General features: G+C 49.3%; 3 protein-coding genes across 5 annotated transcripts in view; 2 read left to right on the plus strand and 1 right to left on the minus strand.

The window, feature by feature from the left end:
- The first annotated feature begins 2,176 nt into the window (after window positions 1–2,176).
- GNB5 (G protein subunit beta 5) lies at window positions 2,177–22,204 on the plus strand. The gene is made up of 11 exons (XM_026045716.1): window positions 2,177–2,383; window positions 6,135–6,271; window positions 7,374–7,415; window positions 8,251–8,327; window positions 9,744–9,876; window positions 12,886–13,029; window positions 16,085–16,176; window positions 16,298–16,346; window positions 18,701–18,797; window positions 19,923–20,089; window positions 20,184–22,204. Exons 1-11 carry the CDS (start codon window positions 2,272–2,274, stop codon window positions 20,193–20,195), a joined length of 1,062 nt encoding a protein of 353 aa, XP_025901501.1. The 5' UTR covers window positions 2,177–2,271; the 3' UTR covers window positions 20,196–22,204.
- Window positions 22,205–24,538: 2,334 nt separating this feature from the next.
- BCL2L10 (BCL2 like 10) lies at window positions 24,539–27,873 on the plus strand. Its single transcript, XM_026045786.1, has 2 exons — window positions 24,539–24,950; window positions 26,843–27,873. Exons 1-2 carry the CDS (start codon window positions 24,549–24,551, stop codon window positions 26,969–26,971), a joined length of 531 nt encoding a protein of 176 aa, XP_025901571.1. The 5' UTR covers window positions 24,539–24,548; the 3' UTR covers window positions 26,972–27,873.
- A 39,574-nt stretch (window positions 27,874–67,447) lies between these two features.
- MAPK6 (mitogen-activated protein kinase 6) overlaps window positions 67,448–70,392 on the minus strand; it is a 24,023-nt gene continuing 21,078 nt past the window's right edge. For all 3 annotated transcript variants that reach the window (XM_026045744.1, XM_026045743.1, XM_026045741.1), the window contains one exon: window positions 67,448–69,763. In XM_026045744.1, the coding sequence (XP_025901529.1) occupies window positions 68,665–69,763 (1,099 nt within the window). In that variant the 3' untranslated portion in view covers window positions 67,448–68,664. The remainder of the gene's footprint in view (window positions 69,764–70,392) is intronic.

Below are 70,392 nucleotides of genomic sequence, written 5' to 3' on the forward strand. Positions count from 1 at the left end.
CTTCTGTAGCAGCTCAACTTAGTAGTGCTATATGTATAGAAAGCTGACTGCTCCTGAGTGGTTGCTAGTGATGATTACTCAGATGATATGAGGCCACRAATCAGCTTGCCTTTGCTCTGTTGGGAATGGTCTGAGACAAAAGCCATCTGGTAAGAAGCTGTCCTTGTTTTGGGAAGCTTGGAGGCTCACTGCGATTGAGGACATATTGAGCAGCTAATTTGGATACAGGCAGTTTTCTAGGCAACGACAGTGGTCGCTATGAAGCCACAGTAACAAACACTTTTTTTCACCAATCGTTATCATATTATACAGCACAGTTCAGTTAGTTACCCCTTTCCCATAGAGTCCACATACCATACGTCCTATAGAGGATGATTTCATGAATATTTGGCCTGCAGTGACGTATTTTGAAACCCATCCCAAAGCAGTTTGCAGAGTCCAAGTTAAGAGGACTTTCGCGTTATCCACTGCAGCACATTTTTTTGTCATTTCAGATTAAACACATCTTCAGCGTAATGAATTTTAACAAGTTATTTACTATTTATAATTATTATTTGGAGTAATTGCTCATGCACTGTTAAAAGTAATTTGCCTTCAGCATGACTAGGTGCTCCATTAGGACACAGAATAGCCACCTTTTTGGATGTTGTATATACAGGTTTGATTTTCCAGACACAAAAATAATGTGCTAGGCACTTTCTGACACTTTTCTGCTTCATAATGCTTTTTTTTTTTTTTTTTTTTTTTTTTTTTTCTGGTATAACTTAAAGACATCAAATTTTTATTTCTTTGGCCCTGTCAGTGTCTTGGGAAGCTTTTACAAATGCTGTTTACTCTGAGGGACATTGAAGAATGTTCCATCTCCAGCAGATTACACTGTTGCCCTTTTCTTTTGTGATTCTGAACATAACTGGACCACAATAAGTTCAGAGCTGACTCATCAGTCTGACGTGGTTAAGTYGCACCAATTTCTGCGGACACAATGAAGACTGGAAATGCATCCCTTGCTTTTGACTCTCCAGCCAACTAAGCCAGCTGTTTGCAGATACGTTGTCTGAGACAGACACTGAGCACAAGGTCCTTCCAAGACTTAAATTCAGCCTCCAGGCCCACACTGAACAGCTCAGCAGCAATGCCTTGTGTGTGCCGCTKACAGTGGCACTACTGCTAAACCCACAGTGGGAAAGGACTTGATTTTCTTTGGGACCTGGTAATGTGTCCAGGATGTGCCCAGAGTCTAAACAACAGCTGCAAACTTGTATTTTCTTATCTCACTTTCCRCTCTGGGAACATCTCCAGGTTGAACAATAGGCATCTGGGTTGCCTATTTTCTGGCTAAACAGTGACAATRGGAGTCAGTCTTAGCAAAGTTACTCCACGTGGACCAAGGACTATTTCTATAAAGAGAAGAGTTTTCAGGAACTGCCCTTCCAGGGAACAAGCAGCTGCAGGGCTCTTTGCCACAGGCTCTGTTGCTGGAAGTGTGAGGTGCCGGGTGACTGCGGGCAGCCGGAGCTGCTCGGGGCTCTTGTTAGCACCCAGCTCAAGGATTCCTCCTTCCACCCCAGTTTTTAATAGGGGTAGGGAAGGCTGAGGACCCGAACGTGCATATCTGTGCAGGGCGAAGAGGTAGCTGGTTTAAAGAGGAAAAGTGATCGAAGATTTAAAAGCAAAGAATTCAGGATATAGTGGAGAGAAGGACGGCACCACTRCGTGTGTTGTGCTGGCACAGGGGCAGAGAGCTGCTGGTACCCAAGTGCTCCAGGCAGCCCCTGTGTGTGAGGGAACGATGGAGCTGAACACGTACAGGACTTGCCTGCCAGTCTGACATTTTAAAATGCCATTGAAGTAAAGAACAATGTGGTTTCTCTCTCCTTTTCCCACAGAGCATGCAATTACGGGTGCAAACAAATTTTGGCTCCAAGCACAGACACTGCTTTGCACTTTATCTGGGTAAAGGGTGGCTCCCGGCTGTGCAAATGGCTTGTGCTCCGAGGCAYGAGTTCCCCCACAACCACACGCGCTCTCGCACGCCAAGAGGGGAGAGGCGGCGAGGCCGGGGCGCAGGCTGCGACCTCGAGGCCGATCCCGGGCGCCAGGCCCACGGGGAGCGGAGCCTCCGCTCCGGCCGTGGACGTCAGCGTGGGCAGGGGGCGGGAGTGCRGTCCGGCTCCGCGCGGTTGCTGAGGCAGCGGGAGCCTCCGCAGCATCCCCGGGAGCCGCGCACGCAAACTCCTCCTCCCCGACTCCCTGCCTGCTTCCTTTGCAAAGATGGCAACCGAGGGGCTCCACGAGAACGAGACCTTGGCATCGCTGAAGAACGAGGCCGAGAGCCTGAAGGGCAAGCTGGAGGAGGAGAGGGCCAAGCTGCATGAYGTGGAGCGTGAGTGGGGCCGGGGGGGTCGCGAGCGGCGCGTGCCGCAGCGCGGGGCTCGGCTCTGCCGGAGCGGGGCCGCGGCCGCGGCGCAGTGGGAGGCCGGGTCTATGGGGCCGCGGTACAGCAGGAGGCCCTGGCCCTGTCCCGGCGCACGCCCTGCTCCCGCTGCCACAGCCGCTCTCCCCGTGCGCCCAGGGGAGGCGGAAGCAGCGAGCGGCAGGCAGGCACAGCCTCTGTGTACCCACGGCCTTCCGCGGGCGCGCTGGAGGCCAGGACGCCTCCGCCCCACGCGCGGCCTCCGCGCCGGGCCCGCCTGTGGGCGCAGGGCTGYCCTGTTCGCTGGGTTCATTGGGTGCGGTGGGGAACACGCGGGCACGGGGAGAGGCCGGGACATCTTTCGCTCAGTGGATTCTGAGATTTATTTGCSTTGCTCTATTGCACTTGTTGGCTGCAGAATAGGGGTTAAGTGCAGCTTTGCGGAAGCTGCTGGGAATTTATTTAATGAGGCCAGTATTTCACCTTAGATATATATGGTTTCCCAAAGCCAGCCCTGTTCCCCCAAGGAAACAACTTGGAGGCACCCAGGGCTAATCCCAGACTGCTAGGTGAGTCTGTCCTCCAGCTCTTGTGGCTCAGCTCACCGTCATCCGCTGCAGTTTCAAAAGGTGGCGAAGGTAAAATAAATGATACTGAGGAGTTCAGTATCCTCTGCTTCCAATTCAGGAGAAAAATAAGTTAATCTTATTTTCATGGAACTCCCCTAAAACATCCAAAGTCTACCTGAGATGCAAAATCACCTAAAATAAACCTAAAAAAGAGAACTTTTTAATTTGGTTACATCATCTTTATAATTATGATGATGTATTGATTTTTTTTTTTTTTTTAAGAAAATGTGTGCAATTACTAGATTCCTCTGAAATCCTATGGCTCATGTCATTAGAAATTTTGCTAGGTCATTACAACTTTAATTTCTTCGGTTTTGATGCCTTAGCTGTTGAAGAGGAATGTGAGTCTGTATCTTGTGATTTAGATGCTAATGTTTTAAAAAGGATTGGCAAATATTCCTAAATTTGGGAGGATTGGGCTTAAGAATTTTTTTTTTAGATTAAATAAGGTATTTTCTGGTTTGAATTGGATCATCATATGTTATATCAGTGTCCTATTAATAGGAATCATTAAATAACTGGATATGGCCTCATTACAGAGATGTTACTGTAAATTATCATAATCTTACAATGCAGTTTCTGTATCAGAGGTAGTGTGATCTGTATTCAACAGACCACTTAAACATATACTTAAATTCAATTTGATCAGAAAAAGCTTTACCTGTGATTACAGTGATACTGCAACTATGTGTGTCGTGAGTCACAGGCCATTTATGACTTTCAGTTATATGTAAAATTTGTAAAATTATGTTGAAAGGCTATGATTATTTACCCGTGACATGATTTCTGAGATGGAAGTCTAAAACTACTGCAGATCAGTGCTCCCTCATGACATCTCATTGATCAAAGCTTTGGGACACTCTAAATTCCCAAGAGCTATTTCTGGAGAGATTAGAAGTTCCAGATTTTTTTTCTAATCTAAAATTATATCTTTCACATTCTTTAGTCTGATTGTGGTTTTCCCTTCATGGTTCCCAAGCAAAACAACTTGTTGAGCTAGGATTGTCCTTATTTGTTCAACTGATTTTGAACTGCAGCTTGTGTAGATGGAAATATGGATGGAAAGAGGAAATACCAAACATATATTTGATTTGCAGTCCTACAATTTTAAGGATTGAATTCCATTACTTAGAATTTCAGGTACAGACAAAACAATTTGTCTTGTTCATGTGATCTGTAGATTTTTTAAGCCAGAAAGGATTATTAAGAACAACTGACTTCCAAAACAGAAAAGATCGAAGCTCTTTTGTACTGATAACCAGTATTGTTTGCATCAAGTCCACAGCTTCGGTTCAGGCTAACCTATATGTTCTTGAAAATAAATCTGATTCATCTGGACCCTTGTAAAACTGCTCTAGTTTCTCATTGACTTTAGCTTATCTACTTCCCTGAGTGCATCATTTTTAGCACTGTTCTGCAACAATATTGGCAAATGTTTCAAAATAATTATCTGATTCTAAAACCTGTGCTAGGCAGATGCAAGGTTATTATGCCTGTTGTTGGAGATAAGCGTCCTAAAAGAATCGGTAAAGCTAAAATAGACAATTCCACAGAGTCCAGGTTGTATTGACATAACGTGATGGAAACATGGCCTATTATCTGTGGAATGCTTGTTTTTTATTTTATTTTTTTTTTTCCAGATATTTCCTGGAGACAAGCATCTTTCCAGCTGCCATAATAACCTCCTAACCATTGTTTTCAGGTCTTTTGGATCATTTAACAAGGTTCAGTGGGCAAAAGAGGAGGAAAGATATATTTTTTCCTYGGTGGACTTACATGGTACTTTCTCAGATCTTTTTGCTTGCTCCTGGTCCCTGTTAAAGATGATTCTGTAGTGCACAGGAATGGTGGATAGCGCTTGTGCCCTGGCTGAGTGAGAGTGGAAGAGAATTCAGATAAGAGCCTTATGCTGGCAAAGTTGCAGGGCTAGTGTTTGTGGAGACCGTCTATGRGCAAGCTAATCCACTAGAAATCAGTTTCTGATTTAGCCAGAAATCGTTCACCTGACCCTGTGGCAGGAAATAACCCAAATAACATCAAGGATGCCTGTTCTTTCACTGCGACAGCCCTTTCCAACCCATGAGTTTTCTGCAGCAGCTCTAGAAAAGAGAAGGGTGTGAAGAAGCACCATAGCCCCAAAGCATCACCTGCCATGCAAGGCATGAGCTCAGTCTCCAGCATTGTACTGGAAAAGCTTAAGCATTCCTCTCCCACCTTATTAAAGCATGTGAGTTTCTGCCTTTGTTTCAAATGTTTTGGGTCAGGCCTTGCCCCTTTAGCTAACAGCAGTAGTGTCCTCTTAGGTTTCAGTGTGGACAAGCACACAACGTTAGGAAGGGCTGGATCCTAGTAACTCCCTCTGGATTGAGTCAGTTTTAATTCTGGTGCCAAGAATTAATTAATTCTCCAGTCTCTGCCCCAGGACCTGCACTCCTTTGTGAGACTTGATGCAACCTGCACACTCCATGGTTCTCTGTGTGAGGTAAATCAGAGCAGTTGGAGCTGCCACGAGGCTCGGGAACACACTGTGCCCCCGCTCAGCTCCAACTGAATCAACAGCACCGGAGAAGGGGAAACCAGTTTCCACAGCTGGTGCTTTTCCCAGATGTGCACAGATGACTCCAGCACGCGGCCTCAGGGTTAAGTGAGATGGCTTAAGTTGTGTCAGCTGTGGAGGGCTGAATTTTACATCAAAGTGAGTTTGCACAGTTGGAAATTTGGAGGTGGGGAGGGGAATGGCTAGGAAACATCGGTTGAAAGCATTAGTCTTTCAAGCCTCTGTCAGACTGAATATTTCCCAGTCGAAGGAGATAAGGGGCTGGGTAAAATATTTTCCAGCTTTATTTGTGGTAGTTTGTGAGGACTTCAGCTGCTCAACCCTGAGTGAGCTCATCCATATCTGTACCCATTCATGCACAGCTCACCATGGCGTAGGGAATCACAACCTGTCAGCTCTGAAACAAACCCGTTGGGTTACACTATAGACTGATATTTCATGGATATATTCCTGCAAGCAGCATTGCTCAGGAGCGTGGAGGTTTGTCAGGGCAGAGCTTTGACGTGGGTCCCTCTTAACAATCCCTTCTCTGCAGTTCACCAGGTGGCAGAGCGCGTGGAGGCCCTGGGCCAGTTTGTGATGAAGACCAGAAGAACCCTGAAGGGCCATGGCAATAAAGTGCTCTGCATGGACTGGTGCAAGGACAAAAGAAGAATTGTGAGCTCTTCCCAGGTATGCCACTTGCTTCAAAGCTATTGCTGGGCATCCTGAATGGCAGTGAGGGAGCTTGATGCATCTCACAGCTGTTCGCAGGCCTATGTGAAATGTCACGGGTCTCGTTGAAGGGTAAAAGGAGATGATCCGYATAGCAAGCCACCCTCAGAGTTACTGCTAGTTGTTGTCATTCATGGTGCTCTTAAACAAAATTTAATTACTGCGATATTTTTRAATGGTAAAAAATGTCCATGTGTAGATCAGAGAGGTAAACAGGGAAACTGCAATGCGTTTTTTGCCCTTTTGATGTGAAGAACTGAAATGAATCCAGGTACAGCAACAATTGTTTCTTACCAGTAAATATTTCACTTTCAAAATACAGGGAGGATAAGCAATATTATGTGCGTGAGACAAAGTAGCTGGCTGGAGAGCATAGACAAAAGGACTGTTGTTATTTACTGAGTGTTTTTATTGATGCCCGTTGCATCAAAGGATAATTGAAGGTTAAGTAAGTGGAGTGAGAAGTAAAGAGAAAAGTAGAGAAAGGACAAGAAAGCAAAGATGAATAAGCAGTTCGATATTCATAAATAGTCCCCATGAGTGCTGCCAGCTCTGACAGTGACTTGTAATGTAGGTCACCTGTTGTATTTGTAAGACCCTTGCCAGAGCCACCGATAGATTTTGCAGGGGAAATGTGACTGTAGGCTGGGAGAAGTAGTTGGTCACTGAAAGGAAGCAAGTAAGGATTTGTTGTAGTAATGGTTTCCTGAGGAGATCATCATTTCCATGTGTGCTGTAAATGAAAAAAACTTCCCATAGACAGGCTAGGGGAAGACCTTTTGTAAACAAATCAGGCCTTTAAATCTGCATTAGTCATGTCTGTGAAGAGAAGATATGCCCTTCCCCTGGTTAAGGAAATAACTAGCATGAGGAATGTCTCCTCTGTGCTTCATTGTGACCATTTTACTATTAAGATGAAGACAAAAATTCAGTGAGAGAACTGAACAGGGGATAGAAACGAGCAGCGATGCTTTCCTCAGATTTTGGAAGGAGATGAACAGCAATGCACCTGGAAGTCTTCAGTCTGTCAACGTTTCTGTGTCTTTGTGCTTCCATTTAGGATGGGAAGGTGATCGTGTGGGATTCCTTCACTACCAACAAGGTAGGTAAGACTTCAGAGTAAGCCTGAGATTTCTGTGCAGATGATTATGGGGAGAGCAGTGGTGGTGGGAGGGCTTGCAGGTGCCTCCTGGAAGGCTTTGGGATGATTGGATAACCTTGGAACATCCCAGGACACCTCAGGCCGAGGAGTCCAGGACACATAAGCTCACCTGGCAGGTCTCAGAGCACAGGGCCCGCATCCTGGAGCTGGTCTTGCTTGCAGGCTGGTGTCTGCCCCATTGCTGGCCCCACAKGTGGAGAACGTGTCTCCAGCACATACTCCACACAGAGGAAACCACTGCCTTACCATGCACTGCTGCAGGGAAAGGCTGGGCTGGTGAAACAGAGATGCTCCTTGCATAAAATCCGCTCCGGGTGCCACATTTAAACAACCAGAACGCTTCAGCTTTGGTGTTGACCGTGACACGGTGCCGCTGCTTCCATGGCCTGGCAGTGCTGCCTCAACACCCACCACTCCAGACACCTGGCAAAGCAGGTCATTTGTAACTCACTCACATGCATGCAACACTGATACCTACCCAAAACACCAAATCCAGTAACTCCAATAAAACATAGTCCGTGATCACTGTGGGGCTCACGTATAAGGTGGGACATGTCAGGAAGGGAGTGACTGGCCATCKTCCCGCTGCTCCTCAGTGTTACACAGTCAGGATTAACTTAGCCTCATGTTGGGCTGTGACCAGGATGAGCATCCATATCTTTCCCCAACCACAGGGAGGTCCCACGGCAAGATTAGACATATTGCTSTACGCTAATTTCCTTGCACTGGTTAGTGAAATGGTGATGTTTGGCTTTATGGAGATGCTGTGTTTCAGGAACACGCAGTGACGATGCCGTGTACCTGGGTGATGGCGTGTGCCTATGCCCCATCCGGATGTGCCATTGCCTGCGGGTGAGTTCCCAGCTTCTGCAGCTGCTTGCACGGAGAGGCTCTCCTCGTAGCAATGTCCCAGCACAGATGCTGAYAGTTACGAGCCTGCATGTCTTGATCACAGACAGGAGGACTGCACTCAGTGCCTCTCATCCTGTTCCCATAATGGTTCATACACACGATCTCCACTGACATCAGCACGATAACATCTGTTGTGTAAGCATGGCAAATAATCCTCTTCCAGCTTTTATATCATGGCTTAGGAATTCTGCTTGCATGCAGTTCTCAGTTCCAGTTCAGTTGTGTGTAGTGTACACATCCTTTAAGGGAGAGCTGTTTTAACCACGATCTTAGAGGTGGAGAATTAGCACAAGGATATCTGAGGGCAACATTAAAGATTATCAGCACTTGAATAGATCTTGGGAGGGGGAGAGGAGGGGCAGTAACCCCATCCTCAGTACAGATAATCTTCTCCAACTTCTATGAGGGCTCATGTTTGAAGAATTTTTTTTTTCCCAGGGAAGAAAACAAAGAGATGTGATGTGGGCAAAATACCTTTCAAAGGGGACTGGATGAATTAGACAAAGAAAGCATGGGGCAAGAGAAGGGAACAAGGGAAACTATTTTACTGTGCAGTTTGTAAATATGGAAGGAAGCAGACTGAGGCAGAGAGACTCCTGAGTGGGTGTGGAGAAGKGTTCTGAGCTCTCATAGTTGACCATGTACCTTTAATCTTGGAGACCTGAATCTACTAGGACCTTAGGAACGAGTCAGAGTGGGCACATCAGGCCTGTGAAACCCAGTCATAGCTGGTGTGGATACAGTTGGTAGCTGGATGCACTAGCTACAGAGTCAGTATTTATGTTGCCATTTTTCCAAACTCTTTCCAAAAGCCCTGTTTCCACATMTATTCATTTGCTGTACTGTCTTTCCATTGGTGGTCATATTTATTGAAGTAGATAAACAATTTAAAGACTAATACTCACAAAGAACAATAGAAAATCCCAGAAAATCCCAAATTTGCAACCCAAACCTGGGTTGCAAAAAAAAAACAAAAACAAAAACAACAAAAAAAAACAAACAAACAAACAAACAAACAAACAAACAAACAAAAAAAAACCCTAAGGTGACTTCTGTGTCACCTCCCAATTTATACTTTGTGGAGGTTTTTTTCAGTGCCATTTATAAACTAGACAAGGGCAAAAAATGCTGGATTTCAGCTGGCAAAGTACTGCAAAGGGAACTGTGTGGTGAGGCATCTGGGGTTTCCTTGCACAGGGAGATCCCAGCTAGCATAATACAGGGAAGTCAGTGATCAGGCAGGATTTGGCAGCGCAGCACTGCCAGGTGGTTTCCTTCTTATCGCCGCTTGCCTTTTGTCATTGCAGTTTTAATGAGTTCCTTTCTCTCTGTTATTGCTATTACTATTCTCTTTAGAGGCCTGGACAACAAGTGCTCTGTGTACCCACTGACATTTGACAAAAATGAAAATATGGCTGCAAAGAAGAAATCCGTTGCAATGCACACAAACTACCTGTCTGCCTGCAGCTTCACTAACTCAGACATGCAGGTAAATGCATCCCCTTGCCCAGCCCTGCCTAACTCGAGCTGCACTTGGGCTTGGTGCCAGTAGTCCTCCTTGCACCTGGAGCATTTTGGCACCCAGTGGCATGTTCCAGCGTGCAGGGTGGCTGGGAAGCCCTCCCTGGTGGGGGTGGAGGTGCTGCTGTAAGGAGGTGCTTGTAGCAGCCTGTATGGGCTGTCACGGCTGCTCCTGCACGRGGACAGAGCTGTCCCTTTGGCTGCTTCGCGGTGAAGGGAGCTCCCTGCTACCCAGTGCTTCTCTCTTCATTACATTTCTGCCCTCTTGTGCTTTTAGGAGCTCAGACTAATGCAAATAACCCATCTCGGATAAGACTAGATTGGGTGTGTGCTGTGCCAGCTGGTGGAGACTGCTGTTTGCTTAATTTGTCCTGGATATTTAATCATCAACTTTGCTTTTGCAAGTATTGTGCTTTCCTGTTCGGCACTTGTTGTTTTGTACCAAGTGAGCTCAAGATGAGAGCTCCACAGGGCGAGCTCTGTCTGTGTAGTGCTGTATTCCTGAGAGAGAGCAAGGAAGTGACTTGCTCCCTGTTTCACAGCTGGGATCTAAGCACACAGAATCCGTGATTGCTCGAGGTCACAGGGGCAGTGAGAAAACCAGGAACAAAACCCAGCTCTTCTGAGACGAGGATTCCTCTGTGCTGAGCATCTAAACGACCTGTTTCTCCAGGAACATGAAAGAGGCCGGAATAATCCTCTCACCCACTCTGGCTGTAGCATTTTGATGCTCAGTCCCTCTCTGCAGCAAAATWAAGGGAAGGAGGGAGCATTTCCATTGTTCTGGGTTGGCAGTAGGCTGGGTACAAASGGAATACACTTCTTCCCTTCTTTCCAGATATTTGGAGCTCCAAGGAAAAGAATATGAGCTCTTATTGCTTCTATTTCAAGCCATGAGATCCCCAGGAGAAAGTTGTTGTTTCAGTAATGATTCTGAGGTGCTAATTCAAGTCTATTGTCATGGAAACAGGAGGCTGGAAGTACCAGAGTGCTCAGGCACCGTAGCTGCGACCTTGCTAGGCAGGAGCCCTGCAGAACTAGAGCAGCATCTGAATTAAGSGGAACCTTTTGGTGAGATACAAAACCCAGCATGTTATTTTCTTGTCCATACCTATTTGCATTCTGATTAAATCCTACAAAAGGCAAAAAATATGTGTTTTTCATAGTAAAAAAGATTTTTTCTTTTTTTATCTCCACAATGTAGAGAAAAAATAACATACAAAATTACATTGATGTTTAAGGGACTGCATCACTGTTATGTAAAATACCAACAGTGGATTTAGATGCTGTATATAGTGATATACAGTGATTCAAAGATTTTTCTGAAGAATTTATAATGAAGTTTTCTTTAGATACTCATGCTTTTAAGTGAACATTTATAGCTGTACCTTATTTAAGACACAGAAGAGGCCTACAGAAGCCTCTGCTAGGATACAGTTTTGCAAAATATGATAGCAAATCTTGAATTTCTTATCCTGTTCCTCTTATATAATGGCCTAAGGATTAAAATTACTCACGAGCTGTGAAGCTGTGAGGGGGAACAAGCACGTGGCGAGGCTGGCGCGTGCGGCTGCGCCCGCTCCTGAGGGGTCGGGGCCAGGAGGACCACGGGGACCCGCTGGCCCAGGCAGGTACCATGGAAGGAGCCGGGGGATGCGTGGCCGGTYGGATGTGCCACAGCACCTCTGCTCCCCTCCTGTCTTCCTCTCGTGCTGTTGCAAGAGCACATCCTCATAGCTGAAAGTCTCTATCCCCCATCCTGTAGTACAAGTATTCCAGAGAACAGGGAAAATTATCAATCAAGGCTCAAAGTTGGCCCAAAAGATAGTTTAGGCCTTTCTTCTGCTAATCTACTCATCTCAAGATATTAGTGTGTCTCTACTGCAGGATTCACTATAGTCTGTTCTGCAGCTTTTGCAGACCTCGGTTTCTGGGAGTGGTGTTTGGAGCATCTGTCAGACATGATTTGTGTTTAACCTTTATGCAGCTCTGTTACTGTGTTCACAGTTGTGTGATAATTTTCTCAAAGTGCATTTTCTTCTTGGCATCTGACTGTGCACTGGGATCCCTTGAGTTCCTTCACCAAACATGAAAACAGCCTGTGTAGGAAACCGAAAGGTCTCCTAAGTTCGCCTTTGTCCCTTCCATGCCTGTGCACAGGCACCCTTTCCACCTACAGAATTTGGGATTGCATAACAGCTTTGAGTGCCAAGGGGAAATTTTGAACAATTGAGCATCATCGGGATTTAACCACAATAACAAGCCATGATCACATGTGCTTTCTACAAGCGCTGCGGCAGACGAGGGAGGCTCTGAGCTCTGTTCGGTCAGTATTCGCTCCAGTCCCTTCACGCCTAAGTGGTTTTGGACAAGTGAGAGACGATGGACTTGTCAAACAACTGTCTAGACAGACTCACTTCCCTTTCAGAAAATCCATGAAATTCCGTTTATTGGGTTTGACCTGATTATTTCAGTCAGGAAAAAAAAATCAGGGAGTTAAACAGGTATACTAAAACAAGTTTGCTTAAATCCAGCAGTTCTTTTGTGTTTGTTTTTTTACTCCTTTGAATTCCAGCAACCTAAGTGTGGAGAGAATTATGTGCCTGGGCAGGCAGAAATACAAATCTGGTTCCTCCTCCTTTTGCAGGATATGGAAATATCGACAGAACTCCTCTGACATCAGTTCTGCAAACCCACTGCACAAAACTGGCCATTATTTAATAATGTGTGCACTGTGTAGTAGTAGCTCTGCCAATAATCCCCTTTCCATTCTTCCTTGTTTTTTTTTTTCCTTAAAAAAATAAGAGATATGGGCTCTGCTTACATCCACATTGCTTTTATGATTTTGATTTGTAGTGTGGTATTACGCAAAAGTAAAGGCATTCTTGGTATAGGTATAGGATACCGGGGGTTCGTCATGACCTTAAAGATCTTGTGCTGATTTTTGTATTGTGTCTTTTCTTGCCATGTCCTGTAGATCCTGACAGCAAGTGGAGATGGGACCTGTGCGCTCTGGGATGTTGAGAGTGGGCAGCTTCTACAAAGTTTCCATGGTCATGGAGCTGATGTCCTGTGTCTGGATCTGGCCCCTTCTGAAACGGGAAATACCTTTGTTTCTGGGGTAAGCAGGAGCTTAATCTAAAATTAAGGTATGTGGAAGGGAAAGGGCAGCAAAGCAGGAGGCTCATGATCTTATCAGAGTGCTGCAGTATTTAGAGGGAGACCCAGTGAAATCCACTCATTGCAAGCACATTTCCCAAGCTGGAGCAAATTAAACCTCTGACTGTGGGGTCAAACCCACACCGCCAGTCTGACTGCAGTTCTGCTTACTTAACAAATTCCACCCCACACTAAAACAATCCAACTCATGATCAAAACAAAGCTGCTCCTGGGAAAGGAAAAGGCTCTGCGTTAGAGCAGCGCGTTCGAGGAGCGGGCAGAGGTGTGAACCCCCCTCACATGGGAGCCCCTGCACAGCAACAACCTCTGGCCCTTGGCTCCTTGCTGGCGCCCAGCTGTTAGGAGCCAGGGACAGGGTGTGCCAGGCGCTGCACAGGGCATCGAAGCGGGGCTGTAAATAAAGTACATGCCACCGTGTTGCTCAACTGCTCCCAGCAGCCAGGGCTAGCTTAGGCACTGGCTTAACTCTAGCACAAGTTGGAGCAGACACGGATGAGGTGTGGCCACATCTTCAGCTGTTGGTAAGTACCCTTTGCCTTCCAGTGGTACCACAGGCATTCAAAGCCCCTTAGTCAGGCAAATCCTGCCCGCCTCCCTGTCTTGGCCTGGAGGAATAGAGGAGCCCAGCAGGGCCCGCAGGGCCTGTTTGGGATAAAGTGCTGCACATTTTCTCATTCTTGGCTGGCTGCTGAGGGACTGTTCTCCCTGCCCCGGGCGAGTGAGCCTGGCTGCTTGGCATTTAACCAGGCAGCGAGTCAGGCAAGGTATGAAGGTGACCTGCACCACCCTCGATTCCCTTTCAAGGTGGAGTGTTCTTTCCCACGGTATTGAGTGTGCTGTAAGAACCGACAGGAGCTGTGCAGTGACCTCGCTTAAGGAGGCAGGTTGCTACCAGTAGCTTTGCTGAAGGAGCCTGGTTTCTAAGGGGAAAGCAGGTTCCTTTGTTTGGAGTGTGATCCCTTATCTCCCCTCAGGTGCTGTGGTCTCCACTGGTGTTGGTCCTGCTGCTCGCTGTTGTGACCAAGGTTGCAAACTGTGGATTGGGAGATTTCGCTTATGCTCTCTCTGAGTCAAAATCCTGTCTGTGCACAATAAACCTGACCCCTCCTGTTATGGCTCTTTTATTTGGCTGGCCCACCATGAGCCTAACACATTGGCCCGGTTTGCCTGCTGCTAGCACAGCTGCTCTGAAGCGTGACCGAAAGCTAATTCCATCCGAGTGCATTAGTCTTCCCAGGCTTTCCTGTAACTCAGTTTACTTCCCAGAAAGGACAGATTCATTTTCCATGAGAACAGTTCAGCTTATTATAGGGCAAAGAATCACAAGCAGCTATGGTACCACTAAGGGAATATGTAATACTTGCATCAATATAGCAGCGTGGGCATGTCTGTACTTACAGGGACTTAACTCATCAAATGCAGAGTACTGCCTCAGCACAGATTTATCTTGCATTGACTTGATGTGAATATAGCCAAAGCATTAAGCAGTACAGCCTAAAGTTATAGTAGTACAGAGACACTGCCTTATGGCTTTATAATGCAGTAACCTTGAGGTGCAATAAACAGTACCAATACTACAGCACATAGACTTGCTACTGTTAAATTGAACTACTTAACTAAAAATCACAGCCCTCTTTAGGAAGTTGGGTGAGCTCAGGGCTGAGCCCCTGGGTTTTGTTCTCAGTGTTCTCTGAGCACTGTTCCTTGGAATCAACTTGACAGTACATTGGGAGCCCATCTCTCCACAGATGGTTGCTGACTTCTCCTTCAAAACCTTAGGAATCAAAACACCAGCTTGTCAGATTGGTCTTGCCTCCAAGCTCCCAGAGAAGTTAGTAAGAATGATGCACATGGAAGAAATGCGCAGGGCTGGGCTTGGGTTGTGGCTGGGTTTCAGAGTGAAATCTGATGAATCCAAAATGTTCTCCATCCTGTATGTTTTTCCTTATACAGAAACTACAGGCTGGTACAGAGAGAGAGATGTGAATTTCAAGGAGATAGTTTAGTTTAACTAGTAATTATATCTGCTTAAAAATAAATAATGTGAGTGCTGCTCAGCAGAATGTGCTTACTAGGCAGGAGGCTTGGCCTGCACCACACTTCTCACGTATCTTTGGCACTTTTGGGACCTGCACAGAAAGGCAGAGGTCCCCTGAGCTAAGCCTGCTCACTGCCTTCCCTTTAGCAAGATCACACTTACAAAAATCTCCCTTGAGAAAACCCCTGTGTTCTTTCTCCTGTCACTACATTGTGACAGTAATGAGACGCTGCAGCTGAGAACGAGGCCAGAGCGGGTCTTTCCTGTAAGAGACGGTGCCTACCCTGAGGACCGAGCAGTAAATGATCTCCCAGAAGCTCAGCTTGGAAGGACAGCTTAGGCTTCCACGATGAGATGGAATGGCATTACATATCTTGTGTCTAACCATCCAGGAATTGAGCACAGAGCCACAACAGGAGGTAAATCTAGTGGGAGGGTGAGCAGGGGACCCTCCAGATACAGTTATTTCATTTTCTATTTCAGTGTATAGAAAGAATTTGCCATAAAACACTGAGTGCTGGGTATTAATTTTTTATATGAGGCATGTTAAGTGGTAGAGCATGAGTCAGTGTTGCCGCTGTGTGTGTTGGTGGGGCTTGCWGGGCGCGGGTAGAGTGCAAGGCAGCAGCAGAGCAAGGCAGTGTGCAGGGGCCCCTCGGCCTCCCTGCCCCAGAGCAGCCCGGCAGCCTGAGCAGCGCCCCAGCCCTACATGAGCTCGCACGTGGCACCCCCTGAGGTGAGGCTTTTGTGTCACATTCCTCCAGTCTGCAGCTGCACCAGTTTGGGAAGCTTCCAGGAGGGCAAACTCTCTGCCTGATCCTCCTCGGAGCTGTGATGTTCAGAGCCCTGTGAACATTGCCTGAGYATTTGCATCAGACACGAGGGGCGAATGCCACCACTTGCACAACTGGAGTGATTCTTTATTTTGTCTTGCTTTATTTTGCTTTATTTTGTCTAGGGATGCGACAAGAAGGCCATGGTTTGGGATATGCGCTCCGGTCAGTGCATCCAGTCATTTGAAACCCATGATTCAGATATCAACAGTGTCAGGTCAGTATGTTTCTGGGTGAGGACACAGTTGGGATGTTGAGCCATGCACTGGTTCTGTTGTTGAAGTCTGACCTCAGTCAAGTAATGTAATGTGTTCTGGTCTTCTTTTACTCATGCACAGATATTACCCAAGTGGAGATGCTTTTGCCTCTGGTTCAGACGATGCCACGGTATGTTAATTCAGCAATGTAGTTTAGGGAAGATCTGTTATCTCTCAAGTCAGATATTCTTAAAAGACCAGGTCACATCTACAGATGTCTTTAAGTGGCTAAACTGGGGCTGTGACACCCAAGTCATAGAAACAATGAATCTCTAAAATAATATATAAAATGCTGCTGGAAAATTCTGGTAAGGCTTTTTAGGTGACCGCTGTGAAGTTTCCTGCATGAGGTGTTCTCCAAATATTCATAGCAGATTTTCTTTTTTTTTTTTTTAAGTTTTTTTTAATTAGTTATCCTACTAGAAGGTATTTGACTGCATGCAGTCATTGATGAAAGCATGGGAGGAACCTGCCACTGGTGTCAGAAGGACTAGCATGTTGCAAGGACATGAGCAGAGCCTGAACACAAATGTGCATGTCCCTGCAGAGCAGGAACCAAGGCAGATGCAGAGGGACCCTGCAGTGCAGGGCAGACCCAGTCAATTGGCCTTAGAAGCTCTGCATATTCTGGGAATGCAGCCCCAGGTTGCCCTTGGCTCTGTATTCCTTTCCTGTGAGCCTGACTCAGATTTCCAGTGATTTTTACTGCAGTGAGTCACTGCATCCAAGTCATCCTTGATGTTATAATAGCTCTTGCCAAATCTTACYGTCTCTGAACACACTGCAAGGAGGGGGCACAGTACGTTTCGACTGGTAAYTCTGGTCAGCGCCCTGCATGCAAAATGCCCTTATCTGCTGGAGCCCTTGAGTTACCTGTGTGGGCTCACGGCGGACAGAGGGTGTCCACGAGGGAGCAGGCTGCCCACAGGCACAGTCCTGCAGGAGCTGACCTGATAGTAGTTCTAATTCCAGAGGGAATCCRTAAGAGATACCTGGCACCCTGCTTCTCCTGTCTGTTCAAACACCACGTTGAGTTGCATGAGGGTGACAAATCTTTCTAAAGTACTATGTGCTCCAAGCACATTTTAAGTCGGCTCCAAAACTGGTGAACCTCAGCAGAAACATTCCCCTGGACCTCACTGGATGTGGAATCTTAGGTGATTTCTAGAGGTCCCTTCCAACCTCAACCATTCTGATTCTGTGGAAACCTGCTGTGGCACTTCTGGAAAAAAATATATATGGTGCTTTTAGATCTTGAAAGCTGCTATTATAAATTAACACCTCCATCTCTGTGGTGAGCCCAGTGCATCTCTGCATTCAGCTGTGGCACTGGAGTATGTGAGATGCTGAGAGAGATGGAGAAATTCTCCATCATTAAATTCCAATGAGAGCACTCTCCTTTTTCTCCCCAGTACCACTGGCTCTGGGCTCCTCTGCTTATTAATTCATTTGATGAGTTTTTCTTTCTTAACAACTCCTGACTCCCCTGACCTGAATAGGAGAATGGAAATTTCCATCTCTGATAGAGGCTTTGGCAGTTTCTGCCTTCTTGATGGCTTAAATGAAGAAGTTCTTGTTTTCTCTGTTACAGACTGGTATACTGACTGGTATCCTTGACCTGATTTGTATCCTTGGGGACTTGGGGGGAACAGATAATCCTCACTGTCTGGAGGGAAATTATAAAAGTGTGTTCATACAGCAGTACTGTCACCYGAAGTGACCCTGACTCTGTTTCAGGATATTTGGATAGAATTATTCATYAGTGCAGAGCACTGGGAAACTTAGACTTCAAATACCTGGCAGCTTACCATGATGCTGTGAATAAAACAGTCTTCCCTTTATGTACAGACTTGAATATCAGCCATTTTTCATTAGTTTAGCCTTAAAATTAACAAATCCACCTGGCCAGTGTTTGCTTAAACTCAACATATTAAGGAAGATATTCAGTTAAAATAGTTTCAAAAATGCATTTTGATTTCAGGCCTAACAGGACATTCTGAAGGGCACTGAAGTTTGATCTGACTATACGTTATTTCCACAAGCCTAAATAAGCACATAAAAACAGAAAATTCAGRTTGTGGAGGTGTCCGTGGACTTTCTCTAAGAAACAGAAACCAAAGATTTGTACAAAAATGTATCATAAGCTATTTTCATGTTGATTTTTCAGATTCRAGTTGTGCTGCTGTTGAGACAGACAGGCCTCCCACTAGGCCAGTGGCTGTTTTGTGTCCCATCCTACTCAGCACGTGGATTAACACTTAGGCTTCCCTTGTGTCGAGGGACTGTCYCGACCTCCATGCTCTACAGTCAGTCTTGCTGAAGCAGATGAAAGATTTAATCCTGCGGATTAAATTGGAATCCTGGATTCCAATTGCTGCTTAGACTATTGGGGTCCTTCCCATTCACATTTTTTTCTACAAGATGTAGTAGCTACTGACTCCAGCCCTTAGTGAAGCATGTGTGGTGTTTTTGTTTTAATCCTAGTGTCGTTTATATGACCTTCGTGCAGATAGAGAAGTAGCCATTTATTCCAAAGAGAGCATCATTTTTGGAGCATCTAGTGTGGACTTCTCCCTCAGCGGTGAGAACTGGGTTTTGGATGTTGTCTTGGTGTTGGGAGTTGGGAAAGATTGTAAAGTTTTGTGGGTTTTAATTTGATAAAGCATTTATTATTGCAGATAAAAGCAACAATAGATACCAAAAATACTAAATACCATTAAATACCAAAAGAAATATGTAATGCATAGAACCCTTTCTCTCTCTCTCTCTCTCTCTCTCTCTCTCTCTGTCTCGGTAAGTAACCTAGCTGCTGGCTGCTGCTTAGCTGTAGTGATGAAGAGTAGTTTTCTGGCCTCAATGAAGACAAGAAATATTTTACAGCTGGCCTAGAATTACACGATAATGATTAAAAACATTTCAAAGGAAACATGAAATGTAACTAAAATATTAAGCACACTCATATGAATAGTTTATAAAGGATAATAAATGATTAATAGATGGTAGAAGTATGTTAGAAGGACATGAAGACAGAACCATTAACTAGTTTTCACTCCTRATTCAGAGATCAGTGTGAGCCCTTCCCTCTGCTCCCTGCCTCCCTTCCCTGCTCCAACACCAGTGCAGAGCCACCCCAGCTGGGGACGAGCGTGTGGCACCAGCTGCCCCTCCGATCGTCACACACACGGCCTGTAGACGGTCACAGTCCCCACAGCAGGAATTGCTGTTGAATAATCATTCCATAATTCAGTGATAAGGAATCACGACCAAACTGTTGAACCATCAGTGCTCAGCTTTGTGCAGCTGTAAAGTCTTGTATAACGTCCGAGCAGAATATTCCTACCTTCAATAGCAAMTGAATGCTTTTTTTTTTTATTATTATTCCTTTCTTCTAAAGCCTGGGCAGATTCCATGTACTTTTAATGAATATTTTAAACTAATTTCACTTGTTTTTACTGTATTTTAACTAATTAATTTTGATTCAGCATTTAATATGGCTAGCTCAGCTGTGGAGGGCAGCATGCAGCAGAGCACAGCCAGCACATGGGAAGCAGCACTCAGCAAAAGGAGGGAGGTCTCCCGTGTCGGGCGCAGGAAACGTGGCTTGTGGCTCCCTTGGTGAGGGATGTCCTGCACAAGGCCCTTACTGCAGCCTAGAAATGCTACCCGCTCAAGACCTTATTTTGTACAAATGTAATTCTCTTTGCAGGTCGTCTGCTGTTTGCAGGGTATAATGACTACACCATAAACGTCTGGGACGTGCTGAAAGGGTCTCGTGTGTCCATCCTGTTCGGCCACGAAAATCGCGTTAGCACCTTGCGCGTGTCTCCCGATGGCACAGCATTCTGCTCAGGGTCCTGGGACCACACTCTGAGAGTAAGCAGCTGGAGGACTGGGTTTGAGCWTTAAAAACAAATGTTTGATGGAAGAGGCAATGTCCTAAATGATTGTTCTACTTTTCTTTCTGCAGATCTGGGCTTAACCTGAGATCCTGTATCTAAAATCAAATGAAGACTTACAACCTGGACTACAAAAGCTGCATAGAAACACCCCCAAATCAAGTACTTGCTATACTATAAAATAGTGAYGCTGAAACCACAGATAAACACAACTAGGTAGATAATGTAATCTGCTTGAACACATAGCAACCATCAACTTGTAGGAAAATGAAATGTTTTTAATTCTGTTTTTGAAACTATCTCCTACTAGAACTAGTTTAGATAAGTATAAAAAGAGGCTTTTCTCTAAAGTCATCTGTATGATAGAAATGAGTCCTTCTGTGCACAATATGTATTTATTTGCATGAATTGGGTTTCTTTTTATGGCAAACGAAAAAAAAATCCTGATTTTATTTTATTGGGGTGTAGTATAAGACTTTGGAAACATTCCGTAGTAGTGCGTTGAAATTTGATATTGAGAAGTGRAAAGAAAAACAACTCTCTGATACTTTATGATGGCATTATGAATGGCTGAGCCGTGGTACTAAGTGGAGCAGCAAAGGACCCGCTGTGAAGGTACAGGCTGTTGTGGTAAAAAGGCATTTTTTGTACAAAAAACTGAATCCTTTCAATCCCTGTTTTTTCCTACTTCCTTTTTAGATAGAAGTAAGTATTTCATCTCTGTTATCTGAATTTAAGGAATCTAAATGTAGACAAAAAGATTAACTGCAAAGTTGAGGGATATTAACATGATTTGCATAATCATGAGGTACTATTTTAACCAGTAGTTTCTTAGAAATTTTTAATTGTATCACTTGATGAGTGAATTTTCTTTTACATAAAGGGATACTACATGCTAAGCACTGGGATACTACATGCTAAGCACTAGGCACCATTATGCTGATGGTCAGGTCTTTTCCAAGTCAGTCACAGCCATTCTGTGATCATGATTCTTATTTACATGTTGGCTAAGTCACACTATTTTGGCAGGGTAATATAGCCTTAAATGTGTATAAAGGCAATATATTCCCATTTAAGTTTTTTTTTTTTGCCATATGAGAGGAGTAAAAATCAATGTAAATACAGATCAGACCTTACAAGCCAAATTGTACAGTTCTTACTCTAACAGATCTCTCACTGAAGTGAAGGTGGTTTTGTCACAACTGGGCCTTCAGCACGAACAGCAGTGATGATGTGAAGAACTGCTCTAAGTCACAGTCCTGCAAACAGTATGCAAAATATATGGACATACAGGTGCGATGCTTTCCAGAACAAGCAATCCSAGCAGATGGATGAGCAGGCAGGTTTTAGGGGAGGAATATAACTGGCCACATGTGCTGCAGGTCCTGGCCCTCTATGTGACCGTCAGAAAGTGATATAGACCAGCAGGACTGGAGCCAAGGCTGTAGAATGAAGATATATCTGGATAAAATGGTTAATTATAGAACTATGGAAAATTTCTATCTATACTCATACACTGGAAACTATTGAGACTAGAATGAGTCACCTTTGCTCATGTGGATGGTGCTGAGGTGAGTTGAACTTGGGGAGTGAAGCACTGGAGTAATGCCGGGGTCAGCAGAGTCTGGCCTCCAAAATGTAAGTAATAAAAAGCATATCCGAAAAGATGAAARATACCATTTATGTTTAGTTTGAAACAACAGTAAAGTAACAATCACTGGAGTAGGCTGTTCACATAATTTAGGTGCTTAATAACCTAATTCTATTTAAAAWTTGATTTAACTGTATAAAAATTGTTTTACAAAAGAGATCTCCACTTCCATGAAAACATTCAGTTCCATGAATCCATGACTGATTACGGACATTTCAGGATCAGGTCAGTCTTCAGTCCCTAATGAAATAATTCAGCTGTTTCCACTTGGAAAAGTCAACTCCRATGCTTTGCAATATATATGATAAACTGTCCCTGTAAAAAAATGAATGCACTATGGAAAATGTAATGTTATATAGAGCTCACTGTGCAATACTGAGTCACTACACTGTAAACATTTGATCAGAAGTTGAAAATTAATGTTTAGATAGTATTTATTGGTAAGATAGTTGTTTTGAAGATACTACACAGTGTTGATACTTATGAATGGCCTAAATATAATAAATTGTATTTTACATATTGCGAATGTGCACATAGTCATTTTTCTCATCAGGTAGATACCTATAAAAGAAGCTATAGCTTTTGTTTCTTGGCATTTATTTTTTGCAAGGTACAGTTTCTCGGATCATTTTTCCCGCAAAGAGCCCTGTAAAATTCAGATMTATCAGCAAATTGCTTCTGGAATGTCTTCTGGAAATACTCAAGGTGAGCAACTGTAATGGTGAGAGAATAGTCCTTGAAAATACCTGCTCTGTACCCCATTTGAGTTCCTTTTGTGTTTAGGAGGCCAGAATTCAGGTTGTGTTCCTGCCTAGAAGAGTCACAGCTAATGTGGTGTTTCCTTTTCCAAACTTCATCATTTTACCCAGGAATGCACTGGAAAATGCAGCGTATGTACCTTTTGGGAGCACAGGGATTCTCCTGTTGCAGACTGATGCCAGTTAGGCACCTAAACACTACTATGTGCCTGGTCTATCACTGTTTGGGTAAATAATATTTGCAGATTACTGTAGATACAGCAGCTCAGCTTTCTGCCTTCTCAGCAGAAGAGCAGTGTGCTASAATCAGCTCTGTCTCCACTTAGGTTTTGTGGTCAGCATTACGGCTGTTGGTGGAAGTGCTCAGTTCAGACCCTGGAGAAGCACTACATCAACCTAAGCACATTGTTTCATTTCCTTTTGTTGGGCTGGGGAAAGTGCTGAGACAGCCCATTGTAAGTGACATCAGTGCCAAGGTTGTCACTGGTTCAGTGAGAAGAGGTCAGCAGATCTTGGACTTCTGTTCTTCCATGGTTCTTCCACTTTATGGCMATATTGCTGGTATTCTGTATATGAGCTGTGGTCTCTAGCTGGGGTTTGAAGGAGTTCAACACCTACAAACCCCATCTTTTTCTTTCTTTGACGACAGTGAAAGCTATAAACCAGGAGAAACCTCAACTTCCCGTCAAAAAAAAAAATAAAATACAGCAAAGGCATTAATATACCTCATGTAAATCAGGTTGACTAAAGGTTGCCCAAGGAAGCTTTGCAAAGCCCAGCATTTTGTGATGCCCCTATTAGRTAAGTCAAGCCTTTGGTTCCTCCTGAACACCTATCTCACAGCTGCCCTATTCCTGAGCACGGGAGAGGTTTACAGCTGCTTCTTGGCCTTTTGCTCTGTTTCTCCCACTTTGGTGGGAGAAACACCTGGGCTAGAGCAATGAAACACCTCCCACCTGGGCTAGAGCAATGAGACAGCCCTGTCACCTCTAAAAAAAATCTAAACTGAAAACTAAAAACTATCTAAAAAATAGCCTCTATCTTCTTGACATGCCCCTTAGCTTAAGCAGGAAAGTAAATGAAAAACAGTCCAGAACAGGTATGGAAGCTAGCCATAACCAAGTTGAAAGTGCAAGGGAAACCATAGCTAGGATAAAGTCACTGTCAAACTGTCCCATTTTATTAAAAATAAAATACTGTATAAACAGGAAGGGTGGAATAGGATGTTGCTAGAGAAAAAGTAGCCTCTCCCTCTTGCTTTGCTCTCCTGCCACGAGGATTGCAATAGGAAATTCCTGCTGGAAGATTAACAATCATAGGGAAAATTTAGTTTAAAAAAGCATATATGCAAAGCACCGGTGGAAAGTAAAGATAACATTTCAGCTGCTGCTCTAGCACATAATATAGACTGAATTTCCCTGTTTTTTGTGAGTTGGTTGGTTTGTTTTAAGCCCAMTTATTAGGTTCAAAGTTTAAGAGTTTGCCTTAGGAATGACTGAGATGAGGGCGATTCTTGATAGCAGGAGGGTTGATTCCAGAGAGGTGTTTTGGGGCTTGTTGGGTGGAGCGGGAGGGCTGCCGCGCGGGCGGCTGGAGCCAGGCAGGCCCGTGGGGCGCTCTGAGGAGCGCGGAGAGCCCCGCGGCCCTGCGGGTGCCGCGCTCCGAGGCGTGGGGGGCGCATCCCGGGCGCTGGTGTCCCTGGCTGTTGGTGCTGAGGGTTCGCCGGGGCGCAGGCTCTCTGTGTGTCTCTGTGCCGGCCTGGCGCGCTCGCAGCCTCCTATTTTACMGCAGCGCTGGGTGCCCATCCTTTGCGCCCTGCAGCTAACGGTGTGGGGGACACGCAGGGCGCCCCACTCCCAGGAGCCCCGAACGGGAGGCTCGGGGCGGGCTCGCCTCACGCGGGCGGCCACGTTGCCCTGCGGCCGCGGGGCGGAGCGGGGCGGCGGGGCCACGTGGGCCGCGGGGCCGCCCCGCCTCTTAGTCGGCGGCAGCTGCTCGCGCGGCCGCAGCCGCCGCCGTCCGCCGCCATGCCGGGCTCGCTGAAGGAGGAGACGGCGCTGCTGCTCCAGGACTACTTCGAGCACCGGCGCGGCGGCGCCGCGCTGCCGCCCAGCGCCACGGCGGCCACGCTGCGGCGGGCGGCGGGCGAGCTGGAGCGGCGCGAGCGGCCCTTCTTCCGCTCGTGCGCCGCGCTGGCGCGGGCCGAGCCCTGGGAGGCCGCGGCGCTGCTGGCGCGCGTGGCGGCGCAGCTGGAGGCCGAGGGCGGCCTCAACTGGGGCCGGCTGCTGGCGCTCGTGGTGTTCGCGGGCGCGCTGGCCGCCGCCATGGCGGAGCGCGGCTGCGCCGACGGGCCGCGCCGCCTGGCCGCCGCGCTCACCGACTACCTGGCCGAGGAGAAGGGCGCCTGGCTCGAGGCGCACGGCGGATGGGTGAGCGCGGGCGCGGCCGCCCCGCGGCGCCGGGCGGAGCGCGGAGCGGGGTCGGGCCGCGGGGAAGGCGCCGCCCGGGCGGGGCGCGGGGGGGACGGAGGGTCTCCGTCCCGCTGGGATGCGGGATGGATGCACAGGGTGGGATCCGCACATCCAGCAGAGCTCGGGCGCCGCTTGCGTAGCGGCCAGCGTTGCGTAAAGCTGCCCCCTCTCTTGTGAAACGTGTGCCTGCCTTCGGTTAAAAAAATAAAAATCRAGCTGGCAGGGCTCAGAGCGAGGCAGGAGGGGGAGCGCTTGCAGGTGAGGAAGGGGCTGCGGAGGTGCTGCGTGGCTGTGCTGCAGCCGCCCTGCACGGCCCGGGGAGCCGCCATGCAGCACATCCCGGCTGTCCCCGCTCCTCGGAGAGCCCCGGAGCAGCTCCAGCCCCTGGCCATGCCCCAGCAAGGGCTGTGGGAACGAGCGCAGGGCCCTTGTCAGCCCCGGCCTCTTCCCCGTAGCCGAGTGGGTCCCGGGTGCCGTTCCAAGGAAAGCCGCTGGTGCACGGAGTGCTGGGCTCCATGCAGCGCTGCTGGCGAGTGCCTGCGCATGAGGGGAAGGCTCCAGGGTGTAACTTGTTCGTAGTCATATGCAGCGAGTGCATATTGGAGTACTTAAGAGGTGCTTCTAGGTCCCATGGCCCCTAACACAATGTAGAGGTGATGCTGCTGAGTTCTGGGAGCCAAGGTTTACATCTCCAGATCTGCACGGTTGGATTTTAGAGAGCGGCCTGATGCACATCTGGGCTCTCCAGAGCATAAACCCCAAATACTGATGTGCCAGTTGCTAGATGTGCTCGTGTGTCAAGGCACCTGTCCTCTAGGCTGGCTGCTCTGCTTCCCACCAGTTCTAACGCTGATGCTCGGCCTGGGGGCCTTGCTCTCTGCATACCCTGGCATAAAGCAGTGCCTGCTCTTGCTTATTTTCCTCCCAYTTGGGATGTGTATTGGAAACGTGATGTTTAAGGTGTCTGTCCAGCTGTGTCAGTGTCTGGACAAAGTGTCAGCTATCCCACAGAATTTCAAAGCCTCTATTTTTAGGACTAACAGAATATTTTAGGCCAGTACAAATAAGGACTAAAAATAGGGCGAGGAGAGTGGGGGAAGYATTGGCCTTGTTGACTTATCCAGAGACCAAAATGAACTTGTTTTTTTTCCGATGGTCACTTGTGCATCTGAATGTTAAATGTTAAGAACAATATGGTGGTTGGACACAAAGCAAATTATCATTCAGCAAAATCACATTACCTGTTCGCACAAATTGAAGTGTAAAGAACAAAGTTCCGGAAGAAATTAAAGAGTATAACTTGTTTACATRGACATCTGCCGAACAGAGTTCAAACACGACCATCTGGAGCTGCGTTCCTGCCACTTCTGATTATCACAAATAAGGATCTGGTGGAGCAGCTGCCAGCTTCGTTCTGTCATAGGTCAGCGCCGAGCAGCGGCCGCTCGGCCCTTCCAAGTGGGATACGTAATCGGAGTCGTGCATTGATGCGATGGGACTGGCCTCCGATGCGGAGATTTCCTTATCCTGTGTTTCAGATGCGTTTTGAAAATTGAATGAGGGGGAACAATGCTGGCAGCTCTGGTGAGAAACTTGCTTAAAAGGGTAAAAATAGTGTAATGACACGTTGAATCTCTCAATAGGAAGTTTGCACTTGACTTTGAGCAAAGTTGCACCTACTTTGTAGCTACTACTTTCAGTCATCTTGTGGGAAGGCTTCAGCAAAGCGTTTTTTTGAGTGCTAAGGACARTAGGGCCTAGGCTTTTATGATTAGAGATACCTCTAGACTTGCTAAATTTGCTCACTTGTAAGCCAACCAACTCAACATTCCTTTCTCTTGCTTTTCTAGGATGGCTTCCATCACTTCTTCAGACAGGACTCTCAACCCGCTGAGCAGAGCAATACCATAAGCAATGCCATAATGGCAGCGGCAGGGTTTGGAATAGCAGGATTAGCTTTTCTCTTGGTGGTGCGGTAGACTGACGGATGGATCTTGCAATGGGAAAGGACTCTCAAAACTGACAATTTCCAGATTTGATTCTATTTTCTATAGAACAGACCCTATAAGAAGAAGTTTATATTTTTAAACTGTCTTGGAAAACTCTCTTACCAGATCCTTGGCTATAAACCGCTTCACTCGCTACCCAGTAACGGCACAGACAGATGTGTGCTAAGCCACCACTTGTGCATGTTCAAAACCCGTTGTCTCCAAACATCCTTTGGACTTTGTTTTTAAAGATGTAACTCAAACATTACCGTGATTCTTGTACTGTGCTCAATGTTATGCTAGGATGAGTTATGGTGGACTTGAAACTAAATCCTCCCCTCGAGATGTCTTGTTTAATTGGAGGCAAGTCTCAGAACTCAGCTTGTATTAGTACTGGAAAGCGGGCTGATGCTGCCTGTGATATAACACGATTTGTAGCTTGAAATGCAGTGCACTTGTTACTGAAAGGCAACTCCTTGGTTGATTTAGAGCGATTCAGTGCCCGTAATGTGAGAGACATGGCTTAATAATAACATAAGGCTGATTTCTTWACACTACAAGAAGATGAGTATTGATACAGAACAGTAATGGCTGCAGTACCAGTTCTTATGGAACGGAAATTAAATGTTAAACCTTAATTAGTATATTGAGATCCAGTGAAGGCTGGAATTTCTCTGGATTTCCCTGACGAAACGAGAATTTCCATATATCTTAATATATTTTTGAAGTATTTATCACCATATAATACTTGTAGCCATGACATCTTTATTTTTGTTTAAAACTTAATTTTTATTGCTGGTTCGTATCACTCTAGTGTGTATCAAGCATTGTCTTGTTTGAGTAATATTTCACTCATGCTGTGTATTTCTTTCAATGGTTGTACAAATTGCCTTATGTTTCTGGTAGCTTTTAATGTTCCTGGGTTGCTTATAGCTTGTACAATTTTACTATGGTGATTTCAAATTGTGAATAAATGTTGAGTATTTTTATTTTAAAAAGCTAACTTTCTGTTTATTTGATTAGATGGATGATGGGACTTAACTGTTGGAATGCGAGTGCTTCGCTGTTTGCCTGGATGCTTGAGTTTGTATCTGCTTTCTTGGATGTTCTGGCATCAAACAGGAGGATCTGTGCAACTTTAGAGCAGTGTGAAGAATCCCAGTCTTCATTGCAAGCAAGTCCTGCCGTTCACAGTTAGTGATAAGAGTAGTTCAGGGGAAAAGCCAGTGCCAAAGGCCAGCTTCACCTGCTGTAAAAGGGAAATAACCCTGTCATTCTGTAGGCAAAATCTTTTCCAAGGTTTGCTAACGTAGCTGGGAGTAGAGAGCTGCCACGTCGAAAGAGCTGCCACTGCTCTTGCATGTTGCCTGGCATAACAGTGACTGAGCAGCTGCTGCCTTAGCTCAGTCCTTCCCAGCTCAGCAACACCTGAGCAGCTGCAAATGTGTTCTGGGACTCGGGCTTGGATATTTTGCAAGCCCTGTCACATTCCTATGACACGGAAAGCTTTCAGAGTTGCATATCTCAGTGGCATTGATGGATCCGATGCCTGTTAAAAGGTGCAATCTGCTGTTGAGCTGCCTGTTTGGTGAGTGCGCTGCTGTCCAGGCATTCGACGCCCGGCGCCTTGCTCCCGGGACGCCGCTCCGGAGCCCGGGCCAAGGAGGGCTCTTCGCTGCAGCTCCAGTGGTACGAAGCACCACAGAGCCCCTCACAGAGAGCTCCATTGTGTGGCTGAATGCAAGTGCAGGCAGAACAACAAAAAGGAACATTCAGACACGGTAAGTCCCATGGAGGCTGGAAGGAACTAGCAGCAACTCCCCCTCACGCCGCTTGCTGAGAACAAACGGTTGCTTGTTTTCTGACTTCCAGTTCTCTAAGCTCTGGTCTGGCTCCTCTCAGCAAAAGGAGTAAGATCCCAGGGTGCGGGAGCGTAGCGTGCTGGGTTCCTCTCTTGAGTTCCCACCTTGTCAGTGACTGCTTCAGTGGTGGTTTGGTTGCCTGAGAGGTCTCCTGCTCCTCTTTGAAGGTGAGGGAGGTGCAGTGCCTGACCCATGGGATGCGGTGGGAGCAGCCTGACTGAGGCCAGGAAGGGGCTTCTGACCCATGGAGCGCCCTGGGGGTCACATTCTGGAGAGCACAGCAAGCGATGGGCTGAGAAATGCCCCCTTCAGAGGGCAAATGCTGCATGGGAATCTCCTACTGCTGATTTCAGTGTCTGTCTCCTGCTGAGCAGCACAAAGATAACAACAGTGGCTCGGTTTCTGGTGTAGCCTGATCTGACGAGCCCTGCAAAAGCAAAACCAGATGATAGTGTGCTGATAGGAGTTTGCTCTGGAGAAGAGATGAAAATGAGCCAGCTTCTGGGAAAGTACTTTATTCGTAAGTCATATCGGCCTTTGGTGTACAGGGCACCCTTCAAAGCGGAGGCAGGTCTTGAGGGTGTTTGCCAGCACTCTTGGCACAGGGGAATCCATCAGGCAAACTTTCTGAGAGCAGAAAGAACAGAGTGATTTAGGAGAACGGGAACACTGAGTTGGGAGACTTGAGTGAAGTCCGTCAGCGCAGAAGCGACGCCGCGTGCGGGATTCCTGACTCCAGCGCTAGATTTTCCAGCGTCTGGCAACCTGTGCTCCAGGGATGGCTTCTTCCYGCTGTGGACACAACCCGGTTCGTAGCTGGAGTTCCTGGTGCTGGTGGGGAGGTGCAGGGAGGTCCTGGCCTGGCCGGTGCAGCCTCTGTGTGGCCCAGGGTTGAGCACCCTGGCTGGAGCTGCCGCAGCTCCGCTCCCTTCAGCGCCGTTCAGACTCAATAACGTTTGCCTGACCCCTCTGGTCTGTTTTCCAGTTTCAGTCTGAGCATTTGCTTGAATGGCATGCTCTTTCTCAATTGATACGGAACTGCTGCTCGTCCTCTTTCCTACCACAGAAAAGGGAAGTAAAATTCTCTTGTTCCTTTCTTTAAATACGGAAGCAAAGTAGGCCATGTTCAAGCAGAAGGTTGTATCTAATCCTGATTATGACATTCAGATGTTCAATTTCATGTATGTTCCTGGCAGGTGCTATAGGTAAAAGGCCTTATCCCATATAACAGCACAAAGTCATTGCTCCCAAATGTGTCTTAACCTGCGGAAGTTGTGTATGATGGGTTACCTCATGGCACGTAGGTGCTGGGCAGGATTTCTTCAGAGGGCTGAGAATGCTCTGAGCTGGACTTTGTGGGGTTTTGCTATGAGAAGGCTGAGGGGGCATCTGGTCAATGTCTATAAATACCTCAAGAGAGGGAGSGAGGAGGATGGGGCCGACCTCTTTTCAGTGGTGGCCACTGGTAGAACTAGAGGAAACGGCCACAAACTGAAGCACCAAAAGTTCCATGGGAACTTAAGGAAACATTTCTTGGCAGTGAGGTGACAGAGCCCTGGAATAGGCTGCCCATGGAGGTTGTGGAGTCTCCTTCTCTGGAGATCTTCAAATCCCACTTGGATGCAGCCACGTGCTCTAGGTGACCCTGCATGTGCAGGGAGGTTGGACTAGATGGTCTCTAGAGGTSCCTTCACACGTTAAGGATTCCATGACTCTATGAGCAGAAGCCCTGTTCACACGTTGGGCAGCTGGACTCCCCAGTGTGTCCCATCTCACCAGATACCTCATCCCGTGTTACAGCACAACTGAGGGATTTGAGTGGAGGTTCAAGGACACCAGAGTTGGTCTCCCAGGAAGTCGGGAGCTCATCTTGAGCACAACGTTTAATACCAGTGCAGCTCTGAGCTTTTTTGTTCTCCCTCTGCATGTCTGGTCACCTGGGGTTTTTGACATGGCGTTAACTTGGTCATTRCTTTATTGTTAATACTGTGCTTGAATCCTGAATGCTCTGTCACGTATGGAAATCTCTGCAGGACCAAGAGGCTGAGGAGAAGGAGTCCTGGCTTACGGCGCTGTTCGTGATGGTCTTGGGGAGCTCTTGCCGTGTTCGCTGCCCGTGCTGCACAATTCCCTTGTGAAGCGACATTCATTGCAAACGTGAGCAAAGGCCGGAGCGCTGCTGCAGGAGACCAGCTGTCCCCACATTAAAGGAAAGAGGAATCTATTCATCAGCTCCTTAGCAATGCTTAAATTCTTTTTTTCATCTTTTTTTTTTTTTTTTTTTTTTTCTTGAAAAATTCAAACTCTGTTAAAGTTCCAAAAATGCCAGTCCTGAAGTCCTGAACGTTGTGTGTCAGGTTGTAAGCTACCTGGCTGTGGCATGCAAAAAATCTGGTTTGTCATGTGTTGCTGCAAGAGTTGGTGCTGGTGTTACGTCCTCCTTTTCCCACACTTGCTGCCAGAGTGAGGGAATACGATGATGTTCTTGCCTACAAAGGTGGTACCCCAGCCTAGGTGGGACAGCAGAGCCCTGTTGGAAACCATTTTKTAATGGGCAGCAAGAAGGAAAATCAATGGAAGGAGAATAAGAGGGGGAGAACATATGTGACATAGTCACAGAATCTCTCTCACTGCTTGTATTCATTCAGTTTGGGTATTAGAGACAAACTTAGTTTCATTTCTGTTTCTTTAGCTGGTTTCTTTGTAATTCTCTATGTTTAAAAAATGCAGTGTGGCAAGAGGAAGCACTATAAGGAAATTGTTTGCTTTCARGTTTAAAAAAAGTCAAGGCACAAGCCTTTCAGAAGCGCTGCTTTTATTGGGAGAACTTCTTTTGATTAAGCCTACTTTTGCATTTTTGACATTTATTTTGCCCCAAACTGAAATTCTAAAATGAGAACAGATTTTTTTTTCTTTTTAAATCCTGACTTACCTGAAGTCTAAAGGTCAGCACTGCGCTGCACCAGCAAGGTTGTTTCACTGAATTTTTTCCTTCCCTGGGCTTCGCCTATTTGTTTTATTCAAATGCGACGAGGAAGGCAGRATCTGTCTTTCCTTGTTCAATGAATCTCCTTTTCAAATAGGTCAGTTGTTTCCACACAACCTGTGGGGTGTTTCTAGCACTGTCTCATGTAACTGATACCAGTGCATTGGCAGCCTGGTGGTTTCTGGATGTTCACCCATTTCGTGTCGGAGCTGATGTGTGTTATACGTTTGTGTAATTGAACCCATTGAAATGGCTGGTTTTATTCAGTGAAGGGTCATGCCAACTGTCATGCAGATGGAAATCTGTTATTTAACGTCGTAAGAAATGCAGAACATACGAACTAGGAAAGGCCTTAAGAGAGCCCCTGTGTACAGAGGAGAAAGTTCTCGCTCTCCTCTGAAGTGAGTCCTTTTAACGATTCTGGCCTATRACAACAATTCACGTTAGGGAGTTCCTGTGTTTAACTGAAAATGCTCTTTTGTTTRTTTCTGAGCAGATCGGCACAGGGTGAGTAACAGCAGGAACTCCACACCCTGTTTACAGCCCTTTTTGATACTGTCTCTTTTTTCTCCTTTTTTAAAATATGGCTCTTAACCAGACGGGTCTGTGGGAGGGTGATGGCCTGGTTCCCTTTGGCTTAATGGAGATGACAGGGCTGTAGTGCAGATCCCGGAGGACAGGGCTGGGTGTCTGGAGATGGGAGCTYGCTCTGCAGCCCGATGCGGAGCCGTGAGCAATTAATGCTGCTTTTAATTTGCAAAGCATAATAGGGAAAGTGCAGAGTGCTTGGCTTCATCAAAGTGCTAGGCTGAAAGCCCTGTCCTCAGCCGCTAAACTAGTGAGCCGGTTGGTTTCCTGTACTTATTAGTGTCCTGAGAAAAATCTCACTGTTTTAATTAATTTCTGAACGTTCATTATGCAGCTGTATGATGAGCAGCTCTGAAACTCCTAAAACACAGGCAGAGCCCTGGCTCCGCAGTGGGGAGTCTGCTGCATTTCAGAGAGCTGGTCCCGCTGCAGGGACAGGGACACGAGTGACACGTTTGGGGTCACTTGGCTGTGGGGACACAGGCAGCATCCCACTGAGCAAGCACTGGGCCCTGAGCAGGACTTGGGTCCTTGTAGGACTTGGCACTTGTAGGTGCCAAGGAGGAGGCCAGGAAGGAGTGATCCTGTTGATGCYACAGGTCAGAACCACAGGGTGGCTGAGGTTGGAAGAGACTTCTAGAGATCATCTAGTCCAACCCCCTGCTCCTGCAGGGACACCCAGAGCRTGGGCACCCGGTTGCATCCAGACGAGTTTGAAACATCTCCAGAGAAGGAGACTCCACAACCTCTCTGGGCTGCCTGCTCCAGTGTGGTGGTTAAATGACGTTCTTATGATTACAATGAGTGGACAAGAATGAAATCCACCAGTCTGGTGCAAAACAACCCTGTAAAATGGCACTGCAGAGACCAGACCAAGAGCTCATGCTGCTTGGTTTGCTTGCTCATTGCCAGCACATGAAGGCTGCACAGCAGAGGGTTTGGTACAGGCAAGTGCTTTAAATGTTGGACCCAATTATATTTGGAGCCCAAAAACGATGTGGTTGCTTGAGCATTTCGTACCAAAATCGGATGGTGGAATAAAATGCGAGATGTGACCAGCAAACACGCAGCTCCTCTGAGGACAGCGCGGTGTTTCCCTGGGCTCTGCAGAACTGAGGCTCGTCACGTACGTCTGTAGCAGGGGGCACCACCGGGCCCTCGTGCAGCGGCTTGGGGCTGGTGCTGTCCCACAGGCGCTGCCTTGTGTGGGTGAAACTTGGCCCTGCAGAGTCAGCGCGTCAAGAGGTGGTTTCCGTCCCAAAACCCCACAGAAACCCCTTATTTTTTCTGTCATTTGAAAACTCTGTAAAATGTATGCAGGATGCGCCTTTTCAAAGCCTTCCATGCCCTGCAGAGCACGTATGTCCTATAATCTTGCTGGCATTTCCAGCACGAGCAGTCGTTGCGTGCATGATTGCTGCTCAGGGCTAAATGCTCACGCCCTTGGCGTGGGAGCACTGGGGCATGTGGCATCCCCAAACTCCTGCCCTTGCCCTTCGTGCAGGTTACTGCCTGCCACAGCAATGCTCCCTTTCTCCAGGCATTGTAAAAAGGAAAACAAATATAGCATTTTTTCATAAAATACTTTAAAATGGCAATAACCCAAAGCAGTCTGCATCTTGAAAAGAAATTCCTCGGGGGTCTCCTGTGCTGTCCCTCGAGATGTTGAAAGCAAAACACCACCTGCCCTTCTGAAAACCTCTCAAAGTGTCTGGCCTGTTTCATGGGAGGAAAAGGTTAAATGTGTGGCCAACGAGGGCCAGAGATTATGTGAAACAAAAATCCCAGTGCTGTTTGTTCTGCCATCTGCTCCCGACTCGATCCAGGGCTGCGCGTGGTTTCCCAGCGCGTTCCCTCTCCCGGTGTTGCCATAGGCATCGGAAGAGCGCGGCCCTGGAGAGGCGGGTGACATTTGCATTTCCTTTCGGCAAGAGGAACTGCCCTTTGCCAGCGAGCGGAGGTGGCCCCGCGGCCGGGAAGCCGCTCGGGCGGCGCTCACGCGGGCGGGCGCCGGCTGCAGCGGTTTCGGCGCCCGCCCCGCTGCCAGGGCCCGCGGCGGCTCCTGGCGCGGGCCAGGCGACCGGGCATGGCGGGAGCGGGGAGCTCGGGGGCTCATAACTGCCCCTGCTGCTCGCAGCAAAATCCCCTCTTGGCGAATCCAACCAGCTCTCGGAGGCCTTTGTGCCTGTATGGCACAGCAGGAGGGCCCCGCTTTCCCCAGAGCGCCTCAGCTTTGCTCTTCTCCCTGCAGGCTCCCTTGTGGGGCGCGCGGGCCCCGGCTATGTGTCCCGCTGCGCAGCAAGCCGGGCAGCCCGAGCGCCTGTGCCGGCAGCGCCGCTGGGGCCCAGCACCCTCCATGGGGCAGCAGCAGCCTCCATGGAGTGGCTCCGGCCTCCCTGGGGCGACTCTGGCTTCCCTGGAGTGGTTCCGGCCTCCCTGGGGCGGCTCCGGCCTCCCCGGAGCAGCACCTGGCACACGGGTGGACGGAGCTGCCACTTGTCTCCGTTTTGCAGATGAGGAACCGGCGCGGAGAGACGTCGCATGATGCACAGAGTGGCTGCGGGCAGACGCGCTCCTTCCACCGCAGCCGGCTGGAGAGGAAGGAAGGTGGAACTGCCCTTTCACATCACACCTGAGGGTTCAGTTTCTGTCCCACTGCTGCCTCCGAACCCAAGCCTGGCAACTTTCTCGCTTCCTCCTCGGAGCCTGAAGTCCCCATGCTGTGCCCAGCCTTTCTGGGGGCTCCGTAGCCTTTCCAGGGGCTCCGTGCCTGGCCTGGCAGGGAGCAGCTAGAGGCAAACGCTTGTCTGGCTTCCTTGTCTGCTCTCGCCACCCTCTCAGTAGTATATTTGTGCTTGGGAGTGGGGCCTTGTTCTCTGGATTATTTACAGACAAAATATTGCTTACAGCCTGTGGAGATTTTTTATTATTTTTTTAACAAAAATAGCTCTAGTGGGACCTGATGGGAAAGTTTCGCTGTGTTGGGGATGAGCTGGCCGAAGCTGCCCTTCTAGGCAGGGATGGGACACAAGCAACACCCTGCGCGGGGCTGGGAGAGGCCCTTCAGTTCCATATCTATAGGAAATGATCTGTGTTTGCTTTTCTTAAGGAGACAGATCTGCCATCTGCTCTGCGGAAACTGCCGTGATGACACATTAGCATTAAGCACACCTGTGATATGTAACTGAAATTGGGGTTCCTCACCTAGGTGTTCATGAGCTGGATCATGGTGTATTGCATAGGGAACAAGACAGGGAATGACTGCAGTGATTATGTGTTATGGATGGGGCCTGGCCAAGAGACAATCCTCAGAGAAGAACAGCCCTTGAATTTGGGGAAGGGTAGAACTGAAGACAGCAATTTGTGACTCATCTTCTTGGCCCAAATAACCCTCTAGGCCCGAGCTTCCCCTTTCTTTAGGAACATTTGGATCTCTTGCTAAGCTTTGCAACACATTTGTACTGAGGTCTCCGATGTAACTGTCACATCCGATCGGAAGCGGTGGTGCCCGTATTTCTCCGTGTGTTTTTACTGGCAGGACTGACAGCTGCCCTTTTCCCCGCCGCTGACAATTCGTCTGTCTGGTTTACCTTCGGAAAGCCTTGTGGTGTTTTCCCACTGTGATGCCTCTGCCCTTGCACCACTGCAGTACCTCTTTCTGGTACCTCTTTTTTTGCAGCTATAGAGCAGTTCATTGTGCACAATAAGATGTAAGACATGAGGCTCAAGCAGCATAGTTATCTTGGATGGTGCCCACAAGGAGTCACAGACCAGCAGTGATTTCTTTATGGGGTTAGAATGAGCTTCCAGGTTTCCTAACTCAAGTTAGTTGTTCTGAATAAAGCTGTATGCTCAGCTTTTATTTAGGAGTAAGCACAGCAACTGTCAACACAGCTAAACTTAATAACAGATTCTGACCTCTTTATGGTGGAAACGGTGCTTACACCAAAATACCTCAGTCTGCGTTAGCTTGCACTGTCTCACGTGGCTTCATATTTCTCTTCAGACCAAGCTTAATTTTCCTAACAATGTTTGATTTGGTTGAAGGAACATTTTGCGCCCAGCCTGCTGAAACCTGCTGCTCCCATGAACTGGCTAATGGAAGAACACAGACGGCCACAGGCAAAAGGATTCCCTGTCTCAGGCAGCATCAGCACGGTGCCCCGGAGTAATTTCTGCTTTCTCAGCTTATGTGAAGTAAGATCCGACCCCTGTCCTTGCAGAAGCATTCAGGATGTGCACCAGACTGACAAAGGAGGCCATGGAGATGGCATAAGTTTAGGGACTTTCATCAATAAAACTGTTTCGGTGATGATTCAGAGGACCATCTTGCCAGCAGATTTGTCCGGTTGACAGAGCATCAGGGAACTCCATTCTAGTTTCTACTGTTAGTTTCGATCCTACTGCGTTACAGAGCACTCAGATCCTTGTGAAAGTCATAAATGAACCTGCTGATTTTAAGTAAGCACAAATGGATTCTAAATAACAAAATTCAAACATCCTGTGCTAAGAAAGGAAAGAAGACGGCTGGGGTAGGGAAGATGGACTTAAAAGGGCTCATTATTTCTGTCAGATCACTGAGTTGGCTGCCAGCACCACATTCAGCAGCTGTGTGGAAACGTACTGGGTGAGAGACACAAATACCCGCAGCGCCCCAGCCCCGCAGCAGGGCTTGCAGGGCACCAGCAGGTACCAGCAGGTACCAGGCCATCGGGCCAGCACGTCTTGGCATGTCGCTCCCTACCAGCCCACCTGCCCAGCTCTTTGCAAAAGAAGTCACTTCCTACCTGTATGTTTGATAATCTAATTGTTGTAAAGGATTTGTGTTTATCAGGAATCTGGCTGAGTCCCAGTGGCATAGGAATAGGCCAGGATTATGAATAGCAATTAGGCCAAAGTGAGCTGTTACAGCTGCTCCAAAAGGTGCCGTTGCTGCTCTGGCGAGCAGATAGTGTGACCTTGCAGGAAACTTCTGCTGGGTTCCTCCCCCGCCAAGCCAACGCGTTAGGCTTGGTGGAAGGGATTGCTGGCGTGCTCCGAGCGGCCAAAGCTTCTCCACTCCTTAGGTCAGCAGAGAAACTTCCCCCGTCCTACAGCTGTCACAAGTGACAAGTACCACATTTGATGACTACCTGAAAACGGGCTGGCCAACTGCCAGCAGCTTTGAGGATCAGGATTGCTCCCATGGCTGTGCACACTCAAAACACATGGAGAGGAAGGCGAGGTAATGGTTGTGAGATAAGTGGGAACAGGTGAAGGGTTTCTATTCTGGGTGCATTTTGCTGCCAGAATTTGTACCATGTTTGCCTGATGTTGAACCGTGGGGTGGGTAGGCAGGAAAAAAAGCGGGTCCCATCCTTGGAAAGGCAGGAATAGAAAAGCATTTCTCGCTTTGCTACCTATGTGGGAGTACACAGCTCTTTCCTTCTGTTTTCCTTTCCTAGCTGGGGGTAGTGAAAAGCCTGTTCTGTTCTGATCTTTCAACCAGATGTCTTTTTATCCACAGTACCTCCTGGATATCCTTTTCTTGCCTCTGGGGGAAGAGGAGGAGTGTGCCGAGCGCTGCCCACACTGCCGGTAAGGCTAGGAGCCTGCTTGCCTGGCAGTTTGGATCCATCTGCAAACATCCACGTATGTAAAACGCAGCTTCTCGGGAGCAGCGTCTTTAGCACATTCCTTTCAGCTGAACATTAACAACTTCTGAAGGTCTGAAGAGCTGCCTGTGGTACCCTGGGGTGAGGCCGGGCTCTCGGGGCAGCCCCGAGCTGGGTGCTGCACACTCAGTCCTGGAGCAGCCGTGGGGCAACTTAGACCAGCAGTGCCCTGGGCTCTCTCCGCTGTAACGTGATGCCCATAATGGGCCCGTTTTGTTTGTGCCCCTTTAGAATAGAGTCAGGCATGTTAAATGAAGTGCCTCTCTCTGGGTAACCTGAAGGGTTAATGATCGCTGTAGCAGATGGACGCATTGGACACCCATGATGGATGGATGGTAGGGAGATGGATTGCCCTGTGCAAGGTACATAAAGCCTCCCTCTCCTCCAGAAATGCAACACTTGTTCCACCAGGTAAATAACTAGCTTAAAATCCCTTCTCATAGCAACTGACCCTAGATGTGTTTATCCAAGTGACGGGAGTTGTTCCAGTCTCTCTGCTAAGTGACCTTTCCCGAATTTTTTCTTTTCAAGTTGACATTTAAGAAGGGAGGGAAAAGTCACAGAAACAAACTGTGTTTTAACAGCGATAAAGCCATAGCAGTCAACAAAGCCAGGAAAGTCTAATTGGAGCCTGTCACTGGCAGCCATGCCTTCCACAGCGGAATCTGTGAGGACGGTGCTAGCTCTAATTTCCTGACCTACTTGTTTTTGCATTAAGCGACGCGTTGGCCCGTGGGATGCTTCTGCAGCACGCTGCAGTCAGGCTAACTGGCCAGGATGTGCTGGGAGGCAGGGAGGGCTGCTCTGCATCCAGCCGCGGAAGGGCTTGTGGGCGCAGCTCATTCAAAGACAGCTGCTGGCAGCTGGAGGCACTCGCATCATTAGTTCATTACTGAAATTCAAATGAAGAAGCGTCTTAAATCTTCCTTGAAAATAATCTGCATTTTGGCAGGCGGTGGAGCACTCTGCTTATTTTGAGACCTTGGACCATTTGGTAAATGTTTTACTCTGTGTTCAGGGAGGAGGAAAATATATCCTTTTTCTCTTTTGATGTGCTGCGGCGTGAAGCTTTTCATGAGCTTCAGAGCTTCTGCTGCTCCCTCGCCTCCTGCCCTGGCTGGTTTTTCATAGTGAGGAGTTTAAGAAATGAAGTCTCTGCTTTGAAGGAGATGTGTCTCTGCAGCGCACATGCCCAGTGCACCTGGTCTCTCTTTGCATCAAGGAGATCTTGGAGGAATTAATATAGGGCGTCCAGCGTTAAAGAGAGCCCCACATGCTGCTCTCCCCCCGTTCCTGGCTGTGTTGAAGCCCTGTGTTTGCCTGGTGAGCTCCGTGGCTCCTGGCACCCTCTGCATGTGCAGGGTGCCCCACTGCAGCCCCCGGGCCCTGCAGGCTTCGCTCTGGTTTCATTTGTTTGCAGATGGTGAGTGGCACTGCAAGGTGCAACCAGCGTGGCACATTGTGCTTGCCCTGGGATCCCCCCAATYGCTGCTCTCCTCTTTGCTGCCTTTGGAAATGGGCTCCCTGGGGGCCAGCCCAGGGCATGGCTCCAGGCCTTCAAATTCCTGCCTTGAAAAGGGGAATTGGAGCACAGACCTCCCAGCATTTGCTACTTCTTGAAGCACGAGGCCTGGGAGAAACCAGGGAAGCATCAGGACACGCAGTCCCCAAAGGAAACGTGAGTTTCAGTTTTGTTTCTTGCATGGTACCTAACCAGAGCTGGCACCGGCTGCTGTGCAACCTGAAGTGAAGACGGGGCAGGAGACAAGGGCAGATCCGCAGGGGCGGGAGGCAGCCGGCAGGGACACGGACTGCCACAACCTCCCTGCCAYGGGGCCCGGCGGAGCCCCTGGCTCCCCGCTGTGGGAGGAAACGCTGCCGTCAGCAGGGCAGGGTTTTGGGATGGTGATTTCAGCCAAGGACTCCCTGTTTGGCCCTTCCAGGAGAGCACTGGTGAGCGGCGCCTTGCTCTGTGTTGCCTGGTGCCTTTTCTCCTGTGTGATCTGTTTGCAAGGGAAAAGCCCAGATGTGGAGACCACCATGGATGGGGGCCTTTCCACCTGGGACAGYTCTCCCGCTCCCGGCTCTGTGCACAGGGATGGTGAAGCTGCTCTGGGGGGTGATTTTGGCCCTTGGCTGCCATGTGCTGTCGGTGGCCCCGGTGTCCCGCTGCGCTCGTGCTCGCGGCAGCCCAGCGAGCGCCCAGCTCGCTGCAAGGGATCTGCTTATTCGGGAGCAGGGTGCCCTGTGCCCCTTCCCGCCGGTCGGCAGAGCGGAGTGGGAGGCTATTTTAGTCCCAGGAATGCGAGCGGCTGATTTCACTTTTGCTTTGTCCTTGGAAGCCTTTCCCTTCACAATGCGACGGGACGCCCWGTTCCACGGCTCCCGTGTGCTCGTGGCAGAGCCGTCCAGACTGCGTCTGCCAGGGGACAAAAAAAMCAGGATAAAAATAGCCGCACAATTGTCCGTGGTGGCCGGACAAAGGAAACCTCCCACCCCGATGTCGCCCCGCGCGTAACGCGGGGGGCTCCGCGTCCCCGGGCCGGATCTGGGCATGGACAGGGCAGCCGGGGGCTGGTGTGGTCCCTTTCCCCACATGGGCCCCACACAGGCAGCCCCTCTCCCAGCCCCTCTCCCAGCCCCTCTCCCAGCAGCCCAGGCCCTTCCCCAGCTGCTGGAGCGAGGAAGCGGCTCCTGGCCCTCGAGTGCTGAACTCCCAGTGACCTGGATGGAGGAAATCCCAAAGCAAGCTGTGGGAGGAGGGAGGCAGGGAGCTCTTCCCCTCTCTGTAGCAGGAGGCGTTTTGGAGAGAAGGGAAGCCAGGGCTGTTTCCCACAGCAGCCTTCCCCCAAAATCTCGTRTTCCTGTTTTAAATCCTTGCTCTCAGCTCCACGTGGGCATTTTTAATGCTCAGTTTCCAGCATGGAGGTGGCTGGAGAGAACCAACCCCGGCAGTGCATGTGTCCCAAGGGTGCACATGTGCTGCAAGGGCGAAGGGATTTGGRGCAAGATGGTTTGGGATGGGGTACGAGGCTCCTCTGCGGCCCTTCCTTTCCCAAATGCTGACCCAGGATCACGCTGGCTACATGTCCTGTTCCTTGGCAGCAGTTCCCTGGGCTCAGTCTAACAGGGCCTTTGGCTGAGAAGGGTCTGGCTCTCTTTGCACGACCCACCAAGCACATGATCCGATGGTGGCTCCGAAACCTGTCCCAGTTCATGGGCTGGGGCCTGTTTACAAAACAGCGGCTGCGGCTGCTTTTTGTTGTCACACACACATTGCATGGAGAGTTGCTAAACAGGCAAAGCCAAAATGAAAGTCATCTGTGAGCAGTTTGCTTTAATTAGAATAAAATCCTGATGAATCATGGGGTTTCTTTACCTCAAAGATGCGCAAGGAATTGACTTTGGCAGCAAACATCAAGGTACAGCAGTCGGCGCACGCTTGCTAGCTGCGTTTGACATCTGCTGGAAGGACTTGTTTTTCCATCCCAAATCACATGCTGGCTTGTGATCTGATCATGAGATACAAAGGATAATCTTCCAATATTTATTTTTCTCRCTGGAATTTTGAAAAGCAGAGGGAAGCAACAAAAGCGATGCAGCAGACGCAACTCCCCCCCCCCCCCGCAGATTGAGCCTGGCTTGCCAGGCCAGGCCAGACCTCAGTGCCTCCCCAGCGCCCACAAGCTGCTTGATGGCTCCTTGCAGATAAGCGGGGCCGTGTCCAGGGGCTTCTCCTTCACAGCAGCTATCCTGGGGCCGGGACTTTGCTGGGAAGCAGCAATGTGGACCCTGAACGGGGTTCACCCACATAGGAGCACGTGCTGCTCTGCAGCGATGTCCATGCGAGTCACACCAGGCCCCTTATCCCCTGCTCATCACCAAGCCCTGCTCATCACCAAGCCCTGTTCATCACCAAGCCCTGCTCTCCTTTCAGAGGGAGCCAATATCTCCGCTCTCAAGTGTGTCCCTTGCTCAGCAAGAGCATCCATGGGCACTGGAGCCGGCTTACGTGGGAAAAGTGACACGGAAGCAAGAGAGGGACAGGCCTCTGGCTGCACAAAGCTGGCCCTGTGCCCTCCTTCAGCGTTAGACCTGTGTGTTTGATCGCAAGTGTCACGGTAATTTTTTTTTTATAACAACATCCTGCTGTAACCAGCCAGGCAGGTGGAGTTATTTGCTATGTGMGCTAGTCCAAAGGTTTAATAAGCCCAGCTGCAAGTGCAAACCASAATCACCCTTCAATAAAAAATCCCCCATATAATCTATGGGGAATTTTGCTGCTGGTGCATCTTGGGTGTGTTTATGCCTACAAGATGATGCCGGTCTATCCAGGACCAAAAAACCCCCCAGAAACCCGTCACCAGGGGCAGCTTGGAAGGACGGTGCTCACACAGGACCTGTGCTCCACCAGGCACCAAGGGCTGTTTTGCTTGAGGTGATTTCTTGCTGCAGAGAAGCAAGGCAAAGCAGCAGGGCAGGTTCTGCGCTGTTTGGCGAGCCCGAGGCGTGCGCAGCCTCGGCGAGGGGAGGCCYGTGGTTTGCACACACGTTTGCACCGGTGCTGGGGTGGTGCAGGGAGCAGCAGCAGTGCTGGAGCGTGCGGGCGAGCTCGGCGCTCCTGCTCCAGCCCCGTACCGCTGCCAGCCCTGTTATATTCCCTGGGCTCGCTGCCTCCGCAGCACGTTGCCCATGGTTGGGATGCGGGTGCCTCTGAAGCCGCCGGGCCTCGTGGTGCTGCATGGGCCCTGCACGCCCTCCGTGCCGCGCTACAGAGAGCTCGGTCCTGGGATCCTCCTGCACAGGAGCTCGCTGGGTTGCAAGCAGGGACTAACTGTGAGTGTTAAAACCTGTGYTAAAAACTGTGAGTGTTAAACTGCACTAAAACCTGCTCCCCTGTTTGCAGTGCATTGGCAGAGYGGGAGCAGCCAGGTCTCCGGGACTGCAGTGTTCATGGATAAGCCTCCATATGGCTTTGACATGATCTTTGGGCATGAAGATGGAGAAGCATAAGTGGCAGGTATTTCTAAATTAAATGTAAAGCGATCAGTAACAGAACACTTCCTTTAGCAAGCTAAGGTTTTTCTGATTCAAGGGATTTTAAAAGTCTTAAGATAGCGTTGGTTGTCCAAGTCATGTGTTTCTTACATGTTTTCCTTTCAAATATAAAAAAAGAAACCCCAAGACTGCCCATGATGCAAAGACCAATTTTCAACCCTCTTCCTACCATGTTTCCATGAGCACCTCTTTCCCTGGGCTCCGCAGCAGGAGCTGTATCTGATCTATGGGGACTGTGGTGCTCAGCACGGGGGGCTGTGTGGAGCAGCAGCCCTAGTGCCCTGTGCTATGAAGGGCTCCARCTTTTCCAGGCCTCTTTGACCTCGCTCCTCTGGGGACATCTCTGAGCTCAGTGGTTTTGCTGTTTGCTGGCCCTTTGCCTGCTCCTCGCACAGCGAGAGCAGGCCTGACCCAGAAAGCGGATGCAAAGGGGATCGATGGGGATTGTAATTAGTCCCCAGCACTGCCTGCAGGCACCTTGACCCATTTGTCCTGAAAGAAATAAATACATTCCAAAAAAACACAGGCAGTAGTAGGTCTAGGCACACTCTAGACCCCACTAGAGCTGTGCTCGAGGCACATGAGCTTAAATCTGAAAAATGTAAAGCCACCGGTAGCTCAGTGAGGAATGTGCGGCTTGGCACGTACGTGGGTCAGCCAGAAATAGCCCCTGGGGGGCTGGTGTTAGGTCAGCGCGAGCAGGGAGGTGCTCGGAGCCGTGGTGCCCACGTCTGGCTTCCCCTCAAGCCACACATGAGCACTTCATGCACCCCGTGCTACCATCAGCGCTCATGCCTCGATTTGGGAGCTTGGATTGCTGGGGTGGATTGCTGTGTCATCTGTGTCCTCTGTGCCAGGTGTTGGACATGATCCCTAGGGAGAGTCCTGGGGAGCAGAGCCCAGGGAGCATTTGCTGTCACAGCTGTACTGAACACAGTGCTGCAGTGCAGGGAGAGGAGCCRGCCGCTCGGTCCGGCCTCCTGCACCTCGGACGCTTTCCTGCTGCTGGGACTGCTCTTGCTGTGCCCCAAGAGAAGGGTTGGGGCATCATACGCTGCAGGAGAAGGACAGAGCTGAATCGCAGCCCCCGGATGCGAGCAATCCAAGTAGGTTAGTGGCTCTGGGAATAGGTGTGTACTTGCTTCTGGATAATAATAATAATAATAATAATAATAATAATAATAATAATAATAATAATAATAATGTTTTTAGGGAACTAAGCACATCCTAAGGATACCCTTAGAGAGCCACAGCCTCCTGTTTGTCCGAACACCCATAGGACAAGGAATGCTTTGACGTCTTGGGGCACGTAGGAGCCAAAACAACATGGGTATGAGCTCAGCTGCAGTACAGCAGGCAGCTCCATCGGCTGCTAGAGGTCGGGCAAATTTAGTGCTGGTTCCTTTGATCTGAAACGCTTTCATTTTTTCACTCTCCACAGAGATAGACACAAGGTCAGACTGACGGCAGATACATGAAAAACCTATATGGCCCTTATTGATTTAGTGGTGATTAACGATCTGAAGCGAAGGCCGGTGATTCACGGGCACACACTGTGCCTGGGAATAGGAAACAGAGAGCAGGGCAGCCTGCAGCCGCTGCCCGTGCTCGGGGCTTCGCACGGCTGCTCACGGATGTCCTGGCGCCGAGCAAATACCGGTGAGTGCAGAAACCCGCACGCTGCACCCTGCTCCTGTCTGCCTTGCTGCCTCTGTCCACTTTGGAAGTGGATCAGAAAAGAAAACAAGCCTCAAGTCTCTCTGCAGCCTTTCTGGGAGACCCTCTGGGYGCGTTCCTGGTGCCATCCCAGGGTCCCAAAGGAGGGTCCTTGAAGAGCATGTGGCACCGAGATGGTGCCTGTCTCTCCTTGAGCAGCTGTGGAGGGGGTCCCGCCAGGACAGCCCTGCTCTTGACAATGCAGCGGGGCACCCAGAGGATTCGCGGGGTCCAGCCTGTCCTTTGGGTGCCGGTGGGCGCCCTCCAGCCATGGTAGCTTCACAGATGGTTGCGCTTGCCCTCTTAGCGGGCAGGCTTGAGAACGTATGGAGCTCCTGGGTGGATGGTGATGTCCGCGCTGCGGCCAGGCTGCACCACCCCCGTGCCTTGGCCTTAACCACTCAACATCGGTATGGGGACGGGTAATCCTGAATTTGGAGGGGGAGCTCTGTCTATGCATGGAGGATCTAGACAGTGATTATGCAACTCTCCTATTTGGTAGCTGAAAAAACTTCCCCTGACTGTTTTTGCCTTGTGACTATGACTAAATCCATCRTGGTGCCACCACAGCTTGGTCTCTGCACTTGCTACTTTTCCAGTTGGTTTCTGCTATGCRTGCCAAGACCTAGATACATCTTAATAACCAAAAATTCATTGCAGTTTGCAATAGGCACTTGTTGCCTAGTGTTTTTCGGGGGAGGTTTGGTCTTTCTGCTCACCTAAAAGCAAAGATGCTTTCAGTCTCAGATTGCGTTAGTGAGGAGGTGGAGCACATGGGACTGCTTTGCTGTAGAACAGCGTGACCCTTCTTGAGCCTTGCAGCTCCAACCTGGATTCAAAGAGCACAGAGACTCATCCAGCAGGAGGACATTAAACATGGGAGATCCACCAAAACCTGGGGCCAGGGAGGAGATGGGAGCGCTGGTGGCGGCGTCGGGGGCTCCTGTGACTCCGTGTAAGTGTGTTCTAGGAACGACATTGCAGAGTTGCTGCTGATGTATATGTGTTTGTGTATATAGGTATATACGGAATATTATTTCTTCACCTAGCAATGCAGCCAAGCAGGTCGGTGGAGCGTGGTGTTTGTATGCACAGAACAGCAGTTATGCAGGTCCCAGGGAAGCCAGGATTCCTGCTTGTAGCAGGTGTATGGAAAGAGGTGCTGCGTTCAGAAGCATTGTGGCAGGAACATGGGACTCGAAGGCCCCTTGGCCAAGGTCCTCAGGTGCTCCCAAGCCTTACACTGTTACTGCCTGGTGACTTGCTGAGCCCTTGGAAGAGACGCTGCCTGRTGGGCATGGTCCTCCTGCCCCCCTCCTCCTTCTCAGCCTCGTACCCCAGCACCTGCACAACCCCTTGGCAGTTCTGCCCACAAATCCTGCTGAAAACTAACTAGCCTGACAAGTWGGAGTAGCCCCCAGGTACTGGAAAGGAGCTGGGTGAAGAAGGTAGCACCAAAGATGACTTGGTAGCTGCTCCTCTGTTTCCCCTTCCCTCATTCCTGGCAGAAAGCAGGCCAAGRCTCCGGTGGGCTGGGAAGTGGTGGCCGCTGTCCTGTCTCTGCTGGTTCCCTGTCTGACACCACCAGCTCTTCAAGGGTGATCGTCCTCTACCCGGGACTGGACAGCCTCAGTTACCAGGTGGTGATAACAGGGTAAGAACCGCAGCAGGACCTGTTTGCAGTACTGCTGTTCCTCCAAGCCCAGTGCAGGGGTGTCGCTGAGGACAGCACTAAGCCTGTATAACCAGCTTCAGAGACAATGTGCAGTAACTGGACACGTACGGTCACTTGCAGCTTAGTCAAAGGCTCTGTGTTTAACTTGCTCTGTGGCAGGAGCCAAGGAGATGTTTTGAATGTGCAGAGGAGCGGGAGCTGTGAACCCTGGACTGTGTCCTCATGTCTCCCTCAGCTGCAGCTCGGCAGCCCTCTCCCAGGCTCCCTCCATAAGCTAATTCACACAGATTCACAGAATATTTAAGGTTGGAAGGGACCTCTACAGATCATCTAGTCCAACCTTCCTGCTCAAGCAGGCACACCTASAGCATGTGGCACAGGGTGGCATCCAGGCGGGTTTTCAAGACCTCCAGAGTAGGAGACTCCACAACCTCCCTGGGCAGCCTGTGCCACTGCTCTGTCACCCTAACAGTAAAGAAGTTGCTCCTCACCTGGAGACGAAACTTCTTGTGTTTCAGCTTGTAATGGCCCTCAAGCGAGAGCCCTTGGAAACCCTGCTGTCCTCAGCAGCCCCGGCGCTGCCGGAGGCCACGTCCCAGGCCCTCGGAGTGTGCAGGATGGGAGCAGGAAGGGACCCCAGCTGCAAACCGAGCTAAAAATGTCCCTCATGCCGGTGGTGTGTCAYGCACCTTCCCGATGACCATGTTTACCTGCTCCTGGGGGGTAGTTTAGAGCTGCGCTGTGCCCCACACCACTGCTGTTTGTTAACAGAGCCTGATGTGCAGCCCTCCAGCTTCGATGGGGCAGATGCCGGCGGGACAGCAGGACGTGGGCAGCCCTGTGGCCATGGGCGGCCTGCGGCAGCACCCGCGGCACCGCGACGGGAAACGGGCACCRAGAGGCGCCCACGGAGAGGGACACACCGTCTGCTCCCGAATTAGCCACTGCGACCAGGCCAGGTTGGTTTTCCTGTTTACTCTCTACGTGGAAAATAAGGAGAGGGAGGAAAAAGAAAAACCTCACCCTAGTCAGGCTAAAAAAAGCCTGCCATGTGGGCGCCCTGAAATTGGACCTTTTTACTTTTCTTGCTCATCCAGCACAGCCTCAGTGGAGTTCAGGTGCGTGGTCAGCAGGCAGTAGTGACAGTAATGCAGATAAAGAGGGATGCTGTGATAGCAGCTCCCTCATAAGCGTTATTATTTCTTCTTGCACAGAAAGCTGCTCTAGGGCCTGTTCACCTGTTCAGTGACCGCCTGTATTGAGTTTCCTAAAATGTGGGAGCCGTGGAGGGGACCTGCAGGGTTTGTGTCAGTTGTGTGCGGGGGCACAAGGCCCACACATGAGAATACCTGAGATATCAAGCAACAAAAGGCAGAAGGGAGGAGGTTATTTTAATTCAGATGAAAAGGAGCTGAGCTCCCTGTCTCGGAATCATCCTGAGCAAATGGCTCTGTAGAGAAGCTGCAACCTCCTGGTGCTGGCTTAGTGTTGTTCCCCCTGCCTGCTGGCAGGAACATTTCYTTATCACGAGTCAGGTTTGTTTCTAAGGAGCCACGAGATTGTACCTGCTTGTCTAATTTGTACAATGGGGAGAGATGCTGTAGGAGGGTAATACAGATATATCGATTAGGGAGCCAGATTTGAGCTTAGGAAATGGTCTCTTGCACAAAGCAGAGAAAATGAGGCAATATCTTGTGCTGTGCTCCCTTTGCAGGAGTCAGTAAAATCACCCAGGCATTTCCAGCGTGGCAGCGCTGGCCCTGGGCATCGCAGGGGGTCCTGCTAAGTGGGGAAGTGGTGCTTGTAACAAGGTGATACTCCCATCCCCTCTGCATCGGCCCTGAAATCATTGCTCCAATTCTGCCTGCGCCCCCAGGGACGAGCACGAGAGCATGACTTCATGCACGATGACACTTCTGGGGTGCGAGGCAGCTGAGGATTATCAGGCAACGAGACACAAAAGACCACGGCTAAAGGTGAAGAAGCCACATCATCCTTCCAGCATTTCACAGCCAGATTGTGGAAAAAGGAGTTTGCTGGATGGAGTTTGACCAGCAGAAGCCAGCAGTCAGGGCAGATAAGATAGCRCCGTTCTGGAAAGCAGAACTGATGACTGCATTTTGGTTTTACAGCATCGCAGTGAGTTATTGGGATCCTAAACATTGCAAGCGCTGAAGAATTGCTAAATCTCATTTGCCTTAGGCTGTTTGTCCCTAAAGATACTGAAAGATGAACTCTCTCTTCCCTTTTATAATTAGCCGTAATCTTATCTGCAGCCTCCAGAGCACCTTAGCAGCTCCCCAGGGAGATGCACCCRGCGCCCCGGAGCTTGCGCTCCCACATGTGCCCATTTGCCCCGCAGCCTGCGGAGCTGTCGGGGTCTTTCTACTGGTTGCACTTGAAAGTGGGACACGAGCTCAGGGGGGTGGGTGGCTCCTTGCTGGCCGGGTGCCTGTTCAAAGCAGCCATCACGATCCTCCCCATGGCTGCCCTGGCTTACAGGCCGCACCAGTGCTCACCCCAAGAGCGGGGAGCCCGGGGGGCTCCGGCGGGCGCAGGYGACCCCGTCCTGGGCACGGCTGCTGCCACCAAGGCCAGGGACACCCTTCCTGTTGGCACCCGTGCCAGCGCCATGCTGCACTCATGCAGTCCTGCTCAGACACCCGTTTAGTGCCCTGAATAAATCCCATGCGAGTCGTGGATTAAAAATGTGGAGTTTGAAATGGGCAGGAGAAAAGGTCTTCTCTGACAAAGCTCATACTCGATGCTGCTTCACTAAGAGGGATTTCAAGACGTGGGAGTTGGCTGGTTCTTACCACCGTTGTTCTATGTTACCTTTTTACATTAGTCTAGTTTTCAGTCAAAACGAAATGCCACGTAAACTGTGTACCAAAGTGTAAAAATACTGTGCTGACCTAACAGCAGGGTAATTGCACAAGACGTATTTTCTGCAARCCTTTCTGGTTGGGCAGAAATAACCAGGTCCAGGGCGCGTAATGGGATTAATCAGCTTGCTCTTTCTGTCAGGGTCACGGTGACTTGCCGGCAGCTGCCCACATCGTCCTCTTTGATCTTTTGAAACGCGGGCATTTTTGCTTTCTTTCAGATAAGTCCCTGAGGTGCTGGGAGCTGAGGCCAGGGTGCGTGTGTGGCCTCGTTCCATCCCAGCGGGAATCATGGTAGGGCTGGAATAACCAATACCTTAGAGGCAAGTAAGCTGTGAGTGAAGGATGCTTCAATGCTGGGTTCTTCTGCGCAAAAGCAAAATAAATGAGCACACGAGTGGTTCATGACCCTGCTGTGGTAAGTGCACTGCTCGGCGGTCGCAGGCAGGGAGCGATGGGGTTTTCTCGTGGAGCGGGGCCCTGCGGAGCTGCTTCCTGCCGCTTCGGCTTCCTGTGCTGGGCTGTGCAAGGACGAAAAGTGCAGGGAAGGAGGAGGAGGAGGAGGGCTGGGGCGCTCTCGCAGACATGTGACTACTGAATCATCCACCCACTCTCCAAGCTGGTTTGCCCGCACTTAAAATCCTAGTGTGGGAATGGGCCATCGGGCCTGGCCTGTCTGCACGCCAGACCGCTTCCCTGTGAGGATGACAGCGGTGCTGAAGGCTGCACGAAGTGCCCGGCCCCGCGTCAGGGCTCGCAGCGACAGCCACGCGAGGCCTCCTGAACTGCACAATGGTGCGAACAGCCACTACTGAAAGACACAACGGTGCAGGCGGCCGCTTCTTGCCGGCCCCCATTGGGAGCAGCTGCTTTGGGGCAGGACACGGGCTCGTCCCCTGGGAGAGGGGACCGGCGTCTCCCCAGTGCAGAGCCCGCCAGCAGCACCACGTATACGCACCACCGGGGCACAGTGTGGCGGCGTGCTTAGAAATAAGGAGCCTGTACTGGAGAAACAAACGTATATGCAGTGGAATAATGACAATTTGGGGGCCATGCAGTACCTTTCACATCATGTTACAGAGTAAAACAGGCACAGTGGCRTTAAAGGGCTGTCTGACAGTACTAAAATCCAACTTTGCATGGTTTGTATTCAAACGGGCTATAGTTTGCCTTGGGTTTACCACATATTTTCATCCTGCTTGCAAAACATCGTTATCACAAATTGCAAAAACCGACCTTAGCTTCATTTGAGCAGAGTGAAGCCAGCACAGCCATGCACCCTGTCTCAGACGCGTGCGGCTGGCCGAACACTGCTACATGGCAGGAGGTTTTTGCTCAGAGATAATTCAGTTTGCAGCTTGTTCTTTTTCTTTATTTTCTTCCCCGGCATCCTTGGCCTTGGACTGTGAAAGCAGTTTGCATTCAGTGCAGCCAGGGCACAGTCTGCCCTGCTTTAGAGGACAGCCATAACAAGGCTTTTTGCTGAGGGCTGACATGGCCTCTCTGCATGCAAGTTTGCAGCCCTAAGCCTGATAATTTCTGTGATCCTGCTTGTATCTGTTCTTGAGGAGACGCTCATGTCCATCGCTAAACTCCTTCTGAACTAAGGATGCCTATTTAAAATAATATGCTTAAATATGAATACAAAGCCAGAAGGCTGTTTAACCTATGGCAGGTCAACCCAGGTGAATTTGCAGATTGCCAGAGCCTTGTTCTTCCTTGACAGAGCCTGAGACACCTACCTGTCCTACGGGGACAGTCCTGAGGGGACTTGAACAAGGGGATGAAGTCCCTTTGAGATATGTGACTGCCAGCAGMCTCTCTCCAAGGGGAACAGGGCTGGTATACAGAGAGGGATATTGCTCATAGTGCAGAAATTGCTCATAGTGAATGAGTAAATGCTGACCCAGTCCTTCAGAGCAGTTGCACCCTGAAGTGAATGAAAATGCTTCAGTGTTGACTGTGGTGCAAGGCAGTGCTGGTGAGTGTTTCTAATGCTCCGTCACTAGCCGTGTGTCACCAGAGAAGCAGCTGGGTGGCCTGGTCACGGCCCTGCTGGTGCTCGAGGTCCGAGCGCCTGCCCAGGGCTGCAGACACGTGGGGCCACCGCGGGCCCCCTGAGTGCTGTCATGTGTCAGGTCATACGGCGCGTCTTACACCAGGAATCAAATGACTCTGAAAAATCAGGACTTGAAAGTGCTTTGRCATAGGCAAAAGCAGAATTTAAGGAAAAATCTTCCCCCGTCTTACTCAAGGGAAGTTTAGTATTGCACAGATGACTTGGAATTTTAAGTGCTGAAGTTTTTAAGTGCCAAAGGTYACTGGTGAGATGTGTTTTTCCTTGGACAGCGGGATCTTCCATTGCTCAGTTTCGGAAACAGACGACACACTTTCCTGGGGAACCTTTGGGCTTTACAGTCAAGAATAACAGGAGCAGTGACATAGCATTGCAGGCTATGGCTGGCGAGAATGTTAACAGCTCATCTTGAAGTTCTGCAGTATTTCATATGTGAACCCTGTGTGCTTTAGCWGGTCTGATAAAGAGGCTAAACTTCCAAGCCTTTCTTTGCAATGGCRAAAGAGTCCGGGTAACCTCCAGCCCAGCTCAGGTCCTTGCGCTTGGCTCTCCAGGAGGACCAGGACACCAGGCCTGAGCTGCTGGGCCGGGCAGGTGRACACTCGCACTGCACATAGCACACGCACTGCCCCACACAAGAGCTGCTCCTGCGTGAGTACAGGCTGACCAGGGTGCTTGTGATCTCACGTGCCACCTCGCTGCTCAGCAACACCAGGGAGAATCAAATTATATCAGCGAATCTCTTGCTCGGCTGCCTGCAGAGAGCTGACGCGGTGGCTGAGGGTTGCATTGCACTGCAAAGACCAACTCTCCCCAGTATCCTGGGGTCACCCTGCCTGCAGCTCCTGCAGGAGAGCAGGAACAGGCTGGAACAGGCTGCCCAGGGAGGCTGTGGAGCCTCCCTCTCTGGATGTCTTCAAAACCCCCCCGGACGCCACCCTGTGCCACATGCTCTAGGTGTCCCTGCTTGAGCAGGAAAGTTGGACTAGATGATCTCCAGAGGTCGCTTCCAACCTTGAAGATTCTGTGATTCTGTGAGAGCAGCTCCTGAGGCTCCAGCTGCCGCCTTTGCCGGGCCCTCAGCTCCAGGCTGCCGCAGGATTCTCCATCTGCCGGGCACGGGTGGCCTCTCGTGGAGCGTCAGGCTATTGCGGCTGCCCGCGCCAGCACTGAGGTGACTCTCGTGGAAGAATTCCCGCTGCGCTTGTGCCTTGTCCCTCACTGAGCAGCGGTTTGGCCTTAAATATTGATCTTTATTGATTAATCTTGATATGACTTATTATTATTGAATAATCTTAATATGATCTATTGATTAATCTTCACTRAGCAGGAGGGATCTAGTCTGCAATCAAGGATGTTAGGTGAGCCTGGAAAAGTGTTCAGAAAGCTCTGAGGTAGCTGAGCCCCTCACTTTTTCACTTTTTTTTTTTTTAGTCTCCTCTTTCTAGCAGGTTGTTTCCAAGTTTCAGCAGTGGGACAGAGAAGGATCCATCCTTTTGTGAATCATAAACTTCGTTTCCTCTCAGAGTAATCAAATAACCTCCTGGGACCTGACATATGAGTGCTGAGGACCCAAGGTCTGGAGCTTTCTCTGTCCTGCTGATGTTTGTAGTGTGTCAAGTACCTCTTGGTTGAGTCTCTTGGCACTCAGTTCCTGCCTGTTTCCAGCCCCACTAAAGGTGAGTTAAGGTAGGTGGGGGTATGGTGTGAAATGGTTTCATGGGGGAGCACCCAAGGGGGCTGCTTCCTGACAGGGTGTCCATGGGTGCTGGGCAAGAGAAACGTCTCAGGATCCCAGGCAGGTGCTTGGGACCGGCAAGATCATTGTAGGGACAGACTGCATGCAGAAACAAGCTCAGGAGAGAGAACTGCGAAGAAGAGATTAGGGAAAAAAACGTCCAGGATCACATCTGCACTCAGTTATACCTAGTTAAAAAAAGCAGTAGCTTCACTGGAGTCCTGTGGGCTGAAAAGGGGAAGAGCTCCAGACACTGAGTCACATTGGCTTTGGTGAAGAAAGCCAAGTTTGCAGCACATGTGGCTAACAGTGCCCTTTAAGAACGTCTGTCATGCATGGGCAGAGCAAGAAACGCGACGCGAGAAGCCACTCTCAGTCATGCCAGGCTAAACCAGCCACAGCGGCAGCGAACGCAGACCAGTTAGGCCAGCACCAACGAGGTGCAAAGGAGCAGGAAGACTCTCCCGGGTTCAGGGCCCCCTGAGGAGAGGAAATACCATGAAACGCCTGTAGAAATGAACGATACRGGTATCACCTCACACGTGAGGCCCTGGCGTGGCCGCCGGCCGGCAGGCCCCGGCCTTGTGCTGGCCGCCGGGTGCCACTCTCGGCCAGCGCAGTGGCGGGCGGCCGCTCCGCTGGGAAGTAGCCGCAGGCTCSTCCTGCGGAGCAGAGCGGCGGGTTTCCTCTTCCTCCCGCGGCCGCAAGGCCCAGCGCTGCAGCCGAACCCTTTCTGAGAAGTGACGCAAATAGCTCAATGACAGGGCAGGCACAGGCCGGCTGACAACAGCTCTTCAGGCTGGGAGGAGAACGTAAAAAAAACGCATAATAACATGGCCAAAGAGTTATAATTACACTCCCCTCCTTGGAGGGAACGGTGTTTTAGGTGCAAAGTTATCAAAACACAGAGGGACGTATTCATTTTAAGTTTTAAGGGAGACCCAGCTCTGTGCAGCCCCAGAGAACCAGGGCTCCTCACCCCTCAGCCTGAGCACTGGGACAAGCAAAACCCCCAGACCTGCATCACCCGCACCTGAAACCTGCCCTGCTCCYGGSAAAACCTTTGCTGAACCTGAGAGGMCAGAGAGGGAGATGATCCAGCACTAAAGGGCACTCTAGTCTSAACAAGGGTCTGCAGTCCTCAGCCACCATTTTTCATGGAGCAGCTGCACCACAAACACAACTTTGCACACACAAAAAAGGAATGAATGGTTGAATATGATCTCATTCAAACTGCAATAATAAAAAATAAAATGTTTAGCACAAAGCTAAGCTTGACCCAGGCCTGCTGCTGCTGACTGTGCCACACGGTATGAGCCTGGAGCGACTGCGTTAGGAAAATGCTAACGTGAGTGGGAGCTCCAGGGCTGCTGTGGGTGCGAAGGGCCACCACGAGCGACCCTCAGCCCTGCCTGCCGTTTCGGCTACGGYTCTCCTGCCAAAGAGCTAATCTTTACATGCCTTGGCCTTTCCCAACACATCCTGGTTCAGAAGTTCAGCAGCTTCAAAGCTGCATCTGATCATTAACCCTGAAAGATTGGAGATTACTTAAGAGTTTAAACTGCATGTTTGAGATGGTTGAGGCGCACAAAGTTCAGATACAAATCTGTGGCCAAATCCCAGGAAAAATCTTCATAAAGTTCAAGAGTGAGAGTCAGGGTTTTGCTTCAGCTTTTTGTTGTCTGCAAATGTTCAGCCAGCTCTTCACAGAAACCAAAATGTTTGCACTGCTGGTAAAACATCATCTGGCTCCAAAACCAGAAGCTCCATGGCCACTTTGTGGGGACGCTTGCAGTTCTCCATGCTGCTGAGGTTGAAAACTGGCCTTTGGTGCCCCAGTCCAGAGCAGCGGAGCAGATGTGGTCTCAGTGGTAGCAGCAAGAGAGGAGGACCCAGTGCTCTTGCCCGCTGGCCACACATGGGGCCCTGCAGCCCTCCTGCTCTGGAAGGGGATGATGGCGCTGCACTCAAGGCAGCCCATACACATCAGAGTGTGGGGACACAGCACTTCCCCCTCGGCTCCATGAGCACTGTGAGCTGCCCCTTGGAGTTAAAGGCTTGGGAAGGATCTTAAGGAGTGCCGAATTACATTGGTATTCTCCTTGATGGGATTTAACCTTAATGCAACTCATTAGTCCTAGCCGTGGAAGTCGTGAACCTGATGATGGTGCCAAAGGATTAATTTAAGCCTGAATTCCTCAGGTACAAGCTCAAAGAAAGGGAGCTGAAGGTCGCTTGGTGAAGGGAGCACATTGATAGAGACCCATCTGTAGCTGGGAAGAGGACAAGCTGGGTTTGTGCTTTGTCAGGAGCTGTGGGGACTGTTACCTGTTAACGGTTGTCTATGTTCAAGTCAAGAGCATTTGACATGGACACAAATTGCCCTTGTTATTTTATTTTCACATTTCCTAAAATTGCACCAGATTGGCTGAGCAGGCTGGCATGTATTAGTCCTGAAAACAAGGCACTGCCACATCTCCAGTGATGGCTCGTGGTGCTTTATGCTGTTACCTTGACAGAAATATGCATGTCATTCCTTCTGCAAGAACAGCTAAGCCTTCCTTGCTCCGTGTGGGTCATCTCCGCCCTCAGCTGCCCTGCTCATGGGTTGCCTCTCCTGGGAGTGCTCCCGGCAGCCTTTTGTGCCTCGGATCCTGTTTATTCCCTAGCAACTTAGGACCCTTATTTGTCACCTGGGCACAAAACAGCTTCTCATTTTGAGCCTGCAGAAACATCCACTTGAGTGTTTTTGCCAGTAAAATGATTTATTTTTTTCCAGCAGAGTTGCAGACATTAAATTGCACTGCAGAATTGTATCACAAGTGGGAGCATGTGCAGGCAGAGGGAGCAACGCTGCAAAGTCAGCTCTGAGGGCAAGTAACAGAAAGGTGGGACATGTTCTGGGCAGTGGGGGTTTCCCTCAATGAGTGCCCAGATTGCAAGAGACCTTTGGAAAAATGGAAATATGGGTACTCTAGGATATGGATTTTACAAATGAGCAAGCTCCTTCCTAAAACAGCAAGCTCTTGTGGCAAGTARCACGGACCATGGCTAAAAGCTTGGAGAGCTGTGGCAGTACCACGTGGTGGCTGTGTTTCTGCTGGATCTTGACTATCTTGGATCTTTAACCTTCAAGTGGAAAAGAAGGTGTCACATTAACAACCCAATTATCCATTGAGCTGGGGCCACTGTGCACTTCAGCTCTGCTGCTGAACATGCTGGCCATTGGGAGAAAGGTTGTGGAGACACCCAGTGAAGCAGGCAGAGCCCTATAGCTATGTATAGCTATAGGTATGTGGAGGAGAATAAGGCTGCTAAGCCTCTTTGAGCTAAGGATGGATGTGAAGTCMCTCAGCGGAGCTAGAATTAGACTCCCAAGTTTGAGTTAATGGGTTGCCAGCTCAGGCTGCTGCAAATCGGCTAGGGACAGAGGTGGGTTATTTTAAACAGTTCTTGGCGCTGTGTTTTTCACCAGGGCACCGGCAGCTCCAAGGTAAGGATGCAAAGGCCCCAGGTAGCCAAGGTAGATGTCCAGGGTTATGAAATGGGGCCACGCTCCTACTGAAAATGCAGAGAATAAAACTTGACAAATGATAAAGCTTAAGCCTAAATGTGCCATATCCAAGTTATTTACCTGTGAAGGCTGAGTTTCCAGTTTGCCTTATGGTGGTGGTTTGGTTTGGCATGAGGCTGGCAGGCTGCTGCTTGCTGCCTACCAGACCTGGCATTAACGCAGGTCTCCCATGTGCATTCTGCTAAACTGTGGCCCTCACATTCCCCTGAATCTCTGACACAGCTAGAGACACTACAAAATACCTTGAAATGAGGCTTTATAATGTCTGAAAGAGCAGCCTACCCCACTTCTAACACTCTAAACCTTGTCAGAATTAACATGAGAGGAGTTACCACCACCTTTCCCCATACCTGTGTCCAGCAGTGCTCGCTCTACAGCCCTCTGAAGGCATCAGACTCTCATTTAGGGTAGGGTTGGGGCTTGTGTTTGGGACTGTGGCTGCTGCCTCCTCTATTGAGGGTGACAGGGCTGACAAAAGCCAGGGGTTTGTTTTTACCATCACGACTGGGCCTTCCGTTATGGATGAGGTTGAAGGCAGGTTTATTGCCACTGCTAACCCAACCTTGTTCCCAACACTGCTGCTAATGTACACTGCTATTTACTAAGTTCTCACAGTGATGCAGAGGAGCCCTGATACCACCGTGATCACCAAGCCTCACTCCTGTCCTTAGGGGCTGTATATAGGGCAATGCAGCCAAAACTTAGTTCCTCTTAGCCCTCAGAATCGTTGTGCCTCCATCTCCAAGCTGCCCATGCCCTGAGCAGGAGATCCCGGATCTCCTTCTGCAGGCCCATTCCGCACAGGAGACCCRTATGGGATCCAGACCCCTCTGTGTGCTGCTCATAGCCATTTGTTGGGCTTCAACAAGCTGCCACACACCAACATACCTCAGGGAACAGTCCTGAGCTCCGACACAGCCCCTGCAGTCGTCTTTTGTCATAGAAAAAGCACAGCTCAAAAAAAAGAAAAGCAAACCTGTTGTACGGCTTGACTTTTCTTAATGGCTCTGGGGGTCAGAGGGACTCGCGCTGCAGACAGCAGCTTGTTCCCAGAGCTGAGGCACTTGATGAATTGCTGCAGGTCCAGATCCAGCAGACAGCCCAGGCACTTCCCGAGCCCACGCTTGCCGCAGGACTGTAGGGAGCAGCTTTCCCAGCAGCAGCAAGYGCAGGGCAGACAAGACAAATGGCTCATTTCCTCTTCAATGCACCACACCGAAGCAACCTTTGATTAAAAGCCCTGCTTGAGGAGGTAGAGCAAGAATGATGAAGCGACAGGCACTTCTAAAGGTCATAGATGCTCCCTCTTAATGGCAAGTTTGCCTTCTGTGACTGACACAAGCTGGACGGTGCAAGTGTCTCCCAACTGAGGTGCATTAAAATGAAGGAACGTTGCTCACCGGAGTGCCGGGCCCACCAGGAATGGTGCAGGCTGCCGAGCGCGGCGCGTGCGCGGCGAGGAGCAGCTCCCCACACTGCCACGGGGGGTTCTCCCGCACTACAATAAATAAGCATTAATTTGTATGAAAACGTTAATGGCAGAGAGACATAAATCATATTGCTCCTATCATATTGCTCCATTATAAATATACACTGCGGCTTAGAAATGTGTTCTTGCTTCTCAGATATAGGAAAGTGTGTGTGCATGTGTGTGTATAAATAAGACAGGCATATCTATAAATAGCTATGTATAATTATATGTGTGTTGTACACATGTTAGTAGCTAAAAATACCCGGTAATCAGACGTTCTCCCGAGAACAAATGTTTGAAGGGATGCACCGAAGGCTGGYGCATAAGATTTTCCTAAATATTTTTTACATCATGAGCACTGTAGCTTAGCAACCATTGTTTTATGCAGGGATGGCAGTACCTCAAGGATAATCGTGGCTGGCCTTATTAATGGCGCTCTCATGGCTCCCGAATGCGTAATTGGGCYAGACGAGGAGAAGAGAGGCTTTAATCAAAGAGCGGTGCTGCGGCTGGCCGTGAGCTCCCACTTGCACGATGCTCTGGGCAGCAAAAGAAACATCTAGCTGAAGAGCCTGAGCTGTCTGAACGCTTTTCTTGGCTGGAAACGGAGCAGAGTGGGGCACTGCGGTGCTCCCAGCAKGACGGGCTTGCTCATGGAGAAGCTACAGGCTGAGGCAATGCARCAAGCGGCAGGCAGGCGCTTTCCACCCTCCTGTCATGACTCGCTAGTGTCTGTGCAAGCTATTGTCTTCTCTGCTGTTACCAGGCGTTAGCTGCTCTTCTGTGAGGGAGAAGCCTGCACGCAGAGCCTCGTGGGCACTGCTGCATRGGCTGCAAGGAGCCTCTCGCAGGGCCAGGGCAGCAGCGTCGCCTCCGAGGCCACCGCAGCGCTCGGCTGCTGCTGCCCCCCAGCACCATTGCCCGGGACCAGGGCACGCGCTCCGGAGCCTGGCCTCACACCGCATTCCACAATACCACAGGCCAGGATACCACAGCCCAGAGGATACTGCATCCCAAAGACCCTGCACTCCCCTGGGACGCAGCGGACGCTGCCAGACGTTACTCATACGCCTGTGACTGTCACRCTCCTGGCTGATGAAGATATTGGCTGCAATATTAGTATAGGGTTATGTAAAAGTAGAAGCGTTTTATATAAGCCCATTTTATCTGCAAACCTTTTATATTTAGAACACCTATTTCTATTGGAAACACTAAAACCRTGTTACATAAGAGCCCGTTTAAATCCTTTGGCTTAAGGTTTTGCAGGGGGAGGGGTGGTTTAATGCGCAGTACATTCAGGGTACGTTGTACATCAAAGCCTCAATACGCAGCTGCTCTTGCAATGCTTTTTGTTTTCACTTCACAACACCTCGACAATAGCAGAATATTTGGCTACCGGGAAATTTTCCCCTTCCTCAGTGCCGTGTTTGGAAATATTCATCTGTAATGAGCCGGATGTTTTGCCAACACAGCAGAGGGAGCTCAGCCCTGCTAGCTGAACTCCTTCAAGTGCACAGGGTTACAACATTTGGGAACATTACTGACATCACTTCAGCGACAGCAATGTAATTCTCAGAAATGTGCGGCACATTCGGAGAGCGGCTGACTGGAAGCGATTATTTAGCAATACGGAGAGGCTGACTGATCGCGTCCTGGTACGGCTGCCCAGCTTTTCCCTTGAATTAACTCTTCCCCAAGCCCTCCCCAAGGGGAAGGGAGGAAAAATGGTGGCAACGGTAGTAAAATAACCATAAAGTAACGTGTAATGGCACGGCAGGCAGCTGAACTGCCCTGGGTTTATGTCTGCATGGCTGCAGATGCCGGCCTTAGGGCTGGCCCTTGCCGCTGAAGCACCAGCATGAAAAGATTTGCTCCCCACCATCAGAACAAGCTGCTTCCTCACGGGCTCCACCACGTCCTGGTGTAGCCTGAGGGCCTGGCTGCCCTCCACCCTTCGCTTTCTGGTGTTAGAAACTGCAAAAACAGGGAGCATGAGGAAGGGCTGCCAGGAACCCATCACAGCGGAGGTGCCGCCCCGCTACAGGCCTGACCGGCTCTGCGGCGGCAAACTGCAGCTACAGCGACGGGTGTAAGAACAGTCACAACAGAACAAGAACAGTCACACCGAGCCTCCCTGACCCGGACACCAGCCGTGTGCCCAGGAGGGMCCGACGGGGCGGCCGGCCTCGCTGCTGCCCTCCGGCATGGGGCTCTGTGGGGCGATGGGCCGCAAGCCGCTGAGGATGGCGCGGGCTGGTGCCACCGCTGCGGCCACCCGGCTGCTCCCCGCCGCCCGCTCGCACTCGGGGTGCTCGCGGCCGCCCCGCTCCCCGCCGCAGCCCACGGGGGAGCAAAGAGCTTAAGCGAATTCTTGTCATACTTCATCGAGCCAGACATTGCAAATTGGATTAAAGTGGTGCCTGCAGAGATTTGGGAGCCACATACTTAAAGCGAGCGTTAATTCGAGCTGGTGGATGGCTCGTAACGGGAAGGTCCTGTCCCYGCCGCACACAGGGACCCGGCCTGGGGGACACGAGCCCTCTGGCGCTGCCGCCAAGCAGGCCTGACCACACGTTGGGGCTCCTCAGAGACATGATGCCAAAATTCATGCCAAATGAATTCAAAACAACGGAGAACTTAAGGTTAAAAAATACAGGTATCCTCGCTTTTCCACTAGGGTAATGTGCTAGGGCTGGTTGCGCGGGGTTGGGAGCCTCTTGTCCCAAGGGAATTGCAGGGGGGATCTGCCGGCGCCTACCCAGGCTCCAGGAGCAACAGCCCCTGACTCCGGCTAACGCTCCCCCTGCGCGTACGGCATCGCCTCACGTTACTGCTGGTCTGTCACGAACATCAAGGGATGCAGCCGCATATGCAACCTGCCTGGGGAGTTTTATGGGTCCGGCCACCCCACCGAGCGCAGGACKGCAGCCCTGGCGCTCCAGGCAGCGCCAACACAGGCATCCCATGAGATGATCCATGAGATGATCCTCCCCGAGATCCTCCTCTCTGCGGAGAGGAGCCCCGGCCAGGCAGAGTGCTGGCCTGAACAGGAGCAGGGTGTTCAGAGCAAGGCTCCGTGACCGCAGAAGATGAGCAAGTGTGGAGCAGTTTTCACCCATGAAAACCAAGATTTCCTGCACCCTAATGTTTGTTTTGTCTTCGGGAATAGGCCTGTTGTTTTAGTTTTGCAGCAGCTCAATGACCTCCGTCGCTGCGGGGTTAAGCCCGTGTCCRCGTGTGCCTGCGCTGCCCGGCAGTGCCGCCGCTGCAGGGCCGCCGTGGRCTGCGGAGCGCTGGCGGGCGCAGGGCGAGGAGCATGGGCCAGCGCCCAGCTCGCCGCGTGCAGGGCGCAGCCAGGCCGGCCCGGGCAGGGCGAAAAGCTGCAGCGCCTCYGCCAGCCCGGCCTTGGCCCCGAACACACCAGAAAGCGGGCTTTGGCCCTAGAGGAGCCCYGGCACAAGCACGGGCCTGGCAGCCTCWCCGCTCCCAACCGCCCGTCTTCAGGCAACGCCGCGCTGCCTCTCTCATGGACYTTCCAACATCCTGTTTTCACTACGGTTATTTTCATCTTCCTATTTCTCCTCACATTTTTCCTCCCGCCCATGCCAGCGCACACGGTAACTCCTGGCAGGCCGGGCGGAAAGCTGCTCCTCCGGCGGCGCCAGCGCTGTAGGGGCGGATGGGGTCGCGCTCGCACGTGGCGCTGCCCCACGGCCACCAGCCCCACGGCCACCAGCCCCACGGCCTCCCCGTGTGCTGCCACGTCGCCCTGGCCGTGGCTGAGGAAGCAAAACGCCTCCTTTATTGCGCCTATAATTAAGCGTCTATCAGGAAAGGGAAATTAAGCAAGTTACTGATTAACCCTGGGAACCACATGACACACGTGTCCCTGTTCCCTCGTGTCCCCCTGAGCCCGCGGTGCCTTTCCTGGCCAGCTCACCAGGCTTTAGGGTTCATTGCACTGCGTGGTATCTTCTGCCGCAGGCGACGCATCTCTCATCCCTCCTACGGGTCCTCAGCCCCATCGTGATAAGGTTTTGTACCTTGTCTCTCTGCAAATCTGCTCGATCCGGGAGGTTAGGCAGATAGCAAGGAGCAGAGCGGCACGGAGCAGCACCCGGAGAACGTCCCCACGCGCTGTGCGAGGCACCGGCTCGGAGCGGCGGCCCCGTGGTCCCGCGTGCGCTGCGGCCTCCACCTCACGGGAGTCACACGGAGCCATCGGCGCTGGCGGAGGCGCAACAGGACTTGGGGCCTGTGACCTGCGCAAAACAACCAAAAGGAAGACAAAGCATCATGGAAAAGTGGGGAAATGTCATGCACAAGTGTCCAAAGGATAACGTGGTGTGCAGAAGCAGCTTAATCTTTCAGTGTATCAGCACTGAATTTGCTAAGAAACTTCACGAAGAAATCAAAGCCTCAGACACACGGATATGACACAAAATAAAACCCAAAGCCATCTGCTTTCTCAAKCATAGGTTTTAAAAGTGTCCCTGCTAGCTACCCAGCTATTTGAAGAACTGTATTATTTAAATTTATATCCAAACAGAAACACAGAAGTCATAATAAATCTGTCATTCAGTTCTATGGCTTTAAGAAATTAAAAACAATACACTCAAGAAAGAAATTAAATAGAAGTGTCTTTAAACAGCTCCTGATGTTAAAGATTAATCCACGTTGAATTGAATCCTCAATAGCATTGAGTGAGAAAGCGACACTTTATTACAAGTGTCTGATTGCAGCACATCAATACCTAAAGTCTTCCCAAGGCTGCAAACTCAAAGTGTGTCTGTAAGCAGATTAAGATCAACCCCTTTGTAGAACAGAGGCTCTAACATGACCGCACTTGTGCTGCAGAAAGCCCTTCATCAGCAAGCTGGTGCCTCCAGAGGACCAGCTGTATGTGTCTCTTGCACCAGCCTTGTTGGGATTAGTGTAGCAAAGAGGAGAGCACATTTCACATCACCAGAGCCTTGGGGTACGCCTTGAGTAACATTGCAAAATTCAGATGTGAAGAAAAGCCTGCGTTTTTTAGACCTKCTATGTATTCTGAGACAGTCTAGTAATCTTTGCACAAGAAGACAAGAGACAGCATCCAGATCTTGGACTGTACCCAGTCACAGATCATCTCTGGAAGAATACACTAGGCCTAAACTAGAAGTTAGAAGCAATTTCAGCAAATGAAAGTTTGAAGGAAGGCATAAATAATCTGGAAAAATAGCAAATCAACTCTCTACCAATTACAAAACRAAATAAAAAAATGGAAAAAATGCAGCAATCCACTAATGATTCCTTAGTATCGAAACAGTAGAGCAGATCAATAGCAAGAGGAGCTCAGTCCAAAGAGCAAGATGTGTGGGAGGAAAGGCCCTTCCGCAGGTCTCTCTCCATGCAGTCATGCCCTTATTCAATGGACGTTCTTTCTAGCTGGTAAATCTGCTAACCCTGCTGGTGCAGAGAGAGATGCGACAGCCAGGGATGGAGCACTGCCACACTGTGCTGTGTCCTGGGGTACTGGAGAATTCAATGTCAGACAYGGGAAAAGATTTAAAAATCCTGCAAACCCACTCGAAAGCAACACGCTGCTTCAAGCAAGTGCTTCCCAATGAGCATATCCACCAATGCCTGGTACCGTCTGTGTCACAGGTGAACATTTTGTCAAAAGAGGAAACGAAGTCAGGGAGTGTGAAGTGGTTGTGCAAGGGGTRATGTTGCTGGCTCTGAGCCAACCAAGCCAGAATTTCACTGTCCGGCACCCAACCGCAGGAAAAAATAAACACAAAACAAAACATGCTGCCATATTTCATAACAGCTGTAACATTCTGGGTAGGTGACATAAAGGTTAAAAGTAATTTTGGCCGCAGCAGAGCAGCACGGAGATTACCRGAGGAATGCTATTATCAGTGCTCACCGGGGAAGGTCTGCTTTGCCGTCAGGATGCCAGAGGGCACGTCCAGAGAAAAGACCATGATATTATGCAACAAYTATGGGCAGCTATCGGCAAAACTATTTGCAGAACGTTGCAGCACCTGGTCAGCCCCGTGAACACATGCACTATCACACACATACGTAGTGTTTGGGGCATGCAAATGTTGTTATCACTAATTCCTCGGCAAAAGAAGGAAGCCACGGAGCCTTGCAACAGTCAATATTTTAAGGAGTTCTCAGATAACATTCAAAGTAAAATGGAAAACCATTTTAAATATAGAGACCCTTGAATGAGAGCTCAGTTATTCTAGGTATAAATGGTGATCTTGCTCGTGTAGCTTGTTGCTAAATACACCCCAGCATTACTTCATGGATTGCTCAGCTGAAGTCTGACGCAAACTGTGCTGGAACAGCAGACAAGAACCTGCGAGATTATGTAAGCATAAAAATAAGTCAAGGAACAAAGAACAGACTGGTTCCGGATTGCTGTGACCATCTTTTGATGGATACGGACATTCTGTTATTTAATTATGTGCAAAACCTCACTCAAAGGTTGACAAGAACTTCCTGGCCTCACCATTAGAAGAGCAACGTGCTCATAAATATAGGGGAAAAGGGCTGGGAGAACAGACTCAGTTCAGGGATGTTCTTTCTTCCTCTGTGCTTGTACCCAGAGCTAATCTGCACAGCAGAGCACTCCCCTGGAGCCTAGCGAAAAATCTCCCTGAATTTTTACTACATGTGCCTAGAGACCAGTGMCTATGAAAGGTCCACATTAGGAAAAACTTGCTACCTCTGACTAGCACAGAGCTTAGAAGGAAGGGGCACAACAAAGAGCGCACAGGGCTGCAGACCAGCATCCTGCCATATGGAAAGAAAATTGCAAGCAGGACTCCCCTCCCTTCCACCTTGTAAAAGAAGGCAGTAAAAACCTGTCCTAAAATAATGCCTGCAGGCAATAAGCCAGGCTAAAGTGAGAATTTAGCAGGATTTTCAATTTACGTAGCAGGCTAAGCTCTAAGAAATTCTGCAGCACAGCAAACAAAACCACTAGAGGAGAGAAACTGGAAAACAAGGTAAAAACAAGGTTAAAAGGATGTGTTTAAGCACACGATCAGAGCCATAGGCAGAGGCCCCCCTAACCTTTGGCTCTGGGTTTGGGTTCGTGGGCCTTTCTGGTGAGTTTTCCCTGAGCAGGGTGAGCCGGGAGCGTCTCCCTTCCCGCGGCCCCGGCGCGCGGTCCCCGCTGAGGCCGCAGGGACGCGCCACCATCCCAGCCCTCTGAGATCATCAGCAACAAGTTCTACTTAATTAAAATTAAATATCACTGGGAGAAAGTTAACTATCGCGACCGGGACCCATTGCTCAGAACAAACAGTTCGCAGTTATTAGACCCTGTGTGAGGACCGTGTTGAACACGCTCTGTCCTGCACTGTCAATAAGGGGGAACATCATCTCCTCCTGCTCAACTTAGACTGACTTTAAAACGCTGCCTTTAATCAAAAACCACTTAAGAGAAGAAGAGGTATTTTTCAGAAGATGGTTAGCGTCCTCATTTCTTATTTTTTTTTTTATTAAATAAGGGTGTTCATTTTAGTTGGCAAGTCCCTTGGCACTGAACAGTGGTGCCTTTATCTGGCTTATGCTTCAAGCCTCTTCCCTAATTTGTTTTCCGACAGCTCAGTTGCCAGCCCGGGGCTGGAGAGCAGCTCCTGGAACTGCCCCCCTGGTGCTGCCGGGCCGAACCCGGCCRCGGAGCGCGGGGCAGGAACCGCCCTCGGCTCCCGGCCGGCTCCTCGGACCCTGTCCTTTCTGCCTCCTCTCCCCAGCAAAACCTCTCCTTTGCCTAGGAAGAAACAAATCTCAGAYGTTTTCCAGCAGTGTATTTAACCTTGCATGATTTTTGGGAAGCGTTCCCGCTTTCTTTAAGCATCCCCACCCAGGGAATTACTTCTAGTGAAGCAGCAGGATGGATGAGCTACACCCTGCCCTACGAGTGCATCCTTTCCACSCTGGAAACCCAGGGGCAGCCGCAGGGCCGTTCCCCCAGCACAGCTCCATGTCAAGGGCAGTGAAGCAGCTCCCTGGGGTTAGGCTTGATCCAACTCCTCTCTCCTTGATTCCAAGTGCAAAATGCTCCCGTTCTACAAGTCATAAGCTTCTTACTCTTACACATTTTTTTTTTTTTTTAATTAAAAATAAAGTTGCACAAAGTGTATCTTTAGGCTGAACTGTTTCCAGTCTCTAAGTGCTTCCCACCCACTGCTTTCCTCCAATCTCAGGAAAAAGCAGACTGTCACACCACTCCGCAGCAGTCCCTCCCCCAGGAGAAAGGACGAGCCCGTTTCCTCCTCCCCACAGCTCCGAACACGTGCAGTGATGTGACTCTGTAAACAGTTACATAACGTAGCTCATCATATGCACTGCGCCCCGCGTCCCAACAGAGTTTAAGGTGCAGCTCCCCCTTTTAAGGGAGCTGTAGGCCCTGTTACCTGCCAGGGCAGCAGGGATGGGAGAAGCTGGAAGAGCTAAAACACTGTCATGGAAAAAGTAGCAGGAGTTTGCCAAAAGATGCAGCTTTCCTGTATGGCTAATGAGCTCCCTGAGGAGCAGTTTGGACATGAGGAGCGAGGGCAGGAACAGACACTACTGCTCCTCCTAAGGCTGGCTGGATGAGTAAGCTGGGCCCCGTCCCGTCCCCCAGCAGCAGTTACCTGGTGGTGCTTCTGACCCGGGTTAGGGCAGCGCTCCCGGCTGCGGGACACGCACCYGCGCCGGCGCTCCAGGTGCCAAGGACACGCCGGCCTCATGTTTTTCTCCCAGCAGATTTTCCACTTGGGTTATGTTCTGTCCCAACAGCTGATGAAAAGACAATGCAAACAGCAATGCTCACCTAAAGCCCGGGCTAACAGGCCAGGTTCCAGACGCTACGGCCTCCTTGAGCCCTTGCAGAGCACCCAAGGTTCCCCTGGGTGCCGGCTGCAGCTGCCCACGGCGCGACGGGTTTCGCGGGTCCCTGTGCAGGGCTCGGCCTCCGCAGCTCCGGGCGCTTCAGGGGCGGCCACGACACAAGTGCTGGTGCTTCCYGGAGCTCTCCGAGCGAGGGGCGCCAGGCGAGCAGCCCTGTCCTCGTGCCGGGCGCCGCAGCGGCCGCAACGCAGAAAGCATCAGCACCACCGCTCGTCCTTGCTGGCCATGTTTTTATTTGTCTCGTTTTAAACAGGGGAGCCAATGATACAGCGAGTATTTCCAAAAATCAGAAGGTAAAACAAATTTCCAAAAGACCGAGCTGCTACATGCTATATTTAACCTAATTTTATTCATGCTTGCTTTTGAGGGAGGGAGGGAGGGGGACAGGAATCATTCAGTAAAAACATACAGTAAAAACAAAATGTCTCACCATATAGAACTTTAACCTACAGTAATGTTGTACCTTAATTATTTCCATGCACACAACTAACATTACAAAATTTTTTAAAAATGAACACAATTAAGACTTCTAGGAGCATTTTATAATAAAGCAATTCCTAATTTCTTTTGTAGAGATCAAGCACCTCCAATTACAAATTCCTATACACAGTGAGTGCTTTACTTGAAATGAAAAACAAAACAAAAAAAGATGTATTGGATAGCCTCAGAATAAGCCGATGTTAATATATATTCAGCTATGTAGGCAATAAACCATAGTGCTAAACAAAAACTTCTTTATCTGAAAAAGTAACTCAAAAATTAAGTTGATTTCTATAATTACAGAAATATACTTATTTGCTAAAATAAATAAAAGTGCTGCATATTAACACTTCACTATAAAGAATGCATACCAGAACATTTATAAATATTGAATGATTTTCAATAAGAATAGCTACTACAATAATGCTGGCTARATAGAAGTGCATAATGAGAAGCACTATGGGTGGTTAATGTTTTGCCACATACTGCTGTTACCTTGAGGTAGATAACACATGCGTACCAAATTCTGCATTCATTTCAGTTGCTGCTGGTATCATGTGTCTAAGAAATGTGTACAGTATGAAAAACTCTAAAATACACATGAATGAAAAATGTTTCGGGAAAAATAGATATTTTCATGCAATTATGTACAGTCTCACTGTGTAAATTTCAAGGCAAGATTCTTTTTCTGCAAAACATGGACACCGTTTTTCTGAGAGAATTTTTCTTTTTTACTTGGTTTAGTGCATTTTTGTTACCTCCTGCATTTTGCATTATTTTGCTCTATTCTTTAATTTTGTGTGCAAACGACATGCCAGTTTAAAAACAAAACTAACTTATGTATAGAAAGTAATTCTGGATTGTAAAAACAATGGTAAACAGAAAACTAACGAAATCCATACCAAAATTACACCATCTGATTCAAGTAAAAAAAAAAAAAAAAAAAAATACTTACACTAGTAATAAAAAAAAAAAAAGACAAACACACCTCATGGATATAAAAGAAATGTCTGCTGAGTGTTTTAATTTAGATGTTTCAGAATGCTGCTGTATGTTTTGTGGGGAATCTGGGGAGATGATTTCATAGCAGAAGGCGTTAACGTGGCCTGTATGGATTTCAGGGGCGAGCCAACAGGGCTGTGAAACTGAGGAATACCTATGGCCTCGAGCTGCTTGTTGAAGAGGAGTTCTCCACTGTTACTGAGAAAGCTCTCTTCTCTCTCCTTCTCCCCAGGCTTCCCCTCTTCTACTGGCTCAGGTTCTAGCATTTCAGCATCTTCTTTCTTACTAAAGAATTTGTCCAAATAACTGGTGTAAGGGTTTTCTTTTTCAGCGTGTTCATCTTTCCTTACCTCACAACAGAACTGGTCTATGAGGAAGCACTCTTCCCCACTGCTTACAAACTGACTCTCCCAAGAAGTTTGGTACAGAGCTTCTAACTGGGCCAAATTAGCCATTCCTTTCTCCTGCTTCTCTCTGCTCACCGACTTGGATATTACTCCCTTCAATTCTAGTTGAGACACTGAGCTATTCAAGTCATTTAATTTATCAATATCAGTAGACTCGCGCTGTAAACTAAGCTGAATGGTTTCTGCTATAAACGAATCAAAGTCAAATCCTTGATTCTTCTCCCTTTCCTTTTCAACAAGCTGCTGTGATGCTTCCTCGAGGGCTATCTGAGCTTTCACCAAGCCATTCTTTTCACATTTAGACTTGCCTTTCTTATCAGACTTTTCTTTGCTCTGTTCCTTCCAGTTCGAGAGATCTATAATAAGCTTGGGCTCATAGTAATGGTTAACTTCGCTGTCTCGCAAAACTAAATTATCTAGGTATGAAGATGACCTCATTTTGTAATTGCAAGTGTGACTACATTCCAGATCACAATACTTGTTTTCATGGTGATCTGAATACTGCCAGCAAGGCTCAGTGGAGAAGTGGGTATCAAAAGCAGGATCCTCCATGTACTTTTCACGATCTCCATCCAAATATTTGCGAGGATCTACTTGCACTTCTTCCTCATCAGTAACATCAGAAAGAGCCCTTGGATCACGCTGAACTTCATCTGCTTCATAGTTATTATGAATAGGCCAGTCATGGTCTGAGAACTGACTTTCATGGTATCTGCAAAATAATTTCCTCAATGTTAGTGACTAAAAACCAGCCTTGTAGCTCCCAAGACAGACAGTTATGATTAGAATATTGATAATTTAGAGAATACTGACAATTCATCGTACATAAATCTTTCACATGTGCACATAAGGATTGCTTTATTCCAGATTAATTTAAATACCTAAAAGAGATACCTGAATTTGACTGAAAAAAAACTTTAAGTCCAGAATTATGTATGATTGTTCGCTCCATTTATAAATCTCTCTTTAAAGCATGCTTAACCAACCTTAAGCATGACTACCGTAATTCTCTTTACCATTATACGCACTAAGTGTTGAACAATAACAATCCATAGCCAAGATTCATTTCAAATTTACCTTTAAGAGGGAGATTTTGGGGAGAAAGAAGCAGAGATGAAACTACAGATTCCAGTCTCCAAGTTTATTTCAGTAATCCACCAGCGCATCCCAATCACTCTAACAAATCATAAACCCAGTGACAATGCACTGACTATGGAGAAAAGCACGTATCCCCTGGCTCTCTTGAAAAGAAACAAGTAGGAATGGAAATACTGCCCATSAAGCAGCCATGACCTCAAATACACAACAGTTCAGCCACGTTGCATGGTGCATTATGCAGTA

Source organism: Nothoprocta perdicaria, unplaced genomic scaffold (assembly GCF_003342845.1).
Source record: "Nothoprocta perdicaria isolate Ctin4 unplaced genomic scaffold, notPer1 scaffold_41, whole genome shotgun sequence".
Taxonomy (NCBI): Eukaryota; Metazoa; Chordata; class Aves; order Tinamiformes; family Tinamidae; genus Nothoprocta; species Nothoprocta perdicaria.

Excerpts from the sequence above, each read along its gene's own strand:
- BCL2L10 (XM_026045786.1), top strand. The coding sequence starts at position 24,549 with ATGCCGGGCTCGCTGAAGGAGGAGACGGCGCTGCTGCTCCAGGACTAC. Across the intron at positions 24,951-26,842 it reads TCGAGGCGCACGGCGGATGG|GATGGCTTCCATCACTTCTT; the intron begins GTGAGCGCGGGC and ends TTGCTTTTCTAG.